The following is a 71098-nucleotide window of genomic DNA, read 5'->3' as shown; positions in this document are numbered from 1 at the left end:
GCAAAGATCATTCCCCATCATCCTCGACTTGTCACTTTGCAGGATAGCAAGATGAGGTATCTTACACCCCTCTTTCTATATCATGTTTGTATATCACGTAACATAGCTAGGCATCTCCTGTTTAAAAGAGATATGGTTGGAAATATATAGATCTTTGCATATCTATAACCGTATCTATTTTGAATTGTCCATGTTTTTTGGATAGCCCGAGGATGTGTAGATGGAGTTAGTTTCCATGCTCTACTCGGATCCAAGATAGAGTTTCAGTAGCATCTCCTTGTTGTTCTTTGGATACACAATCTTCCTGCCAGGACGTGTATTTAGAGAACAGCGGGGAGGTGCTACCGAAATTCTGTCTCAGATAGGAGTAGAGCATGGAAACTAACTCCATCTACACATCCTCGGGTGGGATTAGGACCTATCTTCACCTATTAGACCACCATGTAGGAACGTATAGATGTAATTGATTTTTATATTACTTGCTGATATGTTAGAGGATGGATGACCATGAGTGGATGTACACGGGCTACTCTAGTCAGGGTTCGTTGACCGATGAATAGATTGAGAAGACCGATGCTTTCTTGGAACTAGCATTTGCAAGGGTTAAAGGAGGGTGTGCACACTTAGTGTCCCTACAACATTTGTGCAAACATGTGTCGACAAACAAAGGTGGTCATGGGTAAACATCTTTGTAAGAATAGATTTACGACAGACTATACCCGGTAGATCTATCATGGTGAATCCGATTGTGTGAGAGACGAGGTCGTGAGACAACACATTGAGGATTATGATGCTGATGCCGGGGTAGGAGACATGTTAAATGACTATCATGAAGCACACTTCGATAAAGGATGTAGGGAGGAGCAAGAGCCAACCACAAAGGTGTATTACAATATGTTGTCTACGACATAGCAACCCCTTCATGAGCATGCCAAGATTTCTCAACTAGATGCCATTGCATGCCTAATGGTCGTAAAGTCCCAATTTAGCTTGAGTCGAGAAGCCTTTGATGTTATACTGATAGTTGTTGGTAGCCTACTCCTGGATGGTCACATCCTACCAAAGAGCATGTATGAGGCATAAAAACTCCTTCGTGCACTTAAGATGCCATATGAGTAGATACATGCTTATCCGAAGGGATGCATCTTATTTAGGAAAGAACATGCAGAAGCAAAGTATTGTGTGAAGTGTAAATCATCTAGGTTTCTGGAGGTAGACTCTAGTGATGGTCAGAAGAGGTAGCTCATCATTGAAAGCATCTAGGACCCTAGTTGGGTTTCGATGATTAATGACAATGCATGATTACTGTGACTAATGTGTGTTTTGCATAGGCAATTAAGTTAGGTCACGATAATAGAGATCGATTGGGCTATCATGATGGTCATACCCCTACGATAGAAATCATTTTGGTTTTTAAAGAATGGACAACAAGCTTAAGGATGGACTAGTTCTAAGTGTCGATTAGAGTTGGAGTGACACTTAGAGTAGTTTAGGACTTTATTTTTCCTTTGGCCGTACTATTAAGGGGGGTATAGACGGGTACCTTGACCTAGGTGAGTCTAGTGGGTTAGGTGTGGTGCACACTTGCTAAAACTAGCGCTAGGTAGCTCCAAAATAGTTCTTAGATCTAATGGAGCAAACTTCATTCACATATGATCAAGAGTTGGAAGTGAATGGAGGATTAAATACTGACCGGACGCTGGCTTCGGTGTGACCGGTGCTGGCTTAGAGTCTAGTCAATTCATTTGATCAAGGTGAAGTTGTCTAGAAGTAATCGGATGCTGACAAGTGAAGTGACTAGACGCTAAGGTCTAGCGTCCGGTCGACATCAGTAAAGTTCTAGTGAGGGTAAATTGTGACCGGACGTGTCCGATCACACTGTAAACACTGGGTTTCGGGGTGAACTGACCAGCACATCCGGTCACCTTGTAGAGGCACATAACAGTTCATTTTTTAGCCCATGTTATAAATACCATCTCCATTCGTGTGTGGGGGTACTTTTGCTCATTCCAACAGCTGAGAAACACGTTTATGAGTGCCAAGAAGAGTAAGGTCCTAGTGAGATGATTAAGATTTGAGAATCCCAAAGAGAACCCTCATTAGCGAAGCAAGAGTAGTAAAGTGTACATCCACCCTTCTCATTAGGCTTATTGTGGTCAAGTGAGAGTTTGTGTTTGTTACTATTGGTGATTGCCATCCCCTAGACGGCTTGGTGGTGATTAGGAGTTTGGTGATCATCTGGTGGAGCTTGTGGATGACCCAACTCAAGTTATGAGCAGTTGTGGGTGATTCACCATGATAGAGTGTCAAAGAATCAACCCATATAGAGCACTTGATCCTTGCACGGATCAAGGGAGAGCTACACCCTTGCGCAGGTGCTCCAACGAGGACTAGTGGGGACTGGCGACTCTCTGATACCTCAGCAAAACATCATCGCGTTCCTTCTCCTCTCTTTACTTTAAGCATTTACTTTGAGCAATTCATTACTTGTCATTTACATTCCTAGAATTGCCATGCTAGAGTAGAATTGAAACTTAAGATGCTAAACTTTTGTGCGTTAGATCAATAGAAACACTTTCTTGGTATAAGGGATTAATTGGGCTAACCATAGGTTTTGATTATTGTAAAGAAATTTGTAATTAGCCCAATTCACCCCCCCTCTTGGGCATCTTGATCCTTTCAATTGGCATTAGAGCCTTGTGCTCATGTATTTAGGCTTAACCGCTTAGAGCAAGATGTCTCATAGGGATGGACCTCCTCCTATCTTTGAGGGAGATGATTTTCCTTATTGGAAAATTCACATGGAGGCGTATCTAGAAGCTCTAGATGTTGGTATTCTTAGAGCCACCTCACATGGCTTCCCAAAATCTTAGGATGCTACTCACCTACAAGGCGATGAGGTGAATTACGAGAAGTGGAATGCCAAGGCTTGAAATACCATCTTTAGAGGCCTTTGCAAAGATGTGTTCAATCGGGTGAGGAACCACAAAGACGCCCATGCACTATGGTCGGACATTTGTGCGCTCCATGAGGGAACTAAGAGTGAGCGTGAGGAATGCTATCATCTTGTCATGAAAAAGCTCAACTCTTTTGAAATGCTTCCTAAAGAATGTGCTAATGAGATGTATTCATGTTTAAATGTTCTTGTAGAGGAAGTCAATGGGCTTGGACTCACTCAAATACAACCATCTAATGTTGTAAGAAAGATCTTGAGTGTCCTCCCCATTGATAAATATGGGCAAATTATGACCGTGCTTCATCAAGGTGATCTTTCCACCGCTACACCGACACAAATCTTGGGAAAGATCAATACTCATGAGATATACATGCACATCATGCCATAAGATGGCTCATCCTCTACCAAGAAGAAAGATAAGGACTTAACATTCAAAGCTAGCCAAGAGAAGGGTAAAGCAAGACTTGAGTATGAGAGCTCAAGTGATGATGAAGTTGATGATGAAAGTCTTGCTCTTATGGTGAAAAAGACCGCCAAGATGCTAAAGAAGCCCAATAAGAGTGGCATCAAGTTTGATAGCAAGAAGAAGAAGTTCTTCACTAGCTCTAGAAGGAAACCAATCTCTAAGATGGATTGCTTCAATTATGGAGAACTTAGTCATCTAGCACACTAATGCACTAAGCCCAAGAAAGACAAGTTCAAGAATAAATACAAGGGCAAGAAAGATGACTCAAGTAATGAAGAAGAAGAAGAGAAGAAGAAGAACAAGCCATACAAGAAGAGAGATGGCAAGAAGAAGGACTTCCACAAGAAGAAGAGTGGAAAGGCATATATTGTCGGTGATTGGCTCATGGATATTGATTCATCTAGTGCCTCATCCGATGATGATAGTGACAATGAGAAGGTAGCCGTAATTGTTATCGACTCTTCATCATCTTCATCGCCACCACCGCCATCATCCTCTACATACCTATGCCTTATGGCCAAGGGTGACCGCAAGGTATCTAATAATGATGATAGTAGTGATGATGAGCATGCTAGTGATGATGATAGCGATAGTAATGATGATGAATATGAATCACCTTCTTATGATGATCTTGCTAGATTACTAAAACAATACACTAAGATCATTATAAAAACTAGAGCTAAAAATGAAAAGCTAGAAGCTAAAAATGATTCTCTTTTAGCCAAATGTGATATAGCGGAAAAGTCTAGTGTTGAGCTTAAAGAATCTAATGATACTATATCATCTAAACTCAAGGAGCTCAAATCTTCTAAGAAAGAGCTTAAAGAAAAACATGATAAACTTGAGAGGACACATAATGAGCTCATCACTAGCCATAACAAACTAAGAGAAGAATATAATGTTCTTAAGGTTAATCATGATAATCTTGTTATTGCTCAAGAATTCTTATCTAATGAGCCACATAATGCTACTAACGATGTTGTTAAGATTGATATAGCTACATCATATGATGACTTGATTATTGAGAGCATTGAGCAAAGTTCTAGTAGCAAGGGCAAGCAAGTGGTTGAAGCCGATGATTATGATGAGTTTGTCAAGCTCAAGAATACAAATGAAAAGCTCAAGAAAGATCTTGAAGAACTCAAAACCACCAAGTCTATTGTGCTAGAAACTATTGTTCATGATGATGGTTTGATCCTTGAGAATGAGAAGCTTAAAGATGAAAACAAGAAGCTCAAGGAAGAGAAAAACAATAATGCTCTCAAGGAAGAAAACAAGAAGCTCAAGTTGGAGAAAGAGCATCTTAAGATTGGATTGAGCAAGTTCACTAGAGGCAAGCATCTTCAAAGTAAGCTACTAATGAACATCATCATAAAGATGGATAGAAGTGGCATTAGGTACTTAGCAAACCAAGAAAAGAAGGCTCAAGCACAACAACAACATAAGTCCACGCCAAAGCCAAGGAGATGTTTTGAGTGTGGACAAGAAGGCCACTTTGCTCATGAGTGCCAAACTCCACCACCACAACCCTTGCCTAAGCATGCTAGACCTTTTGCCTTCGATGCTCACTACATGCTTAGAAAGGATTCTAGTGAAAAGATAAAAGTCATGTTCTTAGGTCCTCCCAACAAGAATAGGCCTAAGAAAATTTGGGTTGCAAAGTCACTTATTAAGAAGGTGAAGGGCCCTCAACAAGTTTGGATTCCTAAAGCTTGATCTCTTGTGTGTAGGTGAACTACAAGACCGATGAAAGTCATTAGGTTATTGATAGTGGTTGCACACAACATATGACCGGTGATCCTCGTATGTTTACCTCACTAGATGAAGAAGTAGATGGACAAAAAATAATCACATTTGGAGATAACTCAAAGGGCAAGGTCAAAGAATTGGGTAAAGTGGCTATATCAAATGATCATTCCATCTCCAATGTGCTATATATTACTTCATTGAGTTTCAACTTACTATTCATTGGACAATTGTGTGATCTTGGCTTCCAATGCTTGTTTACTGAGAAGGAGATTGTTGTATCCAAGAAGGATGATGATCATGTGATATTCAAAGGATTTAGATACAACAACCTATATCTAGTGGACTTTACCTCCAAAGGTGCAAACTTGAAGACGTGCCTATTCACCAAAACAATACTTAGGTGGCTATGGCATAGAAGACTTGCTCATATTGGGATGAGCTCACTCAAGAAGCTAATGAAGAATGATTTGGTGAGAGGGTTGAAGGATGTGAAGTTTGAGAAGAACAAGCTTTGTAGTACATGTTAAGCCGGCAAGTAAGTTGCAAATACCCATCCAACAAAAGCTTTCATGTCAACCGCAAGAGTGCTAGAACTCCTTCATATGGATTTATTTGGACCAACAATATACAAGAGTTTGGGAAGAAATCTTTATTATCTTGTGATTGTTGATGACTATTCAAGGTATACATAGGTATTCTTCCTTCATGACAAATCCAAAGTTACATCTTGTTTCAAGAAGTTTGCCAAGAGAGCACAAAATGAATTTGAAGTGAAGCTTAAGAAGATAAGAAGTGATAATAGGAAGGAATTTGACAACACAAATATAGAAGCCTATTATGATGAAGTTGGGATTAAGCATGAGATCTCCGCAACATATACTCCTCAATAAAATGGTGTAGTTGAGAGGAAGAACCAGACATTAATCACTCTTGCAAGAACAATACTTGATGAGTATAACACCCTCAAAGCTCTATGGGTGGAAGCTATCAACACCGCATGCTATGCACCAAACCGTCTATTCTTTCAAAAGTTCCTTGGTAAGACACCTTATAAGTTGCTCAATGGGAAGAAGCCGGACATCTCCTTCTTTAGGGTGTTTGGTTGCAAATGCTACATCTACAAGAAGCGCCAACACCTAGAAAAGTTTCAAAGATGTTGTGATATTGGTTTTCTTGTTGGTTACTCATCAAAGTCCAAAGCATATAGAGTATTTAATCATGCCACCGGCTTGGTTGAAGAAACATATGATGTGGAATTTGATGAATCTAACGGCTCCCAAGGAGCACATGAGAATTTTGATGATGTAGGTGATGAACCATTGAGAGAGGCTATGAAGAACATTCTGGTTGGAGACATCAAACCTAAAGATGATAAAGATGATGTACAAGTGATTGATCCACCTTCTTCATCAAGTGTGCCACAAGATGGTGATAAAGATAGGAGAGTAGAAAATGAAGACACTCATGTCTCCCATGATCAAATGGTGGTACAAGCACAAGATGTTGATGCTCCACAACCTCCTCCTCAAGTGGTCAATAGAAGAAATACACCTCTACTACAAGATCATCCACAAGATCTCATCATAGGGAGTCCATCAAAGGGTGTAATAACTCACTCACAAAAACTTGTTTTATTTATTGCTCATCACTCTTTTATCTCTTGTTTTGAGCCTACTAAGGTAGAAGAAGCTCTTCAAAATCTGGATTGGATAAATGCAATGCATGAAGAGTTGAACAACTTCACCCACAATGAAGTTTGGACTCTTGAAGAGCGGCCAAAAGATGCAAGAGTTATTGGAATAAAGTGGGTGTTCCGAAACAAGCAAGATAATCAAGGTGTTATTGTGAGGAATAAGGCAAGACTAGTGACAAAGGGTTCTCTCAAGTTGAAGGTTTGGATTTTGGAGAGACCTTTGCACCGGTTGCAAGATTAGAAGCCATCCGTATCCTCCTTGCATATGCATCACATCATGAAATAAAACTTTATCAAATGGATGTGAAAAGTACATTTTTAAATGGCTTTATTAATGAACTAGTCTATATTGATCAACATCTCAGGTTTGAAGACCCTAGATATCCTAATCATGTTTATAGGTTGTCCAAGGCGTTATATGGGCTTAAGCAAGCCCCAAGAGCTTGGTATGAGCTCCTTAGGGACTTCTTCATTGAGAAGGGCTTCACCATTAGGAAGGTCGACACTACACTATTCACCAAGAAGCTTGATGGACATATCTTCATTTGTCAAGTGTATGTTGATGATATCATCTTTGGATCATCAAATGAAGATTCTTGCAAAGAGTTTGGTGAATTGATGTCGAAGGAGTTTGAGATGTCAATGATTGAAGAGCTTACATTCTTTCTTGGTTTTCAAGTCAAGCAAATAAGAGAAGGGATTTTCATCTCTCAAGAGAAATATACTAATGATCTTCTCAAGAGATTCAAGATGGATGAATGTAAGCCAATCAAGACACCAATGCCAACTAATGAACATCTCGACCTAGATGAGGAAGGTAACCTGGTTGATCAAACTCTCTACCGCTCAATGATTGGTAGTTTATTACATTTAACCGTATCTAGGCCCAACATCATGTTAAGTGTGTGTATGTGTGCTATATTTTAAGCTAATCCTAAGGAAACTCATTTGATTACCGTTAAAAGAATCCATATGTATCTTAAGCACACACCAAGCATTGGTCTTTGGTATCTCAAAGGAGCTATATTTGAGCTAGTTGGCTATTCTGATTTGGATTATGCCAGTTGCAAAGTTAATAGAAAAAGCACATTCGAAGGGTGTCATTTGCTTGGTAGATCACTTATGTCTTGGTCCTCTAATAAAACAAAATAGTGTGGCTTTATCCACCGCCAAAGCAGAATACATTGCCGTGGGTGCTTGTTGTGCACAAATATTTTACATGAAACAAACTTTGCTAGACTATGGTGTAATTCTAAAAAAAAGTACCTCTTTTGTGCGATAATGAAAGTGCGGTAAAACTTGCAAATAATCCGGTTCAACACTCTCGCACCAAGCACATAGATATCTATCATCACTTTCTTAGAGATTATGTTGCAAAGAATGATATATCATTAGGTGTAAGGACCGAAGATCAATTGGCGGATATCTTCACTAAACCGCTAGATGAGGCAACATTTTGTAGATTGTAGAATGAGCTCAATGTGCTTGATTTTAGTAACTTCACAAAAAAATGAGCTTGTGTTGTCCCTTGTATTGCATTGTAATATACAACATGTTTAATGTTTTGTAATGCATATAGGGCTTATCTAACATGGTTAAGATAACCACCGAAAAGCATGTGAAGAAGCTTAACCTTGGATCAAACTTGACAAGCAACTAGATTTACTTACAAGTATTGCATTGCATATGCATGAATGTTGTTTTGTCGTTTGTCTTCAAATTGCCCTCTTATTGCCTATTTTCTTAAAAAGAATTATAGCCTAAGGCAAAAAAAATTTTGAAAAATAAGAGGGTTTGAGAGAGGTCACTCATATCAGTCCCAATTGGTGTTTATTTGGATCTTATTTGAGTTGGGACTTGATTGGGAATAGGCAACACGAAGGACTTTGAAGATTTGCTGGAAAAGGAGTGACCGGACTCTGCATTTTAGCGTCCGGTCAGTTGGAGGTTCAGCGTCTGGTCGAGCATGAAGGCGTCAAGGCTAGGTGACCAAACTCTGGCTGTGTCCGGTTGATATCCACCGAACGCGTCCGGTCATGATTCCAGATGATTTGGACCTCTCTAGAATCAACTGGACGCTGGGTGGCAGCGTCCGGTCGCTGCCACTGGAGCGTCCGATCAATAGGAAATGTGCGTGACTCAGTTTCTTTTCTTTGTTTCCTTTTCTAACTCACTGGGGGCACCATATAATCTAATTTCTCCATGCGCCGCCTGACCTAACTTGCCTTCGCGCCAACATCGCCAGAGCTCGTGCCCTAGCCGCCGCCTCCATGCAGTCGCAGCGCCTTCCCGTGCTCCCAAGTCGCCTTCCTGCGCCGCCGCATCCTCCCACGCGCCGTGCTTGCTGATGCACCCGCGTGCTTCAGCCACCTACGCTAGTACTGCCTCGTCACGCCATCTCGTGCCACAACCCCAGCGCCGCCATAGAGTCAGCCATCGAGCACCATAACCCTAGCTCACGCTAGTGCCTCCCCTACCACTTTTCTCCATGCGACAGTGCCCTCATTGCACCCTCCATCACCAATCCTCGCTGCATTGCAACCCTAATCCATCGCCGACCTGGTGGTTCCACGCGTGTCGCTTCTCTTCTCTTCTTGGGTCACTGGTTCGTTAGGTAGCAAGCACCTGTTTCAATTTTGTACCTAATTGCTTGCTTTCTGAGGGTTTTGTATCTCTAGATGCATAATTAAAATTATTTGTATTTCTCGATCTATTCCATCGTGCAGCGAGTCAGTGTCGTTGAGGTCTCAGTGGTAGTTGTCAGTCAACTTGGGGCCAAGCTCATGAGTATGGATCGAGGCCAAGCCTTTGAAGTGACAGTCGGTAGTTCTCTCTTGTCAGCGGCAGTTGTTCTCTTTAGATCCAACCGATGGTTCGCATCAAGAATGTTGGGGGCGATCCGGGTGATGAGGATCCAAGGCGTCCGCCTCGCTTGCCTATAGATCCTAAAGGTAAGGCGACAAAGAAGACTACAACAAAGAAGCACAAGTACCCAGATGCAAAGATAGCTAGAGCAGTCGTAGTTGTAGAGGATGCAGAGCGTGCCGAGAGAGGAGGTGCTCACAGTAGAGTCCAGATTGTAGATCAGCTTTCACCAAAAGCAAGAGGCTACACTTGAGCGGGTTGAGCGCCTTCAAGGTGGTCCACCTAGAACTCTCATGATTGGAGGATGGCGTGTTGCCATTGATGAGGATCAGCCTCAGGGGGAGTCATAGCAGTAGGCACCATCAGTAGAGCAGACTCAGGAGGGATAGCAAACCAAGGAGACCGAGCAGGCACCTTAGCCATAGCTTCGCCGCTCTAGTCGTACCCATGCTCTAGTCACACCGAGGGTGGATACACAGCAGAGGGGTTCTCGTTCACCGCCCAGACCATAGGGTCCACCTCTTGTGACACACTTGGACTTGAGGGCCTCCACGGCCAAATAGGTGCAGCAGCTCAGGTTTATGGAGTTTGAGCAGTGGTTCCCACCGAGGAGGGATGATAGAGCATTAGAGGACTTCTACACACCACTCCAGGAGAATTTCTACAATACATATCTTAATATTGGAGCTATATTCAGACCTTAGAGGGTGTGCAACATTGAGTCTATAGTTGCAGCAGTTGGAGAGCACATTTGCCCCTACCTTACATATCTACTAGGGCTGACAGACTTGATTGAATGGATAGGATTATTATTCCATCTTGGGTCCATCAATTCTATGCTACTCTATGGATTGACCCGTAGCACAGATACATTCACTTTGCATTCAGAGGCAAGAATTATAGGCTAATGAACACTAGAGTTAGGGAGATACTCAAGCTTCAGGAGTAGCCTGTCAGGTTACATGATGTTTGCTATGGACAGACAGCGCCTCCCAAACGCCCTCATGGCAGTATGGTGCCTCCCACAGATTTGGTTTGCCACTGCTTCAAGGAGCCTTTTGGCAAGGGGTCGAGTAGGACTCCAAGTGATCTCACTCCTATAGCTAGAGTGCTGGATGCCATTATGAGAAGGACCTTAATTTTGAGGATGGGGTATCATGAGGGCTTGACTTGCTTGCAGCTATGGCTTCTCAACTCCCTGATGCAGTAGACCATATTTGACATTTGGGATCTCTTTCTTTTAGAGATGGAGGATACTATTGCTGAGGGGTTCAGAGGTCATCGATAGTTGCCCTATGCCCATTAGATCACATTTCTTATTCATAGGGTAGTTATAGTGAGGTCGCCTGAGATGTTAGCTGAGTACAGTGGTGCTACTACAGAGTTTCCTATATACAACCTAACTCAGATGATCTGCCATAGTACACCATAGGTACCAAGTCAACCACGCTGTTGTCTAGATGTACCAAAGACTATAGCCCAGCATGATGCTATTATTAGGGGTATTGCAGCTACTGAGGAGGAGCAGCTTGCTTAGTAGGAGGGGATGGTTGAGAGCAACCCCAATGATAGCTCAGATGAGGACTATCGGGACATTCCTCAGATGCCTGCACGTCGACATGATCATGAGGCCGGTAGCTCTAGTTCAGCTCCACTTGCACTGTAGACAGACCCCGCTCTCCTTGCTATACTTGAGCGGATGAGGCAGGATCAGGCATGCCAGGCTCAGGAGACCGCTATCACTTTTGCATAGTTCTAGACTCGGTAGGATGAGTTTCAGCGACAGCAGCTTGCTATTCAGTAGTAGACGTAGGCTCTACAGCAGCAGCAGTAGGCCATGTATCAGCAACAGATCCTCATGTAGCAGCAGCTTCTTGGATTTATGCAGCATGTAGTGATAGCTATTGGGGCTCCACCACCATAGCCTTTGCCCCAGCTTGGTTAGACTGCCACCACTTCGATGACTCCAGCATTACAGCCTAGTGGGCTTCAGAGTTAGGGACAACCACCAGCATAGTTTGCTTCACCTACAGAGCAGGTGTCCTAGTATTTTGCTTCGCTAGTGATAGCCCCACAGTTTACACCTCTTTAGACAGGCTTCACACCGGCTAAGACGCCCTCGCTGCTAGTGCTAGAGACTACAGTGTCTAGGAGCTTTGGTGCTTCCTTCCGTGAGTTGACAGGTCAGCCTACTCCTCCATACTTGTATGTCCTAGGTCCTTCTATAGTTGCACCTATTATCGGGACTACAGAGATGCTCCCTTCCTCAGTGGCATCATTAGAGCCAGCTATTTCAGTCATACCAGTACAGCCTATAGCAGCTCCAGTTCCTAATCTGACCCAGACTGCTTTAGCATTGTTTCTAGCTACAGAGGGTCAGACTGCTTAGAGCTCAGGGTTAGATGATGATGGTGCCCAGTTTTAGCTTGCTCCTCATACCTCAGCGCCCAGCTCATCCGCTGCATCCCCGCCGACCGACCCTTAGGTTTTGGTGTTTGACGCCAAAGGGGGAGAAGGTTCGAGTATGATAGTCTTAGGGGGAGTGACTATTTAGGGGGAGCTTAGCTTACTTAGTAGCTTATTATCTAGTACATTTGGAGTTTTATGTGTGATACATTTTTATGCATTCGTCGTGTGGTTTACTTCTATACATTAAACTATATTTATGTGATAGTGATATCTACATGATCATGATATATGACATGTGTGCTCTCTACTTTGAATTATTTATATGTCATATCACTTGTTCTATGCTCATTTGCCTTTGCTTCTGCGTTTTACTCTGATGCAAATGAGCTTTATTACTTGTACTCATGTTTATTTTATATCTTTTGAGTACATCATGTCGGCTTGGGTCATATAAGCTTGCCTAACACTTTTGTTCTTACTACCAAAAGCTTATATGAACCAAGCATATTAAAAACCTCATCTCTTTCACATACTCGAGGTGGTATTGTCATCAATCACCAAAAAAAGAGAGATTGAAAGCATCTAGGCCCCTAGTTGAGTTTCGGTGATTAATGACAATACATGATTACAATGACTAACGTATGTTTTGCAGAGGCAATTAAGTTAGGTCACGGTAATGGAGATCGATTGGGATATCATGATGGTCATGCCCCTACGATGGAAATCGTTTTGGTTTTCAAAGGATGGACGACAAGGTTAAGGATGGACTAGTTCTAAGTGTCGATTGGAGTTGGAGTTACACTTAGAGTAGTTTAGGACTTTGTTTTTCCTTTGGCCATACTATTAAGGGGGGTACGGATAGATAGCTTGACCTAGGTGAGTCTAGTGGGTTAGGTGTGGTGCACACTTACTAAAACTAGCGCTAGGTAGCTCCAAAATAGTCCTTAGATCCAATGGAGCAAACTTCATTCACATATGATCGAGAGTTGGAAGTGAATGGAGGGTCAAATACTGACCGGACACTAGCTTTGGTGTGACCAGATGCTGGCTCAGAGTCCGGTTAGTTCATTTGATCAAGGTGAAGTCATCTGGAAGTGACCAGACACTGACAAGTGAAGTGACCGGACGCTGAGGTCCAACGTCCGGTCAACATCAGTAAGGTTCTAGTGAGGGTAAATTGTGACCGGACGCTGGCCAACATCCGGTCACACTGTAAACATTGGATTTTAGGGTGAACTGACCGGCGCGTCCGGTCAACATGACCGGAGCGTCCGATCACCCCGCAGAGGCACATAACGGTTTGTTTTTTAGCCCATGTTATAAATACCATCTCCATTCGTGTGTGGGGGTACTTTTGCTCATTCCAACAGTTGAGAAACATGTTTGTAAGTGTCAAGAAGAGCAAGGTCCTAGTGAGGTGATTGAGATTTGAGAATCCCAAATAGAGCCCTCATTAGTGAAGCAAGAGTAGCAAAGTGTGCATCCACCCTTCTCATTAGGCTTGTCGTGGTCAAGTGAGAGTTCGTGCTTGTTACTCTTGGTGATCGCCATCACCTAGACGGCTTGGTGGTGATTAGGAGTTTGGTAATCATCTGGTGGAGCTTATGGGTGACCCAACTCAAGTTATGAGCGGTTGTAGGTGATTCACCGCGATGGAGTATCAAAGAATCAACCCATAGAGAGCACTTGATCCTTGCATGGATCAAGGGGGAGCTACACCCTTGCGCAAGTGCTCCAATGAGGACTAGTGGGGAGTGGCGACTCTCTGATACCTCAGTAAAACATCGCCGCATTCCTTCTCCTCTCTTTACTTTAAGCATTTACTTTGAGCAATTCATTACTTGTCATTTACATTCCTAGAACTGTCATGCTAGAGTAGGATTGGAACTTAGGGTGCTAAACTTTTGTACGTTAGATCAATAGAAACACTTTCTAGGCACAAGGGGTTAATTGGGCTAACCATAGTTTTTTATTATTGTAAAGAAATTTGTAATTAGCCCAATTCACCCCCTCCCCCCTCTTGGGCATCTTGATCCTTTTAGCCATTTCCGTGAAGATCCTACGGTACCTTCCATTCATACTAAGGATCCAATAGCTTTATATGACTAAGTAATTTGGGAAACATATGACATAGGACAAATAAGGACGTCAATACAATCCTGAAAAGCTGGTGTATCCATTTGATGGTGAAGCATGGACAAGGTTTGATATGATTCATCGTGAGAAAGCTCTAGAGGCTCGTAATGTACATGTTGCACTGGCAACAGATGGGTTAAATCCTTATGGAATGATGGTTGCCTCATACACTTGTTGGCCCATGTTCGTTATCCCTCTCAATCTCCCCCCTAGCGTTCTCTTTCAATGATAGAACAATTCTTGTCGTTGATAATTTTTGAACACCCAGGGAACAATATGAGTGTGTACATGGAGCCTCTGATGGATGATTTGGTCTGTGTTTGGGAGGAAGGGGTATGGACATACGACTGAGCTATAAAGATAAACTTTAAAATGCATGTTTGGTACCAATACTCCCTGCATGACTTTCCGGCATATGGGATATTTTGCGGCTGGTGTGTTCACGGGAAGTTCTCATGCCTAGTATGCAAGGCATCTTTGATGTTCATTTGGTTGATGAAGGGTGGCAAGTATTCTTCGTTCGACAAACATCGATAATTCCTCCCTCTTGACCATCTATTCAGAGGAGACATCAAGAACTTTATGAAAGATATAGTAGTTGAAGGCCCTACACCCCAGATGATGATTGGTGTCACGGCTCATGCTTAGTTAGACGCTCTTGAGGTCAATGACTAAGAAGATCATTTTCTAGGATATGGTGAGCAACATGCATGGACCCACAAGTCGTGCTTGTGGAACCTCCCCTATTTTGATGACCTTCTACTTCCACATAACATTGATGTAATGCACACTAAAAAGAATGTCGCCGAGACAATTTTTGATACAATCATGGACATTCCTGATAAGACAAAGGATAATGTTAAGGCTAGAGTGGATTAAGCAAGGTTATGCAATAGACCAAACCTAGACATGGCGCCTCCCGGAGGCGGGAAGTCATGGAGAAAGCCTAAGGTCGATTTCGTTCTAACGAGGGCCCAAAGGAGGAAAGTACTAGAATGGTTCTAAATGTTAATGTTCTCTGATGGGTATGTAGCGAATCTAAAGAGATGAGTGAACTTAGCTATTTTGTGAATCAACGGGCTTAAGAGTCATGACTACCACATATGGCTTGAGCGGCTACTGCCAGTGATGGTTTGAGGCTATGTTTCTGAGCATGTCTAGATAGTGCTGGTGGAGTTGAGAAATTTCTTCTGTCAGCTTTGTGCTAAGGAGTTATCTCATACCATGGTTGTAGACATGGAAAGAATGGCGCCTATGTTGCTCTGTAGGTTGAAGAAGATATTTCCACCTGGCTTCTTCAATCTGATGCAGCATTTGATTTTGCACCTCTCGTATGAGGCACGAATGGAGGGGCCTGTGCAAGGTTGTTGGTGCTATTCAATTAAGAGATTTCAAAAGGTTCTTCAAACTAAATGTAAAAATAAATACAAAATTGAAGCATCCATAGCGGAGGCATACATTCTGGAGGAGGTGTCAAACTTCACAATAAAATACTATGTTGACAACCTTCCTAGCATGCATAATCCACCCCCTCGTTATAATGCTGGCGAAGATGAATCGAACCTTAGCATTTTCTGAGGGCAACTAGGAAGTGCAAGTGGTGCGACTAACAAGACCTTGAAACATGAAGAGTGGCGCACTATTATGCTATATGTGTTGACCAACCTATCTGAAGTGGAGCCGTACATGCTGTAAGTTCTTAACAAACTTTTTCTCAAGTGGTCACAATTATGTGTCCAACTCCCTTGTTTCTCGTTGGAGGAAGTTCGGTGGGGGTGATCACGCACGCCATGTCAATGGCATCCTTGGTCTTTTGATCAAGGAAAAGTTCCCTGGCCTGGTACAGTTCAACGGAACTATCAAGCCGACCTACACGTGGGCCCACTATGCCGCTGTCCCCGACGCCCCTGATCGGGATGGTAGGGTATTCGTCGACAAGGCGCAGCGTGTCAAGGTCGAGCTTTGGGTAAGTCTTTCTCGCACTATATTGCTCAATACATCACATTGATTTTACATTCTTAAAATAATGACCGGATACATCACGTCTATATGTAGGATTTCTTTAGATGTGAGGAGGGATATGGGGCCAAGGCGGATGTTGTGGCTGACAAAGCCGCCAAGAAACTCATCAAGGACATGCACTACGAGGCACGCATCCAGGCCGTGATCTAATACCACGCGGAAATTCTTAGAGTGAGGCTCCCTAAAAGTGCGGCAAGAACCATGAGGCTGACCTCGGAACAATATCTAAAGATAAATATAGAACATTAATACTTATTTTTTCTAAGATTAATTACACTTAATTTCATCTTCTAATATGTCATATACTTGATGACATAGGTGCCTCCGTGGTGGTGCGCCTATGATTTGCAGTGCTGGGTCCGGATGGTGGACAGGTGGTGCGACCCTGCGTGGGAGAAGAATCGCAACGCTTGTCGGGAGCGACGTTTCTTGATGTCGGGTGCACCACACCATCAAGACAACCTCAACATCTCAGAATACGCGGCTAGATAGGTACGCCAATTTATTTCTTTATTCTAACACTCAATTCTGCATAATTTCTAATCATGTTGCTTTTTTTTGCAGTCGGCAGCACATGGTGGCGAGCCTTGCTCCCAGTTCATGGCATATGCTTTGGCCCACAAGGGCAAGGCGACGGCCAACGTCACCTACAACCCGAAGGATCCGCCCTCGGCGTACAGCAACGAGTCCGTCCACAGCCACCTTGATGGATACACATCGATGACAAGGGAGATCCATGGCCCAGACTACGATCCGAGCGCCCATGACCTTAATAGAGAAGTGGTCATGAGGACGGAAGGAGACAAGAAGCATGGCCGGTTCTGGATTGGCAATGGCACAATCGACACGGCCAGTACTCCCACTCTCTCCTAGATTCGAGCACGGAGCACGAGTTCCAGCTCGGCGATACGCCCACGGTCGGACTCTATACGGTTCTAGATGAACGCACTCTAGGTTATTTCTGTTTTATTCATCGTTCATTGATTTTTACATACTTTTGCATTGCATTGTAATATTGGGATGAAATATTGTAGACTCAGCTAGAACAAGAAACGAGACGCTAGGAGGAGCTAGAGGTGAAGATGGAGGCAGAGTGGCAGAGGGTGGAGGCAGAGCGGCAGAGGATGGAGGCAGAGCGGCTATATATGTTTGAATATATTAGGGGTGTTTACGCTGTAATCGGTCAACCTCCACCACCGATGCCAGTTCCTCCTCAACCTGCTACAAATACTGTTTCAGGCACTGTGGGTCACTTTACAACCTTATAATCTCCGTTTTTAGTTTATGCAGAATCAATCTTACAAAGACGTCCAAACACTAGAAACTTAGTGACTAATGCTATATGTTTGTTACCAACTAATACTTAAGCAATCATACTAGCGCACAATGCAACTGAGAAGATATTGCTGATAGTTGCAAGGGTTATACTGGTTAGGCAGCAGAGAGACCATACATGTTGTTCAATCTTGTCTCACACATGCAATCTCTTCTTCTTTGTGCAAAATCAATCGCGCGGCATCGAATGAGCCTCATGACTCAGCGTGGTCGTAGTGGAACACGTGGCCTAAGTGACTACTTGTGATTTTATTTGTATTTACATTTGTGGATTACCTATGACTACTTGTGACTATTTATGGTTGTGAATGAATTTACTAGTGATTCTAAAGTTTATTTGTATTTATGTGTTGTCGATATATCTGTATGAACTGTCTATGATGTTTATTGTGAACTGTGTGTGATGCCTGTAATGTTTATTTGAGTGGGGTACATTATACGTGACCGAACAATAAAAACATAAAATATATGGTAACTTTGCCGAGTGTTACAATCGACAAATAGGCCTTTTGCCGAGTGCCAAGGTAAAAACACTCGGCAAAGCGGACACGTGGTAAAAATCTGTGCATTCTGGGACTAAAATGGCTTCTTTGCCGAGTGTCTGCGCTGTGACATTCAGCAAAAAAGCCAACATTTGTACGTTATGGGCCAGTCTTTGCCGAGTGTCCGTTATTTGACACTCAACAAAGAAGGTAGGCTTGCCGAGTGCCCGAGATTTGACACTCAGCAAACCACCCAGATTTGCCGAGTGTCCGGGAGTTGACACTCGGCAAAGGAGGTAGGTTTGCCGAGTATCGGACATTCGGCAAACGCACCGTGACCGTCTCCGTGTCGTCACGTTATTTTTTTCGCTGAGCGTCGGCTTTAGCTCTCGGTAAAGTATTTATTAAGTGCCCGACAAAAAACACTCAGCAAATAAACGTTTGCCGACACTGTAGATGTTGTGTGCTATTTACCGAGTATTACTCTCGATAAAGTCTTTGTCAAATGCTTTTTGATCTTTGTCAGAGTGCCTGTGGCACACGACAAAGTGACTGTTTCTGGTAGTGGGAGGGTCTGCGGCGGCGCGCATGCAAGCGGCCGGCTCACGTGCAGGCGAGCGGCTGGCGGGGCGCGGTGGCTCGCGTGCTAGCGGGCGGCGGGGCCACGACGGCTCGCGCTCGAGCGGGCGGCGAGGCGCAACAGCTGGAAGTGCTAATGTTCGCGTGTAGGCGAGCAACTACTGGTGGAGATTCTTCTTTGAATATTCAAATCGGTGAGTACAGTAGAGTTTCTACTGAGAGATGTATGTAATAAACTGGTGAAAGTAATTGGCTTGCATGCCAATTAATCAGCTTCCGTGCTGAATATGATTTTAGTCACCCGACTTCGTGCCGGTGAATCTGTACCCTGTTTTCCCATACCGGTAGATTTTTCTCTGAATCTATGTATGCCCTAATTTGGCGTTCAAGCCTTTTGTATGCTTCAATGTTTCACGTTCTGGCCGCATGCAGCGGTGCAAGGTAGCTTTGCCTTCTTGGCCGTAGTAGATTGGAAAAGGGAAATCCGGCTCGTTGATGGCAGAACGTAATAAGCGGATCTACCAGGTAAGCTTTTTGTCACAAATTAATATCATATAAGGCATATCTCGTAGAGGATGTCAATTTGATCTACCTTACATACCACGTAGGGCGGTGGTTAGTTGACACATACCGTGTAGGACGTTTGACATTGTCGTAGAATTGTCTACTAGTGCATGTTGATACAGTGCAGATTAGTTGTACGCGGAGCTAACAGATCCGTTCCGCTAACAACGTCGAGGATGTCGACGTCGTCGTAGCAGTCGCGGTAGGGACATCGGCATGAGCATCGATGCCGAAGATCGGCGGCGACTTTGATGGGATGTAGAGCTTGCCGTGCTGATAACATGTTATAAAACATGTTGCCAGCGGTTAGGACTTTTCCTTCTCCGTCTCTCATGATCAACACAGTAAATAAAAGTAGAACACATAGACACGAGAGATTGAAAGACTATTCTTTATTTCTCTGAATTCGGTAATTACAACATAGAGCCCTAACATATATATAATCCTACTAAGGCCTAAGAGTTTAGTAAGAGCCCACATATAAACAGATTATGATTATGATTGCTCCTTCTTTCTTTCTAGGATCGAGTCTATATATTTTACAACACTTAGCTAAATTATGTTAGGAGCACGAGTGTCGCTGGGACAACTGATCTTCCTTTTTATCCCTTATAGACAGCCTGTTCGCTGTTCGCTTGGTCGTATTTGGCTTATAAGCCATGGCTTATCAACCAACGAACAGTATTTTTCTCTCATACCAAACTAGCCAATAGTACTTTCAGCCATAGATTATAAACCAAACCAGCCCAAACAAACAGGCGAGAGATGATAACGAGACAATCAGTTGCACCTACATATGGTCAAATTGTCGTCACATATAAAAACGTTCCACTAACATCCAACCACGGAGATAGCATTCACAACTGGGTTTTGACTACAACAAATAATTTGCAACAGCTATGACGAATTAACCGACCATTCACTAAGTTGCACGATCCAGAACTGCACTGCATTTTATACCTCTCCAGCTCCAAGTGCCAGCTAAACCCAACACTGAAATTTGCTTTATTTTATTCGTACACAGAAATTTGCTACCAGAGCAAACAAACAAAAAATAAAATGAAACGACAGTCCGGTTGCCCTTTCTTGTCTTGACAAGTTTCAGAGCCTCGCCCGGTGTACAATAACTACATCTTTCTTTTGCCATATCCTTGTGGGCATACAAACTATTTCTTCCGTAACTGCAGGCTGGTTGCCCAAAAACAACTGAAGAACAGGTTTCCAACCTTCATTTTCGTCGAAAAGCTTGGATTACCCAGAATGGCTTATTGATCAGACCGGGAACATGTCAGTAGTAAAGACCTCAAAAGTGTTCGTCTTGAGTCTAGAAATCAGAATAATGTTGTAAGTAGAATATGCCAAACTTTCTGCAACTCCAGCATGCTAGGAGAAGTTTACCGACGCTGAGAGAGGTTCAGATCAATTCCAATGTTCATCCCGTTGTATGCGATCGGAGCATACATCCACATTTCATCAGAGCTGAGGAGCTGCAGAGAGTAACAAAAATACCAGTTCAGTGACACATTGCCATGGACCATTCCAAAATGGAACATAACTAAACTGCGAATGGCCTCGCCTTGATTTGAAGCTGCAAGAACTTCACATACTGCACTGCCTCTTCAAGCATAGTGCTGATATCTACCTGCAACACGACACAAATATTGCCATTTGAGTTGTGTGATTTCTTTTGAAGCCTATAGTTATTACAACTGATGCTTTATTCAGAATCTTATTACTTTGGTTCCATTTGGTACAAGGTTCTGCAATATCCTCAGCCTCTCATTGATCCTCTCTCTTCTTTTCTACATCCAGTTAACAACAGCATAAGTAATTGACAATTTTCAATTAAAAACTTATTGTTCCTTAACAGTGAGTTAGAATAATACCCTTGCGTAGAGGCTCTGGGACTCGGTTGCTGACCGGCAGTCAGCTTGATTCTTGCCACCCGGCTTATCAGAAACAGGGCGTCCTTGAGAAGTAATTGAGTCATTTTCAAAGGTGCAGGAACTCAAGCTTTGTCCATTTTCCCGTTGCATGGCCATCTTGGCCCTCTTACAATCAGACTTCTTTGCATATTTCCGACTCTGGATTTTGTAAATATCATCAAATCAGCATCCACATTGCATTTGGGACTCATTTAAAAAAAACAGTACTTATGCATTTTCGTTGTAAAATAATTGCAAAAAAATACTTACTCTTGTGTGGCCATCCAGTTTGCCTTGTTCCAGGTGCTTTCTCTTGTCAGAAGTACCAATGGTATCGAGCAGATTCATGCTTGAATCCCCAATATCATCACAGCTTGAATCACAACTACCGTAAGCAGGGTTAAGAATGGAATCCATGAACAGAGCTGCACCTTGATCCTGAACCATGTTTAAGTACGGTGGTGCAGCACAGGAGTCACTTAAATAGTAGCTCCCATGTTCAGATGGCATAATAAGGCTGAGACTACCAGAACCATTGCTACTCGTGGAGCTATATGTACTTGCACTAGCATTGCAATGGAAATAAAATGAATTGGAAGCTTGAATAGGCCAAGGAAACTCTTGGTGATCTTCCTCACCATTGGAGAAGGTACCAAGCAGCTGTTCCATTATCTCTGACTCCTCAGCCTGCGATGGTACAACGAGCGAACTCAAGCTTGGCTCTGCTATCACTCCTCCAGACTCCATTTTTATCAGTATGGAATGTGAAAGATAGTAGAAGTGATGTGAGGCCCTGTGCTGCTTGATGTGCTTGGTGAAGAAAAAATGTGGGGCTGTTGGAGGTGATTTATACTGATGACGAGGTTGAGGAAACCAACAAGAATTGCAGAACTTTCAAATGTAATCATCACTAAAGAATGGATCACCATGGCTGGGGATGACCTGTGGTGACAGCAACCGCTCCAGGTGTTGTCTGCAGATGTGCACATTATAAGGTTAGAAAATGTCAACTGCTAGTTGGTAGGCAAGATAGTGACTTATCAAAGATCACGATTTGTATGTCAAGGGAATCAAAGGTTGGAGTGGCCAGCATCTGAAGGCTGTTTACAATGATTGAAGGGGTGTCTCCACCATTCAAGCATTATGGAGACAGAAAAATGAATCTGACGTTCAAAACCAAGAATAGCATGGGTTTATCCTAACAATAATACAGGATGGGGCATTACGAGATCATTTGGAACATTACTGGAAAGAAAATCCGATAAGATAATAAACTGATACTGACACAGAGAGGCTTGCACGAACATGGTGGATGGAACTCAAGTCTTAACGTCCTTTAGGGGAGCTCAAAAAGGACTGCCAGTCCCTCCACAACTCAAGATATGTATGTTTTGTTGGACGGGGGCACATCACCAGCATGTTTGTCGTTTTACATCTTTTATTAAGCTTCCCACAGTTCCGATTGTTAAAGGGTATCAGAGTCACTTTACTGTGTTCCCAGTTGTATGTATCTCCTGTACTATGATACTGCGTACCGCCCTTAAGAACTGTGGAATACAGCCAACAAGCAATCATCATCACCTCCTCTCACATTAACACCAATACTTTTGCCTGCTGGCCCATTGCAGGAATTTATGTTTGATAGATTCTTAGAACTTCTAAGATATCAAATAGCAACCTTTGGGACATAAAAACTGCACCAAATTGGATCTTTTCCTTGGGTGCTAAAAGCAATGCAGTAAAGATCTAGACACTATGCAAAATAAGCAAATCTATTCCAAGATGCCATAGTTATGATTCGATAATACAGCAGTTTCAAAAGATCTTTCCCTTTTCTTATTGGATATTTTCCTTGGGTGCTAAAAACAATGCAATAAAGATCTAGACACTATGCAAAATAAGGAAATCTATTCCAAGATGCCATAGTTATGATTCACTAATACAGCAGTTTCAAAAGATCTTTCCCTTTTGTTTTCAGATTATGACACATCTAAAATTCACGGAGCATGTGAACTTCTAGTAACCCTGAACAATGATGTATTGCAATGCCTGAAAAACCAAAGTCATTGGGTGATCTGATTCTGAGCTTTCCATCAATAGTAAAATAAGGGCTGCACATGACTCAGATCTAGCGGCAGTTTAAAAAATGATTGTAGTTCTGGATTGTCCTTTCGTGACCCAAAAATGACTTATTCTTCCTGCCTCTTTGTTCCAAGCAGAGGATCAAGAGGCAAAATAAACAATATAGCTAAATGCTGGCAAGGAAAAAATAAAGAAAACAAGAACATACGGTTTGTTTAAAGCCCTGTTCTTATAGCTCCAATTGTATGAAAGATTATGGCACCTTCAAATGTTACAATATAGAAATCTTGATACATTGAAACGAAAGAAATGAAGAACAAATAATAGCCAAAAAGGAAGATAAATAACTCATATGTGGAGAAGCCAAATTGCATCAAGAATTCAAGATTAATCTATGAAGCCCTTAAAATATACATGAAGGGACAAAATCTCACCTAATTATGCATGGACCTTGGAGAAATGGTTTCGCTGTTGCGTTCTTAAGAAAATTGGTAGTAGGATTACTTATCCATGTAGACGACTATGGCAGATCTAAAGCTACTCCATCTGTTCAAAATTATACTTCACTTTGGTTTTGTCCTAAGTAAAACTTCTCTAACTTTGACCAAGTTTATAGGAAAATGCACCAACATCCATAACATCAAATTAGTTTCACTAAATTCTCCATTAAATATATTTTGATAGTGCATTTCTTTGAACATGTAGATGTTAATGCATTTTTTTCTAAAAAATTGGTCAAAAGTTAGAGATGTCTGACTTAGAAGTTAGGACAAAGCCAAAGTGAACTTAGGAGTACTTAAGTTGCCGGTGGAGTTCAATAACTGTCTTCTGGAAACAAAAATATTTTTGAGAAGACATTATCACATATTCCTAAGTTGTTACCTACCGTATTAGGTGTATGCTACATGGTACAAGAAACAGTCTTTTTGCCCATCCATCAACAGTATTAAAAGTGGGTCCTTTAGGAGAACCGAATTCATTGTGATTGCAATAGAAACAAAGTCAATAGCCGCATGTGTCCATCTTCTGTTCTATTATATAAACGTGACGGCCATGTACAAAACAATGTTGTTCTTTTGTTTTCCATCTTACCCTTTCTGTGAACTTGAACTTTCAATATAAAGCAGGGACACTTTGTAAAAAAAGGGATGTTGAAGTCTTTACATCAAATAAAAATAAAGGAGGGAGTCCCTTGCTCTCTATCATGATCCCTTTATACTAGCACCGCTTTTTTTTCAAAATAATGTCACTTTCAATGAAAAGAAAAGAAAAGGTAATGACATGTCTGATTTTGTATACTGTTCCTTGATTTGATTCTCCACAAATTTCGAAGTAATGGCGTACTCAAATATCAACTATTTAATGATATGTCTAAATGTCTAATGTTAGAAAAAATTAACTGCTGCATTACCAGTTTTTAGTTAATTAGCGTTTCAGGCAGCAGCACCTGAAATTTCTAACAAGTAGTTTTCACTACCAATAATGCGACACAGAAGAAAAAATGACAAAGATCTGTAAATAAAAGCTCTCCATACATTTATACTGCATTCTAAACAAGAAACTTCGCTTCTTAGCTGTCTGCATTACAGATGTTTACACAGCAGCAACGCTGCAGAGAAGATCCAGTTAAAGAAAAACGCTGCAGAGAAGTTAGCTATAGCAGCAATCAAAAAGAGAGCTTTGTATCTATGGCCAACTAGAATCAACGAGAATTAACAGCAAGATATGTTATTATCATGGTGTACAAACATTCAAATAGCCCCTCCTGCTGCAGGTAACATTAATCTACCTACAAAAGCACAGGTGAGAAAAAGAAACCCACGAAGTTAACAACATACCCATAATAGGCTTGTCGACTGTCTGTTGCAATTGGATGATAAATTTTATATGCTGCTGCATAATTGATCCGTGTAGATGCATTGCATGAGGTTAGATCACTTCAATCCATCAGAACCACATCTCTGCAGACACCCCTATGGAACAATAAAGATTTCAAGGTTACAATTATAAAAGTCTAAGATGGACGGCATCCAACTTTAACTTAAATCGATAACATTTTTCTTTCAAATTCGTTCCATAATAAATAGTCTACCATTTTATTAACTTAAGGACAAAAGAGGAGCTATGTACACAGTATAAATGCTGCTATGGTCAAATTACACTCTAACAGAATAAATGTTGTTTGCTCTTACAATGCTGTCATTACTAATAAGACTTCAGATAACTTTTTTTTTTGGACCGTACAGGAACTGAGCATTGCCCTCACAGAGCCCATGTCCATGTACCTCCAAAAGGCACATATTATATAATATATAGTAGCTTAAAATAGATCATAAGCATCAGTTAACACAAGAGGTCAAACAAAACAAAAACAACATTTATAGAAACTATATATTGAGATGTAAGGCTAGCATAAACAACTTAAGGTCAACTGCATTTTTCAAGTCAAACAAAAGATGACCTTTATTGAAGATCTCCTAGGCCAAAACAGCTTGTTCCATCTGTAACAGGCACACCCTATTTATAGTGAAGCGAATCAATGTTTGATCGCTTTACGATTCATCCAACTCAACCACTACACTCCGAAAATTCAGTTGCAAGATAGTCATTACATAAAAATTGCACCCTATTACCATTTTCACAAGAATGGACCGAGTTCGGAACGATGGTATACGTGATCGCCTAGGGGTAGCACCAATTGAAGAAAAGCTTGTCCAACATCGGTTGAGGTGGTTTGGCCATGTCCAAAGGAGACCTCCAGAGGCACCAGTGCATTGTGGAGTCCTAAGCCAAGCTAATAATATGAGGAGAGGTAGAGGAAGACCGAAATTGACATAGGGGGAGGCAATAAAAAGAGATTTAAAAGTTTGGGATATACCTAGAGATCTATGTTTGAATAGGAGTGCTTGGAAAGCAGCTATTGAAGTGCCTGAACCGTGACTTGGGACTCTTGGTGGGTTTCAACTCTAGCCTATCCTAACTTGCTTGGGACTGAAAGGCTATGTTGTTGTTGTTGTTGTTGTTGTTGTTGTAAACAATATACAGCATCTTTGATCAGCAGTCAGAAGAAACCAAACACAACTGATTTTAACTGAAAAGAACTGTTAGATGCATTCTTCAACTAGATTCAATGCCAATTAAAAAAAAATGAAGAGCCACTTGCAAAACAATAGCTAAGGGCCACAAATGATGGTCAAGTCAGAATACAACTATATATTATTACATCGCTGCAAGTCTACTTGTGCTTATAGTGCCAATTTGTTTACAGTATCATTTTGGTATCAAGGGCTGGCTAATCATAGAGAAATACACAACATTGGCATCTACTTGTAGTCTCCTAGCTATATATGTAGCACTTGACATTTGGCCATGGTAAATTTGCTTATGGATGTCTCTGAACCTGATCCAAAACTCAATAGCAGTAAGAATTGTACTTGTCACAAGTTTCAAGACAATCGAAGAAGAGAACAATGAAAATTTATAATAAAAGTTGACGAATGAAAACTACCTCCTGACATAGTTCCCAATATACATTTTGTAGCTCAGGATGGCACCACTCGATGGTTCTAAGAGCAAAGGGGGATTGAGGTTAAACACAGGACATCTTTTTTTTCCATATATAAACTGCAAGATTCGATTTGATGGCAGCCTAGCATGCTCACCATGCTATCAGGACCTAGATTCCTTTCGGTCACTATCAGAACTACCCTAAAGTGACAAATGTCATAAGGGCCAAGCTTCAACTCTACAGTTAGCCCAAATCACAAAAAACAAAACTACCATTGCAACTTAATTGAGACAATTTTAAGAAAACATGGGGCCTAATTTGACTTGCATGAAAACCATAGTACGATGATAGTCTTAAAAAAAATATGCTATAACTAACCACCTGCATTACCATGTCATCTATGATCGTCAAGAAGAGAGTTGCACTGACCAACCAGTGACTTTGCATTACTATGGCCCTGTTTGGATGTGCTTCTCAGGCAGTTTTTCATCATAAATAAGCCAAGGTTGCACCAAACGCCAAGCTTCTCGGTAGCTATTTTTAGCAAGAGCTTCTTCCTCATCCCTGCGGCCCCTCCTCGTCCCCGCAATTCCTTCCCCATGCAGTCGCGCCTTCCTCCTCGTCGCCCACACTTCCCAAGAGAGCCGCCCATTGCCTCTCCTCCACTTTTGACTCTCTCTGGCCGCCACACTGACCTCCCCTCTGCCACTGCCCTCTCCTCCACATCTGCCGTCACCTTCGCCTTCGCCTCCTTGCCGTTCGTGGCCTCCATGCTGGTGAATGAGCTCCCGAGCCGCCCCCCCCCCCCCCCCCCCCCCCCCCCGCCTCCCTCCCTCCCCAACCTCACCTCATAAGGCCTCACCTCCCAAAGCTAACACCCACAAGCTTCCCTTCATCTTCATCACTAAGACACTGAGAAATGGATAGCTTTTTAGGCTCGAGAATTTCCAATAAGTGCCTATTGTGGGAAGGTGGTGAAAAGCTGGCTTTCCTAAAACTTAAGTCGTACCAAACAGGGCCTATAGCAATGGTATGGTCCATGCAACTATAAGATAAAACTTGAGAATTATACTAAAAGACTTGAGAATACTAAGAGACATTTCAATCTTCTCAAAGTACAACTGTAAGGGCTAAAGTTTGCTTGGACGTAATAAAAAAGACACCATAACTATATCCAGTGATGCCAAGGATAGCCAATGTCTCAGAACTGTGTTCAAACTCAATATTGATTTCATGATCAAAATAGCAAACAACATTGCGGGTACAAGACGTATATAGGCTTATAATTTTATTGGAACCAAGCTGCTCACATAATACTACCATTGTACTGCTAAATTGTCATTATCGTTATTCTCTTAATAAAGATAAAACAACACGGGCGAAGCTATACTAACTTCGACTTGATTGAATTCTAATGTGGGGCTCCTTGCCTCATGACAGTAACGATAAATTGGTTTTCGTACTCCTAAATAATGTAATCATAGATATTGACACAAAAGATCAAGGGAACAGGGGCGGGTATTGCAGCCCCATATTCTCAGGCAGTCCCATCATCAGATTAAGATTTTGCAAAGCCTGACCAGATGCTCCCTTCACGAGATTATCTATCTGCAAAGTTGAAATGTAGCTTGTAAGGACTACGTGCATCTTAAGTATGTGATATTATTTTTGCTATATACTTATGTGTGATAAAGTTGACTGAAGGCACTTACGACAGAGATGATGATGGCCCTTCCAGGAATTCTATCCTCATAGACATTCATGAAGCAGTAATTTGATCCCTTAACATGGCTTGTGTGAGGAGTGCTGCTACCATGTAACAGCTTGACAAATTCTTCATCCTGAAAAGATTCAATGATGAATGAACTCTGTGCTAACAAGAGTACATTTCTCTATACACTACAAAATCACAAGATAGATCGATGACTTCAGTGAAAAATTATGGTCCTTCCTAAGCTGACATAATTCAGCCTACATGGTTAAGTAAACAAACCTCGTAAGTAGACTTCAGGTGTTCATACAAATTCCTGGGAGTCACTCCAGATGCCAATTCAACATATATAGTAGATTGCATCCCACGTGTCTATTAAATACCAGTAGAAATGATTATTGAATTTTACAAAAGTGAATATTGAATTTAGCAAGTAAAAGGATAAGTATAATTAAGTGCTTACCATACACATCAAATGTGGAGTAAAGCTGATAGTAACTTTTGATTCAGCAGCATCTGTAAGTCCTTGCTCAATCTCAGGAACTGTCATTATTTTAATCACAATTTGTTAATGAGGTAAGATATATATCACTAACACAACAAATATAATCAAAACATTAATATGGCTAGTTGAGTATAAACATTAACATGCCGATGGCTTGTTATCCCATAAGCATGGATACCCTCAGCGATTTCAGTGTAAAGATTTGCTTCCTTAGCCCCACGTCCTAAAAGGACACATGTTTTAGAGACCAAATCATTTAATGTTGAAGCAGAAATAGAAAATAAATCGATTATCTCAAATAAATACGAACCTGCACCACTGACCCCAGATTTTGCATCAATGATAATGTTGGTCAGCTTGATCAGTTTTGCCTAAAAAGCAAACAAAATAGCTTAAGGAAAAAGCTAGATATTGAGAATACTACTAAATTTTCGAGAAATTTTAACACATAAAGTTTCAATACTATAGACATAAAGATTATGCTTTTATCAATTCAATTCTATGGCATAACTTAGCGTAATTTTATCTAAATTTACAAATATTAACATAGATATGTGTAAGATGCCACAAACTTCTATTAAACCTCACCTTTACCAAAGGAACAAGGGGAAGTTGAATAGATGTGGGATAACACCCTGGATTTGCTACCAGACGTGCATTTCTTATGTCATCTCGTTGAAGTTCAGTTAAACCATACACAGCCTCTTCCTGAAAGGAGAAAAAGGCTAAAGTGAAGATATGAGTAAATTCTAAGAAATATAACATAGTGCCACAAACAGAACCATCAAAAATCTATGAAAACCAAACCTAATTCTTAGAACTTAGTAGTATCATACAAGACATCAATAGCACAAATCATAAAGAACAATTGATGACAACTCAAGTGCCAAGATAGCAAAGGCAGTGCTAGTTACTAGGCAAAGCTAAAGAGAAAATCAGTCCATCTATTTCTTTTATATATAAGGGGCATTAGTATTTAAAAAGGCCTTTCATGGTATACTTTGACTATTGATTTCTCTAATAATATAATCAATTACTACAAATCAACATCTTACATTCTTACCACATGTAAAATATGAACCTATTGATGAATCATACATAAATTTTGACTAATTGATGGACAAAGTTTGAAATGTTTGATTTTTTAAGTTCTATTTGGCCCAACATTTTGAAATGGAGGGAGTAGTAAGAACCTGTAGTTCTGGTGCCCTATGGGAATGGCCATACCATTCAGCGTACTCATTGATGTCACGTAGTCGGAAGTCCTGTAAGCAATAGTTTCTCAACAACAATCGAGATCGTACCCATATTAGAGAAGTAAATATAGTGTGTGCAGAGCATACCGCTGAGAGATCAACGATCTTTAAGTGTCGGGGTAAACTTTTGATAATTTCCTGATAAAAAAATATTATAGTTAGGCAGTGCATTGTAAAGTTTATTAAAATCTAGTGTTCCACACGTTGTACAACAGAGTCTAAGATAGTATTGTATTAACAAATTCAATAAAAGGTATGAAGAATTTAAGGTAAAAACATAGTAGCAATAAACAAACCTGTGTTGTACCATGTGGCAAGCAACAAAAAACAGCATCAACGTCTGAAAAGTCAGCGTCTTTTATTGCAACCAATCTCGGCAGGTCCTGCAAATCAGAAGAAAATCAACAGTATTTTATGATTTTGACAAACATAACAAATAAAGCTGTGATGATATAACTCTAGTGCACAGAAATGTAGTACAGCCCAGAGGCTTAGTTGCTTATTGATATAACTAGGCTAAGATCATAGATGAGGAGGAAGAGAGAAGATAAGTTCTCACCAGCATTCTCAAGTGAGGAAATACAGATCCAAACTGCTCGCCAGCTTTTCTATCTGCAGTCATCACTTCTGTATAGAACTGAGGGTGGCTCGCTAGAAAACGAACAATCTGTTAACAAAAGCATAGCAACGACATTAGCAAAAAAGAACCAAGAACAAAAATCATCATACAAAATGAGATCATAATGATGGGACAACCTCAGCTCCAGTATAACCGCTGGCCCCTAGCACTGCAATGCGTATGCCATCCCCTGATTTAGGGGCTGCTGCCTTAGGGGAGAAAAGCTTCTGCGGTGAAGAAGCAATGGATCCCCTCACATGGAGGGGCAGGGCTCCAACCTAAGCAGAGTATCATTTTCATTAGCATTTCATATACACCTCAGAATCTTACTATTATATAGAAAAGAAAAAAAATGCAAAACTTAATTCACCTGCTGAGGTTTCTTGAGTACGATACCCGCAAAATGGCTTCGAATTAGATCCAAGGATTCTATTATGCACAGAAAAGAAGTATTTAAGTGCTTGTCAGGTCCATATAGTCACATAATGTAGTTTGCTGAAACTGCAAACAATCATAATCAGAACAAAGAATTGCTCACTACGACCACCAAATCACTGTAACTAGAAGTCAGAGAATACTATCATTGAGGATGTTAACATGACAAATTGAAGGAAACTGGTACTAAATAATGAGTGTACGGAACTATGATAGAGCATCCCAATCTAATATAGGCTGCAGGTCATCCCAATCGGTGTATGTCATGAAAACAAGGGTTGAATTGAATCCCTCTAACTGCGCCACCCATTGACTCCACCCAAAACCACGCTTCCCCAGTCGTCCCCAATCCAATGACAGAACTAGGCCTGCAAACGGTGCAGGGTTCGGGGCGCACCTAATCAAGACCCGTTGCACCACTATTGACAAACGTGGTTCACGGGTCAAACCGCCCCGCTCGTCCACTGGGCAGGTTCGCCCACTGTTACAAATATCAGTTTGGTAGGACAGGAAGACACTGTCCAAGCTCAAAAGTGCACGGACAGCAAAGAAACCACAGGCTATAGCTAGATTGTGAGCATTCAGGCTCACAGTCACAATGCAGAGTTTTCTGTGTAATAGCTAGATTGGCTCTGAATAGTGAGTAGTGTTTTCTGGGCAAGCATGGCAATGAGGCACAGTGGGTTCAGCACTGCGGAAACGTATCATCAATAGTTCGAAGCTCAAGAACCATTCGAGCCAAAGTAAACAGGGTCCAGTCATCACAAATCACAATAGAAGAACCTTTTGGATCTGCCCAGAGGTGATTCCGGCGGCCGAGGCCATCGTCTGCGCCTGCGGCTGCTGCATCCCGTCCCCGCGGCCGGCGCCCGGAACGAACGAGCGGGGAGGCCGGAGGCCGTGAGTGAAGCGGCGGGGAGGGGAGCGAGGTGGCAGGGAGGCGAACGAGGGCGATAGGGTTCCACCAATAGGGCGGATCCCCCACCCCCGCCCGGAGTGTCGAGCGCGGACTGCAGTGGCGCCGAGCGGCCGAGCGTGCGAGGTAGAAGACGACGCCCGCGAGGTTGAAGACGACGCGCGGAGTGGTGGGCCTTTTGTTTTGGGGCTGGCCGGCTGGGGCATACGCCGGCAGGCAGCATGGGCCATCTGGCCACTGGCCTACATCGGCCCATCTGGCCACTGGCCTACATCATCTGCCTGCCTGCTCCTGTGGGCTCCGCCCTACCTCATACTATTTTGCAAAATAATTTTGGGCTGGGTCCGCCACTCTAGTCTAGAAACAGAAAGGGGGAAAAAAAGGAGAAAGCATTAGAGAGCGTATTGGAACGCGAATGTTTCTACGCGCACATAAAATTCGGAAGAAACAATACAACGCAGAATATTTAGTGGATGCAAGATTTTCATTCAAAATTATACAATACTGAAAAGATATATTCTCACAGGAATCTTAATATTTGAACCATTTCACAATGGTGTCATGGCGTCTTAAAGCTTCGATTATTGCGTCTAGAAGATGTATTTGCCCATCTCCATCATCCTCTTCGATGCCATCACTGATTCACAATGTTCCTTATGGAGGATAGACCTGAAGTGTGCCTAGTGAGTGGCCTTGAAAACGACCTTATAAACCGGGTTTAAGTTCAAGCGAACAGGGCAAAAATCTTTTATCAAAAATGAAGTCATTCGTCTCAACCATAATAAACCGGGCTGATAAGTGTGAATCTTCTTGCTTGTAATGAGTTTCACCTATAGTTTTGTTTTTCAAGTACTTCTTCATATTTTTTTGTTGTTGTCAAACTCCATCTTCATTGATTAATTTAAAGAGCCACTTGCTAAACAAACATTTTGAGTCTCTAGGTCTAAGATTCCTAAACTTCTTTGCTCCTTTGGTAAGCATAGGACACCTAGTTTTGTTGGTCTATATTTTCTTATGATTGTCACGTTGCCAAAATAAACTAGAACTATAAATATCTTTTTGAAATCCCTTTCAGTACCTCGAAAAAGGACATCATATACATAGAAACACTGCTCAAAATAGAGTTTATCAAAACTAAACGGCCTCCATAGATAGAAGTTTTTCTTTCGACTGCTTTTTTTAAAAGCGGTCTTTAATAGCTTTCTAGTCCTTAATATTAGGTTTTATGTGGTATATTTGGATGCCTTGATTTTGAGACCAAGGGACTACACCATTTTATATGTAAAGAATGTTATTTTGCGATATGTCACTCAATAGCAAGAACTTAGTGCTTCCATCAAACTCAAGACATGCCAGTTCAATTTGTATATTTTTAACTATTGTTTTCGTTTTCCGAGATATAACTTTAACTAATTTTATATAAAAAATATTCATATTTATGGTACATAATTAATATCATTAGATAGATTATTAAATTTATTTTTATAATAAATTTATTTGGAGATACAAATGTTGCACATGTTTTCTATAATCTAGTCAAACTTACGGCACGAAAAAAACGACAAATATTTAGGGGCAGAGGGAGTATGCGCGTGCTGTGATTTTCCAAAAAAAAAACATTGCCACATGTATATATGCTTTTTTCGGAAAAGCTCAGCCACGACCGTTCGTCCAGCCGGACGCGGCTCCCAGTCCTACCTTCCTCCTACGCTTCAGCGGACCAACCTCTAATAAAAAAGAAAAAATTCTCACTTAGGCTGTGGTGTCCTCCTCACCTACTCTAAGCCTTGCTCAAACGTCTCTCCTGCATGCCCGGCCCTTCCCACGTTGCTCCTTCCCGCGAGGCACCCGACCCCTTCCCTCGCTACTCTACGCGCCCGCGCTGCACCACCATCCAACGCTGCGTCACCATCCACCTCACCCGTCGTGGAAGGGGAGGCAGGGGGAGGCCTACGCCTAGGGAGGTGGCTTGTGCCTGTGCCTGTGCCTCCGTTCACCTCGCGTCGTCGGCAGAAAGGGGAAGCCTACCCATGCAGTTTCCCACCAGGTAGCCCATGCCCGCCGGCAATGCTGTGTTTTTCAAGTGTTAACATGCGTTTTCAAACATGTTGTAAGCCTATGTTTCATGTGTTTCAGATGTATGTTTCAAGTGTTTCGTATAGATGTTGCAAAAGTAGATCAGGATGCTACACATGTTGTAATGGCTATACACGTATGTTTCAAGTGTATGTTCTAAATGTTCATATGTTCCAGACAAATGTTGCAAGTGTTTTATCTGGACGTTGCAAAAATAGATCAGGATATTGTATACATGCATGTTGCAAGCATATGTTTAAAGCGTTTTCAGGTGTTTCATACGTATGTTTGTAAGTGTTTAATCTGGATGTTGCATATGTTTGTAATGGTTTTTAAATGTTTTTCAGGCATTTTCGCAAGTGTTTCAAACGCTTATTTCAAGCTTCTTTTATATATTGCAACTGTTGCATTTGAATTATTTCAAAAATGAATCGGGACAATGCACATGCGATGCGCGTGAGAAGTGACCGGCGGTACGGATCCACTGTTGGTCCGCTCGCTCACCAACCTGATACACTAGGCGCAGTGGCGGATGCACGATGCGGGATAAGGGGGGCTAAAACAATGGAGATGTTGATTTGCATGAAGATTTAATGGTGAAATCAAACTTTTGCTACAGCGATTAGCGGTGAAATTCCAGCCCCCCCCCCCCCCCCCCTGGATCCGCCCCTGACTAGGCGCTCGTTCGCTCTCGGTGCATGCAGCGTCCGGACGCTTGCCGGTGATGGCATTCTGGGTGTCGCTTTATCTGAACAAAGTTGTGTTTTGCTTTATTTTCATTTATTATTCCGAAACAAATCCGAAATAGACAGAATTTATTCTTGCCGGCATGGCTATCCTTTATTTGTCCTTCCTGAGTTGCGCGATCTGGATGTTGTCGACATCCAGCTTCCTGAAGTTGCTTCTCCTCCTGGTTCTGAAGAACTCGCCCCAACTGTACGCGTCGTACCTTGACGGGTTCTCCTCGCTCACCATCTCCTCCAGCGGCTCCACCAGGGTGCCCATGGCCGGGTTGAAGAAGTAGGGGATGGAGAACCTCTCCTTCTCCGAGTTCACCGACGCCCGGTGCTCCACGCTCTCGTACCTGTCATTGCTCCACACCTGCAACCCAAATCCAAACACAACTTTTTTATTTGTTCAGCAACGACAGCATCACCCTGCAGATTGCAGGCTGCAGGTAGCATTGGATGGATGAAGGACCTCGATCGGCAGGCAGGCACCTGAACGACGTCGCCGACATTGACGACGAACGAGCCACGAACAGGCTCCACGCGCACCCACTCGCCGTCGGGCCGCCTCCGCACGTCGAGCCCGCCGACGTCGTCGTCCTGGCGCAGGATGGTCAGGGCGCCGCTGTCCTTGTGGCGGCCGAGGCCGAGGGCGAGGTCCGGCCGAGGGCACGGAGGGTACCGGTTCATCCGCATGTACGTCGTCTGACCGTCTCCGAAGAAGCCGTGCAGCCGGTTGGGTCTCAGGTGCAGGCTCCGAGCGATCAGCTCCAGCAGCTTGAAGGCTAGCTCCTCCATCGCCGCCGCGTACTCCTCCAGTGCCGCTCTGCGTGCGAAACAGAGTCAACGCTGGTGGTGGTGGGTGCAGACAGAGTCACCTACAGTATGCTAGAGGTGGCGAGAAGAGAGGGGTACCGGAACCCCGGCAGGTCGCCGTCGTCCGGCCACTTGTTCACGAACACCAGCTCGTCGTCGGCCTGCGTCGGCGGCGGCGGCGGCTCGTGCGGGAAGATGTCGAACACCTCCTTCCAGTCCCGGACGTTCTTGGTGTGCTCGGCGTCGTAGTACCCGAGCGGCGCCTGCTCGGTGCGCCGCATGGCCGCCTTGCGCTCCGGCGGCAGCGCGAAGAACGCACGCCCGACCTCCACCGCCCGCGCCACCGTCGCCTCCGGCACGCCGTGGCCCACGGCGACGAAGAAGCCCCAGTCCCGGCACGCCGCGCCCACCTCGGCCGCCAGCGCATCCACGGTGCCCGGCGATGGCGGCGTGCCAGCTAGCGGTGACAGGTCGATGACCGGGACGCCGGTGGCCTGGAGGACGGGCGACACAAGCCGGTGCTCGGTGGCCTGCACGAATGCGTCGTCCATAGTGGATGTCCGCTTCGTGCTGAGGTGTGCTGGGATGGTTACGGAACTTACGGGTCAACGTCGTGAGTGGGAGATCCGGTAATCGTCCCTATCAGCAACTACTTGTGCAGTTGTGCTCATCGAAGCATCAGTCTCAAGTTCAACGTGGGCGATGCCCGATATCTCTTATAATCCTAATCCTCGTTACATGTTATATCTCAATATCCAAAACATTCACATCATATTTCACTAATAACCATGTTATACTACTAATTTCTAACATCTTAATGCAAACTATCCATATCATCTCAAGTTCTATCTCAACATGCAAAGACATCCCCGTCATCTTGCACTAATAGACATGTCATACCACTAACTTCCAACCTTTTAATGCAAGCTATCCACGTCATTTCAAGTTCTATCTTAACATACAAGACATCCACATCATCTTCCACTAATAGTCATATCATGCCATTGACTTTCAACTTCTTAGTACAAGCTATCTACGTCATCTCAAGTTCGATCTCAACATGCAAGACATCCTTATCACGTTCCACTTACTATCCACATCATCTGTCATTCGTAGATATGTCATCCCACTAACTTTTAACCTCTTAATACAACTATTCATGTCATCTCTACTTAATTTTATTTTTTATTTTTCGCAATCACCACAGCAACGTATGGAGTACCTTCTCGTTCTAATAATACAACAGCTTTGATTCCCTGAAGGCACACGCGATTACTTCATCTTCGAAGAAATCGAAGAGATAATCTATCGGCCCCCCCCCCCCCCCCCCCCCCCCCCCCCCTTGCACTTGTTGCCTGACAGTAAGATCCATCATAATTCAGTTTCACGACTCGACCATGACTGCGTAGTGGAGGATACTAGAGGGATTAACTAGTTATACATGACTAATTTTATAGAACTTTTTTTGAATCACAAGCACGTTCACGCTATGATGAGCTACTTGATCATGTACACTAGAAGATTGGTTCCTAATATGATGAGCTACTTGACCATTGTAACTGCTATGTTTTGTAACTCTTCTCTATCATTACACAAATTGGTAGATCTCCTGCCGTTCTTTTTAAAAAATAATGATTTTCTAATTATTTCTAATTAAAGAATATACCGATGAGGGAGTTAAACGTGACTTAGAAGATATTGATCACCTCAAAGCTATAGGTGCCGATGGAATGCCGGCTATGTTTTATATGCAATTTTTGGAATATTGTGGGACAAGTAAGTGTGAGATCATGTGTGACGAAAAATTGGCCTGAAACAAAATTGATATTGCAAAGTGATTAATATAAAGATATTTGTTAACATTTACGTATTGCAAATGTGTTTTCTTGAGATGAATGGCACACTGTGTGAGTGGGGCTGCATTGATTGATCCTGAGCCAAGTCATGGAGCAAAGTATTTATATTTAGGTAAAGACTTTGTCATGGATGTGCGGGCGATAAACACACCCCACACCCGCACACCTCAGCATGCTCTCTCTCTCCGGTAACCGGCGGCCTCCTCCCCGACGACCTCGCCCCTCCGCATCCTTGCGCCGCGCTGGCTTGGGGTTCTGGCAGGTTCAGCTCCGACGACGGTGCCGCCCTGGTAAGGTAGGCAGCTTCCTCCTCCTCCTCCTCCTAGATTTGCGAGCTAGGGTTCCGGCGAGCTCTCCATCTCGTCTTCCCCAACTTGGCGGCCTTAGAAGGGAAGGTTGGGGGGGGGGGGAGGAAGGCCGGCCAGGCAGCGTGGATGGCAGTTAGGGACCCTAGCGGCGGTGGAGGCAACCGGCCAAGTCAGGGTGGGGGTGCCATGTCCATGGCGGGAGGGGGGGGGGGGGGGGGGGTTGGCACCGCGCGCGAGGTAGGGTTTCACCAAAGCGGCCATGGCCGCTGAGCTCCGACGAAACCCTAGCTCGCCCGCAGCGGGGCGGTGAGACCGTGGCGGCGGGACGGTGGGACCTCAGGGAGGAAGAAGATAGATAGTTGGACCACGGGAAGACGAGAGAGGAGCGCGCACGTGCGGAGCGGCCGGCCGTGCGAGTGGCCTAACGCATGGCCAGCCATGCTATAGCCTTGTCCATTGGTATTTTTGTTAGTCTTTCAATGTGCTCCTTTTAATTGGGCCGTTCCAAATTGTAATTTATTCTAGTTTTTTCTAAGCTCATGGATTTTTCTATGCACTTAGACATACACTATGTCTACCAGAAAAGCTAAAACTATTTATAATTCAGAATAGAGGTAATAGCTAACCATAATCTAAAAAACTGAAAAAGGTACATGAGTTTGTTTTGGTGTGCTCCGCTTCGATCGGCTCGTTGGAAATGGCATACCGTGATATATCGAGGCCTAGCTACTTTTGCTCTTCCGTACTGCTGTCGCAGCCATACATATGGCGCATGATTGTGGTTGGAATCCGAGGAAGATCAACCAACTCGGTTTGATTTTGCAAATAAACCAGACCGTCAGAATTATTATTCACAAACATACCAAATTAAAGTAGGAGTGCTCATCACACATATTCACATCCATGTTCACACACAACACGCCCAATATTTGTTCTACCACGAACGGCGACATGCATATATAGCGTCCTCTGAATCGATCTGAAGACGATGGCTGGTCACCTCGGCATGAAACCAAACAGGGTTCATTCGGGGGCGATCAATCTCAGAAACATTTGTGTACGCCACTGAAATTGTGCAAGTCTGTCACAAAAGGAAGCTACCGGCGCTGGTGCTTAAATTGGATTTTGCCAAAGCATTTGACACGGTGAATTGGGAGGGTCTGTTCAGAGTTCTTCGAGCAAGGGGCTTCAATGATCTCTGGGTAAATTGGATACATAAAATTCTTGCCTCATCCAAGTCAGCGGTAATGGTGAATGGGTGCCCTGGGCCTTGGATAACCTGCAAAAGAGGACTTCGTCAGGGCGATCCTTTGTCGCCTTATCTCTTCCTATTAGTGGCTGAAACTTTACAGTGCATGATCAAGGCAAACACCAACAGTATAACACACCCAATTTGTGTTGGACAGCCCTGTGCAGTACTCCAATACGCCGACGATACTTTAATCGTGCTAAAAGGTGACTTGCAGGACATTAGAACTCTGAAGGTTCTGCTAGATCAATTTGCTAGCATGACAGGGCTGCATATTAACTATGCCAAGAGTACGGTTGTGCCAATCCATATGGCTGAAGATACAGTGCAAGCTTGTGAACTGGGTTGCAGAAGAGAAGGTTTCCCTCAAACCTACTTGGGCCTCCCACTTTCAGTAAATAAGTTGTCCATCTCAGCTTACACTCCGTATATTCAGAAAGCAGACAAGTATCTTGCTTCCTGGCAGGCGAGCCTCCTTAACACAATGGGTCGTGTGGTACTTGTTAATTCAGTTCTAGACAGCCAACTCGTCTACTTCACGAGTTCTCTACCACTGCCTACATCACTGATTCAACAAATGGACAAACGACGCCGCGCCTTCATGTGGTCTGGGAAAACCGATGGGAAAGCCTCTCCATCAAAGTGTTTGGTGGCATGGCCAAATGTGTGCACTACAAAAGACCTAGGAGGGCAGGGCATCAAGGATGTGGGCACGCAAAAACATTTGCTTGCTGCTGAAATTGGTTCATAGATTGCACTGCTCTGAAAATTCAGCATGGGCACAATGGGTAAGACAGAGAGCATGTACCGCAACACTGAAAGGAGACCTGCAGGGGGAACATTGGGATGTACTTCGATCCATCCTACCCCTTTACCAAGCCATCACCACTGTTGACCTCGGCGACGGAAAGAGCACTTCCTTCTGGTTCGACGTTTGGTATGGTGACGATGCTCTAGGAGACACATACCCAGCCCTCCTCAGTCACTGCAGGCAACAGGATGTTTCGGTGCAGCAGGTTGTCGAGGATGGACTGCAGGGTACCATGGTCTCCAGACTTTCAACAATGGCAGCGCAACAACTTCAGGAGATGCAGAACGTGATTGATGCAGTAAACTTAACTGAAGATATGGACCGTCGGCTGTCTCCTTTCAGCTGCGGTGAAGGTAAATTGGACACTGGAAGTATATACAAGCTTCTGAAAGCCCGTGGACAGGAAGCGGATGAAAGCGTGGTCTTCATCTGGAAGACCTCAGCTCCACCACGGGTCCAGTTGTTTATGTGGTTACTGTCACAAAAACGTATCCAGTGCCGCGTCAATCGGCTCGTTGGCATACCGTGACAGCGAGGCCTACTTTTGCTCTTCCGTACTGCTGTCGCAGGCGCAGCCATACATATGGCGCATGATTCTGGTTGGAATCCGATCGAGGAAGATGAACCAACTCGGTTTGATTTTGCAAATAAACCAGACCGTCAGAATTATTATTCACAAACATACCAAATTAAAGTAGGAGTGCTCATCACACATATTCACATCCATGTTCACACACAGCACGCACATATATTTGTTCTAACACGAACGGCGACACGCATATATAGCGTCCTCTGCATCGATCTGAAGACGACGGCCGGTCACCTCGGCATGGAACGGATCCTGCTTGTCCTAGTCCTGTAGTATCTTTGCTATCTAGGCGAGGACGAGGCTCTTCTTGAAATGCGCGATCTGGATGTTCTCCACGTTGAGCTTCTTGAAGTTGCTGTTCTTCCTGGTGCTGAAGAATTCGCCCCAATTGTAGGGGTTGTACCTGGGCGGGTCGTCCTCGCTCACCAGCTCCTCCACGGGCTCCACCATGGTGTAGCTCGCCGGGTTGAAGAAGTAGGGCAAGGAGAACCTCTCCCTCGCCGAGTTCACCGACACCCGGTGCTCCGCGCTCTCGTACCTGTCGTTGCTCCACACCTGGATGAGGTCGCCGACGTTGATGATGAACGAGTCCGGCACGGGCCTGACGCGGACCCACTCGCCGTCGGAGCGCCGCCGGACGTCCAGCCCGCCGACGTCGTCCTGGTACAGGATGGTCAGGGCGCCGCCGTCCTTGTGCCGCCCCACGCCGAGGGCCAGGTCGGGGCTCGGGCACGTAGGGTAGTGGTTCAGCCGGATGAAGGTGGTCTGGTCCTTGAAGAAGCCGTGCAGCCGGTCGGGCCTCAGCTTCAGGCTCCGGGCGATCAGCTCCAGCAGCTTGAACGCCAGCTCCTCCATCGCCTTCGCGTACTCCTCCAGCGCCTCTCTGCAGCCAAAAATATCATCGGTCCAGCATGTTCAATTATTGTTAAATTAAATAATGCTAATATGAGAATACTAGCTATAGAATAAGTTATTTTATACCTACCTCTATTTACGATAATTTTTATACTTAAGGATCTTTACCGTAACATTACGATAAACCACTTAGTGAAAAGTTAATATGTAAATTAGTATAATAATTATTGTAACTTAAAGTGGCTATAGAATAAGTTATTCTATAACCAGTCGTGTATATATATATATATATATATATATATATATATATATATATATATATATATATATATATATATATATATATATAAAAGTTTCGTTTCGTCGCTCTCCTGAAGCCCGGCAGATCCTGGGGCCACTTGTTCTGGAACACAAGCTCGCCGTCGGCCACGGCGGCCGGCGGCGGCGGCTCGCGAGGGACGAGGTCGAACACCTCCTTCCAGTCCCTCACGTTCTTGGTGTGCTCCGACTCGTAGTACCCAAGCGGCCCCGCCTCGCTCCTCCGCACGGCGGCCTTCCGCTCCGGCGGCAGCGCGAAGAAGGCGCGCTGCGCCGCCGTCACGCGCGCCACGGTCTCCGCGGGCACGCCGTGGCCCACCACCACGAAGAAGCCCCAGTCCCGGCTCGCCGCGCCCACCTCGGCGGCCAGCGCGTCCACCGCGGCCGCGTCGCCGCCATCGGCGATGAGAGGCGAGAGGTCGATGAGAGGGATGCCGGTGGCCTCAGTCATGGTGGGCTTCGGGCGGTGCTCGGGGGCCTGCACGAAGGCCTGGTCCATGGCGAGGCTGCCCATGGCGATCACGTTGCTCCGTGGGAAGGTTGTGTGAGGCTGTGATGTCTTGGCTACTTGGCGCCTGTGCGAGAGTGAGGCTGGGGCCTGTGATGAGGTGGTTAAATGTGACGTTTGGCCTGGTTGGATTCAATGAATCTGGATGGATTTTTAGGTGAATCTTGTTTTCTAGCACTTCTTCCATTTAATTGGCTGATGTGTCCATGTACACAAGCTGATGGGTGTAGTCCCTCGGCCCAGGAAAAAAAAACACGCGTGTCCAGAATTACGTTTTTCAGACGGAGAGAGTACTAAACAAACTTTGTGTTGTTTTGATCGATGGTGCGGTTGTGCTTGGTGTGTTCTAGTAGTATGTGTGACGTCACGGATGATTGAAGGATCCGGTTCCACTATAGCCCGGGGTGGGATGTTATACTCGTATGATATGATGCTTTTGTACTAGCGCAAGAGTTATGGAGAAGTAAAACTTTTTTTTCTTTGGCTATATACTAGCGCCTGATCGTGTGCACACGGAAATGCACGTTCCTGCTTACTTCTCTTTGCGTTATTTTCTCCTCACCACTAGAAAAATTTTAGCTGACGTTTGGTTCCACGACCGGAAGGGTAACACGAATGGAACGGATACCTTTTCTGTTTGGTTGGTCATTATTGTTTTTTATGGTAGCGAGCGGGACCGACTAACACCGATAATCGGGCGTGAACGGATGGCTGAAGGCTCGGACCTATTCCCAGACCAATCGTTTCCATCGTACGTCTAACCCGATAGCGCTGTGATCGGGTCACACCGAAAAACGATTCAACCAGACAACACCTCAGTGAGGATGATCCCATGATCCCATACCATGGTACCTACCGTGGATTCACGACATCTGTCATGCGCATGTATCTAACATATATGATTGTTGCTTAAATTTAGGAGAAATAGTTACAAATAAAAATTATAAATCTCTTCTGCGTTTGGTTCATACACGTGCCGTGAATCCACAACATGTGCTCATGGTTGTTCCATAGGGATTGTCCTCACTGAATTTTTGCCCTCACCACACCTCCAACTCTCCTACCTCGATCGGGAGTCGCCGCCCTCACAGTCACAGCTACCCAGCCTGTGACTGCAACCGCTGCTAATCTTAGTGTCTTCTTTGTCCCTTGCTAGAGTGCGCCCGTCTCCCACCACCTTCGATAATGTAGCACCTCTTTTGCCGCCACCTTCCTCCACCGTCGTCACCAATCTTAGTCGTTACGTCTTCTTCATCTTTGATCGATGCCCTCGCCGCCTACACTGCCCAATCAGCGTCTCCCACCTGCCAACGGACGACGCCCCCACTACCCCCGCCCTCCACCGTCGTCTCTGCCACTACCACCATCGATCTGTCAAAGAGGTGAAGAACCACTTTAATGGAATCTTGGCTTGGAGAACGAAGCACCTTGTGATCAAGCCAGTTCATAGATAACCACTCATAGAACAATCAGGGGCTAAAACACAAGCTTCATAGGAGGCTAAATCATCTGCAACCCTGTTACATGTTCTATTACAGATAGAGACTTTACAAGAGTTGAAGTCATACACCATATGGTCTCTAATATGATGGATTAATGAACCAATCTTGCTTCTATCCTTCTCTGTTGAAGATAGAGCCAATGCTAAGGTTGTAGCATCTGTTTCCAGAATGATATGCATCATGCCAAGATGTGTTGCCTGGATTCCTTGGAGGGCCGCCATTGCTTCAGTTTACAAAGCAGAAGCTGTATATCTCATATTATCAGCGCTAGCTGTAAGCACATCCCCACATGTATCTCTAATCACAAAGCCTCGGCCTCCTGTTCTCGTTTGTTGGTAAAAGGCACTGTCAATATTGATCTTGTAATTGTCAATAGGTGGTGGCTTCCACGAGCATGGTACAATTTTTTTATAGACCGACCAGTATTGTTCAATCTCTCAAATTCTAGCTGATGGTACATTATAGAATTCTGAATTTCTGATGCACTCATAAGCCTATGGCCTTCGTTTACCTTATTCCGTGCTGACCACCATCTTCACAACAACACTATCACCTTTAAATGTACAGATTTTTCAAGAGACAAGATCATGTGGACGGTTTCCCTCTCTGATTGACATCCTAGTAACATTACCATGTGTTCTTCCATATTCAATAGCCGCCAACAGTGTTTCAAAAAAAATATGGCCACAATCTTCGTCCGGTCTGTTGCAAACCAGACATAGGGTGTCTGTTTTAATTCCTCGACAGGCCAAATTTCTTCTTACAGGAAGACTGTTGTGGGCTAAACGCCAAATACACATCTGGACCTTGTTGGGGACTTTTAGTTGCCAAATCTTATGCCATTGGAATTCGCCTTCCCTATTAATTACAGTCCGAGATGTAGAAGCATCCATGTGGGCAAGTGCGTCTCTTCTGGCCACAGCTAACTTATAAGCTGATTTAACGAAGAAAAGTCCATTTGAATCAAAGTGCCAAGCTGGCCAATCTTCCATTCAATCATCAATAGGAATCCTAAGAATCTCATTTGCATCTTTTGACCAAAAGGTATCATGTACTACTTGCACATCCCATCCTCCAGTTATTGGATTAATTAACTCATCCACTCTCCTTAGCAAAGAAGTACGCCTTGGTGTAATCGGCCTTCTGGTAGTATCTTTAGGTAGCCATGGGTCCTCCCAGGTTTTAATCTTTTCTCCATTGTCGATTCTCCAAATCAAGTCTTTCTTTTGTAATTCCCGCCCTGTTCAGTATACTTCTCACAGCATATGGGCGACAACTGAGAATATCTGACTGAGGGAAGTATTTGGCTTTTAAGACTTGACCACATAATCGGCATGTTCGCTGATTGGTTTCTAGGCTGATAAGTCCGGCTGGTGCTGGTTTGTTGTGAGTGTTGGTTGACTGATAAGCTCTAGCTGAAACCAACAAGCAAACAGACTAAATGTATCAGGATTTGTGAGTGGTCGCCATGCTTGTCTACCGAACATGGCCATATTGAAAAGATGCAAATCCCTGAATTCTAGGCCACCCTTTTTCTTGGGTCTAGTCCTTCTCCCAACTCAAGACAAAAATAATAAAATCCACAGGCCTTGAGGGCTTGAGGCAGCTGGAAACAGGGCATCATGATGGCAAGCCGAAACGCCACCATAAGGTGGCAGTTTGGCGTCCATTTCTCCCGATCGATCAGCAAGAACCGGGACAGCAAGCAGCGAGTGAGAGATGTTCCGGGCCGCTTTTCGGAGCATGATGTCCAACTCCCCAGCTTGTCTCCATGCCTCCGGTTGAGCAGCCGTGTCCCCCCTCACGCCTCACCAACAGTCACCCGTGCATGTGCCCGGTCCCCGTCGAGTTCTTGCTGAATGCTGAGTGAGCATCAGTGACAGTGACAGGGAGACAAGCTACCGTATGCGCTGCTGCTGTCACACCAAAAACTTCCCTTTGCACCGGCCGATCTGTATGCACCGGCTGGCCTGGCCCTCCCCTGTTCATGGATCGACTGGCGATGACTGACGTGGATGCATGCCTTTGACACTCTAGCTAGTATGGGCCTGGTGACATGCATGCTGGTAGCAATGGCGAAAATATTTTTAATTTAATTTGTTTCTGTGTGTGATAGTGTGCTTAGGTTGGAGGCAACGCGTACCAGGTGCCGGGCGGGCGGAGGGACGGCAACGTCTCGGTGGCTCAGGAGACGAGCGCCCGCGACGGCGAGCGTGAAGCAGCTGAACCAGATCTTCGGCGCCAAGGGCTGAGCCAGTCGGACATGGTCGCCCTCTCGGGGGCGCACACGATCGGGATGTTGCAGTGCAGCTCCTTCAATTCAGGAGCTGGCTCTACGCCTACGGGCCCAACGCCGGCGGGCAGGACCCCAGTTACGTGCCGGCGGGCAGACGGTGCCACTGGACCCGATGACGCCGACGGCCTTCGACACCAACTACTACGCCGCCATCATACCGTCGCCAACCGCGGCCTGCTCAGCTCCGACCAGGCGCTGCTGAGCGACCCGACCACGGCGGCACAGCACAGGTGATCGGCTACACCAACAACTAGCCAGGAGACGTTCCAGGCCGACTTCGGCGCCGCCATGGTCAAGATATGGGCGCCGCCGGCAGCATCCGGACCAACTGCAGGGTGGCAAACTGAATGGGCGCATTTGGACGTACCTGTCGGGGCGTACGTGTACGTACGATGCAGAGTGTAAGGCCTCGTTCGACTTACCCTATATTTGACTTGTTTAACTTTTTTTTTATCGAAATAATGTTTTTCTTTCACAACATTTCAGTCAGAACAGTGTTTTTCAGTCAATTTCAGCCAAGATTCAGTAAGCCGAACGGAGCCTAAGGGTGGTGTGGTCTCTGATAATGTTCTCCGGTTCTATAGATTTGTACTTCTGCACGTGCTACAGCGCTAGATATAGCTTAGAGGAAGGCTAATAATGCAGCCGACTACTGGTTGTACAGAAACTTACAGTCAATTTATCAGCCTACTTATATAATAGTTAGTTGGCTTATAGCCCACTTGTCTACATAAGCTTGTTTCTCTTTTTTTTCCTCACCTCTCTCTCTTCCACATCAGCCTACAACCTGTCTATAGCCCCTTATAATACTTGCTCTTAGCTCGTAGGTCTGTAGCTTTTCTTTTATGTAATATAGCTTTGCTCATTATTTTGGCCTGTGTACTTCTTACCTGCCTATGGTTGCGACAAGTATACCATGATAGTGGTCAATAAAAGGCTGCTACAAACAAGTCATTGTAACCTCTCCATGTGTACAGTGTACCTCGCTACCTGCGTCTCCTGTCCCCAGGCCCCCAAGTGCATACTAGCTAGACAGGATATGAACCAACCGCTGCTCCAAGTATTCATTCACTATGGGCGCGTTTGGTTTCCTGGATGCAGCCCAACCAAGCTCCTCGCGTGCAGCTAGCGCATGATTGGTTGGCTGTGCTAGCCACTGGGCCTGTCCCAGGCCATGCAAAACGGACGCCCGAAGCTGGCTCTGTGGATACGAGAAATTTTCTCGTTTCTATCGGGCCAGGCTGCCGTGGTGCAGCGCACTTGAGCGTGAGGTACCGAATGAGAGAGCAGTGGTGCGGGACACCAAACAGTGTCTCTCCGTGACTTGGCTAGACAGAAACGATAACCAAACAAGAGAAGCTGCATGTGCTAAGCCTGGCCGGCCGGAGCCAGGACGTTAGAATACGAGCCAGGCTTCATTCATCCGGAGACCAAACGCGCCATATATTTTGGCGTAACCAGAGAGTCTTCAATATACTACTAAATAACACTTTCGATCTCCTATAGGTTTAGTTGGGTTCTTATCTTAGTATTTTGCTCTTCAAGAGTAACACAAGATACAGCAATTGCAATTCTCCGGTTCAAGTTAATTTAAAGAATTCCATCTAGTTTACTGCAATTCTAATCACTGTATATTCCTATGTTAATAGCATTTGTTCGATGTACTCAGTTTCCTGTAACTTCTATGAAATGTTTTGAGATGTTGTCTTCGCAAACAATAAGGCTTAGGAGTGGGCATCCGTCCGTCCGGACGCCGTATTCTAGGCCTTCGTGGCCCAACAGACCTGCTCCCCTGTGTCTCCCAATCTATCTCTCAAAATATCTTCCAGTCCCATGCTTGCCCATCGCGTGCGCTCGTTGTTCGGCTGTTGCCGTCTTCACTGCCGTGCACCCTATCTCATGGCGCGCGGCACCCCATCCGGCACAGCGCTCCCATCCCACATCGTGCCCCCTCCGCCACCACGCCATGCTCCATCCCCCGCCGTGCCCGCTCTAGCTCGACGTGCACTGCACTCCCGCTCCAGCTCGCTGCGCGCCGTGCCCCCGCTGCTGCATGCCGTGTCTCGTCCCCCACACGCGTCAGGGTGCTGCTAGGGTGCTGTTGAGGTGCCGCCGCCGCCGTTCCCCACCATAAGGTCATGGCTGCTGTCGACGTCGTGGCCGTCGTGACGCAGGACCTCAGCAAAGAGATGTTGCGATCAAACTGCATGTTGTAAGCCTATGTTTCAAGTTTATTAGACGTTTTAGAGGTATGTTGCAATTGTTTCATATGAATGTTGCAAAAGTAGATTAGGGATGTTGCACATGTTGCAAGTATTTCAGAGGCATGTTGCAAGTGTTTCAGAGGTGTTGTTAAAATGGTTCATCTGTTCCAGACGTATGTTGCAAGCGTTCCGATCTGGATGTTGCATATGTTTCACACATATGTTGCAATAATATGTTCCAAATGTTTTAGCTGTTTTAGTCTTATGCTGCAGTAAGTGTTTAAATGTTGCAAGTTGCAAGTGTTTTTATCTAATGTTGCATATGTGTTCACACATATGTTGCAAGTGTATGTTCTAGATGTTTCATCTGTTTCACACGGATATTGCATTCAATTGTTTTTGTGTTGTACGTGTTTCATTTGTTCGGAGAGTCAAGGGGCGCAAGGAGTGATGGTGGCACGGCACGGGGCACTAGGTAATGATGGGGTGTGGCGAGCTAGGGGTTGACGGACGAGGCCGATAAAGCTCCTATGAGACAGAGAAGCCTTTTTTATATGATGGGTGTCGACGAAATATGGTCGGCAGTCTATCTAGGGGTATGCCTAAGGTAGTAAATTATCAGCAGACAAATGCGCAAGCAACAAACAAAATGGTAACGCAAGACAGACACAAAGTTTTATCCAGGTTCGGCCGCCGTAAAGGCGTAATACCTACGTCCTACGTCTGATTATATTATTGTATGTCAATGAGAGATGTTTTTTAGAGGGGTCCCCTACCCGCCTTATATAGTCCAGGGGGCAGGGTTACAGATCTGGAAACTAATCCTAGTCAGTTACAATTGCCATAGGTGGCCGAATAAGGATTCCTATTCTAACCGACCAGGATCTTGCTTGATCTCCAAATTTGCCTCGACTCCTTGCGCGGGACTCCGAACAGGTTGGCGGGGCCGCACGTCGTCTTCTAGTGAACCGGACCCCCTGATCCGGGCTGGCCCAATCCTAGCCATAAGGGTATAGGGGTTAATACCCCCATAGCTAGTCCCTGAGCACCATGTATTATGCTGCGACACGCCGTTCAATCTCCTTCGATTAATGCGATCTGTCTTCATGTCATCTCCAACTGATTGAAACATTGACCAATCGAATACGCCAGCATTCTGGTCAGAACAGAGAGCAGTAGACCATGATTATAGCCGAAGATTTCGGTTGTCCGAAGAATGTATGGTGCTCTTAAAGAAAAAAGAAAAAGATTTCTTTCCTTATCAAGTGTGCCCACTTGTATTTCTGATAAGAAATGTAAGTGACCCTTGGACAGTAGTAATCCTGGCAATCAGTCAAAGCATAGGAGTCGATAAAATAAACACATTCACCGCAAGGTGAAGTGTGCCAACTTAGTCCCTGAGCCTGGTAGTAGGTGCCGTAGGCACGTGGTGCCAGGGTCTAAAAAGAATTTCCATTTAAGTTGAGAATCCAATCGTTGTACAGGCGATATGAGATGCACCGGTAGGCGCATCGTACCGATGTAGTCCCCGAGCTTGCTGGAAGGCGAGGTATGAGCCTTGTAGCAAGGTCCAAATAAATGCCTCTCGACTGTATGTGAGTACACATCACATGTAGCCGAGGAGAGCAGTCGCCGAGCAGTGGTCAGAACAGTCCCCGAGCATGGTAGTGGTCGATGCAGCATGGCAGTGGTCTGGACAGTCCCCGAGCATGGTAGTGGTCTGGACAGTCCCCGAGCACGATAGTGGTCTGGGCCATCCCTGAGCACGAGACGTGCGGCAAAGAAACAAATGCCACTTGTACTATTATTTAGTGTATTTATTTATCTTCTTACTCTGTCAAGTCCAATCTACCATGTCTGGTAAAAAAAGTAGACGAGTATAGCACGTCATACTGTCTTCTTGTCATTTCAAGCAAACAGTCACTTGGCCCCTGTATGGAGGTGCGTCAGTGTGGGCCCTCTCACATTGGCGACGAAGAGGCGCATACACTGATAACGAAGAGGTGCATATATTGGCATAGATCTCGAGGTTGTGAAAACAACCGTCTGCGGCACGTGTGCACGTCTCCCAAGAATCTTGGGCAGACAAAACGGTGGAACTCTTGGTTATTTATAATATAGAATTGGTAAGTTACTTTTTACCAAACCCTATTACCATTGGCCGTCGCAGCCTTCTTCTTCCTCTTGCCAACCCTAATACCTTGAAATCATCTCCAATCACTCCTCCACCATATCCACCTTCATCAGTAAGGGCGGATTCATGGCGAAGAGTGACGCCCAGAAGAAAACTAGAGTCATGGCGAAGGAGTGGTGGAAGTCAAGAAGTAACAAGCAGACCATCGAAGACCTCATCATCATGGGAGTACTCCACAACAAGGAACTCGCAGGATGGCGCACACCGGAGGGCGAAGGGTACCCCGATCCAGAACCAGGTGAGATTGTGGTTTTCGAAGATTTCTTCAAGCAGGGTTTTGGGGTTCCAGTGCACCCTTTCCTTCAGGGGCTCTGTCTGTATTACGAGATTGGGATTTGCAATCTGCATCCCAACTCGATTCTTCTTGTCTCCACCTTCATTCATCTTTGCGAAGCATATGGTGGCTTCTAGCCCCATTTCGACTTCTTTCGCCATCTTTTCTATCTACGGAAGAAAGGAAGCGGCGACTCGAAGATAGCTGGAGGTGTGTACCTTAATTTGCGTGACGGGATGAAGGCTCAGTACCTGCACTGTCCTTAGAACACGTCGCTTAACGACTGGTACAAGAAGTGGTTCTACATCCGTGAAGAGCCAAACACGATCACACTGTGCGATGTGGGGTTCATTCCGGAGAAGAAGACCAGCTGGTCAGAGAAGCCCGAGCACCTGGAATAGATCCTAGAACTACTTGGGATGATCCTATGGAGGAAACTGGATGGTTCGAGCATGGTCGGGAACTTCATCAGCCGAAGGATCCAGCCCGGAGGGTACATCCCGGCTACGAGTACCAAGGTAGTGCAGACCCAACGAGGACCAGGCAAGAGGCGCTTGACAAGATCGAAGTCAAAGCCAGGATTGAAGAGCTATTCAACTTAGCTAATCCAAATTATGTCAGATTGAGCGACATCGAGCATGCTTTCAAGCTCGCCCGACCTCCCCTAAAGGTAAATCATTCTGCCTTGTACCCGTAGTTTTATATTATAACAGAAACTTACTGTGTTATCGCCTTTGTGTTTCCCAGATTAATAGTCGTGATAGAGCAACAGTGTTCATATTGCCACCCCCTGGTGTAGATTGGCCGCAAGTTGGCAGCCCAACCACCCAGACCAGCACCAGGACTGAAGACGTCGACTGAGCGGTGCTCGGAGTTAGAGAGGAGGCAGCGGCCAAGGCTGCTGGTAAGCGGCCGACGACCAGCAAGCGTCATTAGGCGATCTTCATTCTATCGGATGGTGACACAGAAGAGGGAGAGAACGCAGACATCTTCCGACTCGTCCCTCAAAAGAGGAGGAGGCAACTGGAGTTGATGGAGCAAGGCGGCTCCTCCGTGCCGGTGGGACCCACATCGCCGACCACTGCGGTGCGAAGGACAAGCGGTGGAGGGGTCGAGCACCAAGCTCTAGCATCGGTGCTGGATGTAGAGGGAGACCAGGTGTCACCCGCACAGCAGGTGGAGCAAGCACGGCCGAAGAGACGTGCCTTTGCCACATCATTCTGCGCTTCCAATATGTAAGTATTAGTAACTTTGATGTAAGCTTGCAATTTTCATTGATTATGGTTGCCTTCTAAACCATACCTCGGATATACCAGGTCGGCGTCCACCGAAAATCTAGATCAACTAGCCGAGAGCGGCATGGCTTCACCGGCAATTACAGAGAAGACTACCTAGTAGCCGATCATGGAGGAAAACATAGCAGAAGGTCCACCGGAGCCTCAGACCACAAGCGGTCAGACAATAGTCCCCGAAAAAGGGGTCGAGGCAAGAGCCAAGCCAAGCAAAAATGCTCCGAGCACTAACCCTGCTGAGGGCGACACTTCAGCACCAAGGGTAACAGACCAAACCGAGGAGCAGCCGTCGGAAGTGATAGCACAGAGCATGTTTGCTGATGCTACAGCCCGTGGGAAGGCCATAGTGATCATAGAAGCTGCAAACCCCGGATCAGCACCGCTACCCGAAAAAGAGGCCAAAGAGGACGAAGTAGAGGAGGTCCTGGGCCGTCCCCAGGACAAACGACAACATGTATATGTGTCGTGCTGGCGGAACGACCAATGGGTTGTTCATGAGGAAATCCTAGAGGTCAAAGAGACCATAAAAGTTGAACGAGCGGCGAAAACATCTGGTGACGGAAGTCCAGGTATGCTTTGCTTGACCACCTAATCTTGCTATCCAGTCAAACTGTCTTACTTAGCTTTTTACATGCAGGACTTAATGAAGACCGCAAGGTACCGAAAGAAGTGCTTCGACCAGATTGAGGGGATCACAGCAAGCAATAAAGAACTAGCGGCCATGGTGGAACACTTGCACCACCAACTTGAAGCCGCCAACCATGAGAGGACAGAGCAAGAGGCGCAGAACTAGAACCTGGTCGTCCAACTCAGTAACAAAGAGCAGTAAAGAACAAGTAAGTTGTCACTTTATCACACAATGAGTGCATGACACGTGTTGTTGCATTATTGGTAGTAACAGCTATAGTGCAGGCTTAGAAGCCGAAGTAGTCCGTCTCTAAGAGGAGAATAGCCGTGCGGTCGTAGAGTGTGATCGCCTGAAGGAGGACAACAAGAAACTGGCGCATGAACAGTCGCAACTCTGGGACCACACAACCAAGATGAAGGAAGAACTGAAAAGTAAGTGTTCCAGACCACCTTGCTCACTTTTGTTGCCCGCTTTATTTTGTCTTGGTATGACATTTTAATGACTTATGCGGTTTGCAGTTTTAAAAGTCAATGCCAAGAAGCATCTGGAAGCCATGATGAAAGATCACAACAGCTGGAAGGCGCGGTGCCTAGAGATCACCGAGGATCGGGACACATGGAAAAACCGGTGCCAGGAAGTGGCAATCGGCATTTTGTCGGTCCTCAACCTTATCGACCCAGCGCTTACAGAGGAAGTGCCAAGGATGTCGTAGCTCAGACTAGTCAATAGATATCGAAAGGCATGGGGATGGTTCCAAGAGTTCGTGAAGGAGGCAGCTGAGTACACAGACACACATGTGCTAAGCATGGTACGTGCTCACTACCCCTTGATTAATCTCAAGCGCATGGAGGCTGGATACCTGAAGGAGGTAGATCCAGACAAGACTAAGGAGCTTCGGATGACCCAGCTAGACTTGTTGGCAAGAATAATTAGCGGCATTAACCTGTGTGGAGGTGGGACAACACCTATACAGGGTATGCCATCAACAAGTCAGCTGGAAACGCCATCAGTTTTGAGCCAACCGGCGAAGCCTGTGGTCTCGACCAGCTAGGCATCGGTGGGGCCATCCTCTTTAGCTTGACCAGTACAAGAGTCCCCGGGACTCGAGCACAATGTTAGGCCCAGCGAGCAGCAGGTGTCGCATAACCTGACTAGCTAATAGTGTAGGTTATAGCTGTAGAAGAAGATGTAGTTGTGTTATTGTAAACTTAGACCTTTTCAAGTAAGCTTGTAATAACATAACTGTATATCATCATAAGCTTGTTTGTTTTATGAAAAACGTATTTAAGCTTGAATCTCGCATTGGTGTAACTAAGTGAGAATATGTTAGCATTCTGTTTAGTTGTACCAGTTTAGTCGACACGTCATCCTAACAGGTTTGTATGGCCCTAGTTTGTCTTGTGGTCGGAGTGTGAGGAGCGTAGCCTGTGCACACGTAGATGCAGACAAGTCAAATCAGAGGGGACCTGCCGATCACCCGCAGCGTATAGAGCAGATCTTATGCACGTGTTGGGAGGAACCAGAGACAGGGCCTGCTCTAAAAACCCAGGAAAGAATGGAGGTTGGTTTTGACTGGTTAAGTTAGAATAATAATGGACTTTGAAGTGACACATTAGAGTGGCCAGAGAAATCATAGTAGCTTTATTGAATTAATTCAAAAGTACAAGAGAAGTACATATCTTAGCAGTTAAGCATAGAAACGCCTAAGCTTGTCGATGTGCCATGAATTGGGTACGTCCGTACCATCCAGGTGAGCTAACCTATAAGATGTAGATCGTGTAACTTCCTTGATCATGAAAGGCCCTTCCCATGGAGTTGCGAGTTTGTGGACACTAGCCTGTTTCGTCTTCCACTTCAGGACCAGGTCCCCGACCACAAAGAACCGCTCCTTAATGTTCTTGTTGTAATACCTACGCAAAACAGCAAGGTATTTGGCTGTACGTACACAAGAATCAAGTCGCTTCTCTTCTACACTATTCACTTCCAGCTCCCACGCTTCATTGGCCTTGTCTTCGTCAAAGTTCTCTACCTGTGCTGATCTAAAGGCTATATCTGCTGGGAGCACTGCCTCAGCGCCGTAAACCATAAAGTATGGTGATACGCTGGTATTGCGACTGGACTAGGTTCTGAGGCCCCAGACCACGACTGGTAACTCTTTGAGCCATCTTCCGGGAGCCTTGTCATTTTCTCTGTACATCCTCTTCTTAAGTGCGTCCAAGATCATACCATTTGCCTGCTCAACCTATCCATTAGCTCTAGGGTGTGCCACCGAGACGTATTTTACTACTATACTCCTTTCATCGTAGAAGTCCCAAAAAGCGTTCTCGGTGAACTGAGTACCTAGATCAGTGATGATGCTGTTGGGTATGCCGAAGCGGTGGATGACCTATTCGATGAACGTGACAGCCTTTTCTAAAGATGCTAGTACCAGAGGCATGTACTCTATCCACTTAGAAAATTTGTCGATCAGAACAAAGACACATGTAAATTTCCCAGGAGCCGGTTTGAAGGGCCCGATCATATCCAGTCCCCAGTATGCGAAAGGCCAAGAGGCTAGTATTGTCTGGATCTCGTGTGATGGTATGTGGATTCTCTTGGCGAAGAACTGACAACCCTCACAATGGCGGACTAGCTTCTCTGCATCGGCCACAGGCATAGCTGACGGCCAATAGAAACCTGCTCGGAAAGCCTTGCCAACCAGCGTTCTCGAGGCCGCATGGTTGCCGTAGGAGCCAGAGTGGATTTGGCCCAGGAGTTGTTCGCCATCCTCCCGGGTTATACACTTCATCAAGATTTCCTCCTTTACGTCCTTGCGCCATAATTTGCCATCGACGAGCAGATACTACTTACTGCGACGCATCAAGCGTTCATTTTGTGTTCGATCAGTGTAACCACTGCCATCTATCAGGTATTTGATGAAAGGTACTCTCCAGTTGGGTTGATTAGTGGTCGGAGGTGGCTCGGTGGTGCTTGATGCCGGAACCGTGGCCACCAATGGCTGGTCTGGAGGTTTGTCGGCCGTGGGATCTTCCTCTTTGATGGAAGGCATGAGCAGGTCTTGAATGAATACACCATGTGGGACTTTGGCTCGGGATGATCCTAACTTTGACAGCGCATCTGCTGCTTGATTTTTGTCCTAGACCACGTGTGTGTACTCGATGCTGTAGAACTTGCCTTCCAGCTTTCTGATCGATTTGCAGTATGCATCCATATTTTCACTGGTCGTGTCCCAATCCTTGTTGAGTTGGTTGATGACCAGAGCTGAGTCTCCATAGACATAGAGACGTTTGACACCGAGCTTGACCGCAATGCACAAACCATGTAGGCATGCTGAAAGGTCCTAATATGGCTAGAGGGGGGGTGAATAGCCTATTTAAAAATCTACAAATCAACTAGAGCAATTTGATTAGTATGACAAATAGCGTAATGCAAACTTGCTCTAGCTCTACAAGGGTTGCAAGCCACCTATCCAACAATTCTAGTTGCAATGATTACTTAGGCACACAAACTTGCTATGTAATTACTCACTAAGAGCTCTCAACCTTGCTACTCTAAAGAGCTCAACTAGATGAATATAAAGCCAATCACCGGGAGAATGCCAAAGACAAAAGACAATCGATTTTCTCCCGAGGTTCACGTGCTTGCCAACACGGTAGTCCCTGTTGTGTCGACCAACACTTGGTGGTTCGGTGGCTAAGAGGTGTTTCACAAACCTCATCCACATGATAGGACACCGCAAGAACCGACCCACAAGTGAGGTAACTCAATGACACGAGCAATTTACTAGAGTTACCTTTCGGCACTCCACCGGGGAAGGTACAACTCCCCTTACAATCACCGAAGGCGGCCACGAACAATCACCAACTCGTGTCGATCCTTCACCGCTGCTCCAACCGTCTAGGTGGTGGCAACCACCAAGAGAAACAAGCGAAATCCGCAGCGCAACACGAATACCAAGTGCCTCTAGATGCAATCACTCAAGCAATGCACTTGGATTCTCTCCCAATCTCATAATGATGATGGATCAATGATGGAGATGAGTGGGAGGACTTTGGCTAAGCTCACAAGGTTGCTATGTCAATGAAAATGTGCAAGAGTTGTCCCTTGAGCCGGCCATGGGGCTATAAATAGAGCCCCCATCAAATAGAGCCGTTGTACCCCTTCACTGGGCAAAACACGCTCTGACCGGGCACTCCGGTCATACCGACCGGACGCTGGCCCTCAGCGTCCGGTCGCCCGATGGACGCCACGCGTCACCAGCTTCAAACGCTGTTCGTCAGATTTCAACGACTACAAAGCTGACCGGATGCTCCGGTCAAAACTGACCGGACGCTGAAGCCCCAGCGTCCGGTCATTTCCAGTAAGCTCCCCGAGGCATGTTTTTTCAACCAGATGCGTCCGGTCCACCTTGACCGGACGCAGACCAGCGTCCGGTGCTCAACCCTAGCGACTGTGCCGTCTGACAGCTCGACCGGACGCAGCCTTTCAGCGTCCGGTCGCTGAGTGACCTAGCGTCCGGTCAGTAGACCGACGCCAGCATCATTTCGACCAACTCTATTTCAACTCTAACTTCTTCACCCTTGCTCAAATGTGCCAACCACCAAGAATTTTGCATCCGGCGCAATAGAAAATAGACATTTCATTTTCCCGAAAGCGCCAAACCCATCTCAACCCTGCAAACACCTTGTGCACATGTGTTAGCATATTTTCACAAATATTTTCAAGGGTGTTAGCACTCCACTAGATCCTAAATGCATATGCAATGAGTTAGAGCATCTAGTGGCACTTTGATAACCGCATTCCGATACGAGTTTCACTCCTCTTAATAGTACGGCTATCTATCCTAAATATGATCATACTCACTAAGTGTCTTGATCACTAAAACAAAATGGCTCCTACATTTTATACCTTTGCCTTGAGCCTTTTGTTTTTCTCCTTCTTCTTTTCCAAGTTCAAGCATTTGATCATCACCATGCTATCACCATTGTCATGATCTTCGTCATTGCTTCATCACTTGGAGTAGTGCTACCTATCTCATAATCACTTTGATAAACTAGGTTAGCACTTAGGGTTTCATCAATTAACCAAAACCAAACTAGAGCTTTCACATGCTTCATACTTGGTGGCATTATTAGATGCTGGGAAATAAATCCTGAGGACGTACCGGAGCTGCTCCTTGGATGGTGACACGAAAAGGACTCCTGCTCCTGCACCATCGATGTTGAGAGAGCCGTCGAAGTACATCTTCCAATACTCATCGGGCCCTCGAGAGACAGGTGTGCTTAAGTCTATCCACTCGACGATGAAATCAATGAGTGCCTGAGACTTGATTGTAGTACGGCTTGCAAATTCCAAGGAGAAAGGGCATAGCTCCATTGCCCATTTGACGATGCGCCCGTTCGCATCCTTGTTGTGAATGATGTCTCCCAGAGGGTACTCGGTCATGACCACCACATGATATCCGTCGAAGTAATGTTTTAACTTTTAGGATGTTATCAGTATGGCGTAGATTAGTTTCTGAATCTGTGGGTACCTTGTCTTGGATTCATTGAGTACCTCACTAATGAAATAGATTGGTCACTGTACCTTGTAGGCGTGGCCAGGCTCATCACGCTCGACCACCATGGCAGTGGAGACCACCCGATTAGTTGCTACAATGTAGAGTAGGAGAGTTTCATCTTCTCTATGAGCAGTGAGGACCGGAGGTGATGTAAGGTATTGTTTTAGCTGTGTGAAGGCAGCGTCTGCTTCCTCTAACCACTCAAAACTCTCGGATGCTTTGAGCAGCTTGAAAAACGATAGTCCTTTCACTTCTAATCTTGATATGAAACGACTGAGAGCAGCCATGCATCCGATAAGCTTCTAGACATCCTTCACCTTTTTGGGCGGCTTCATATCTAAGACAGCTTTGACTTTTTCCGGGTTAGGGCGTATGCCATCATGACTGACGACGTTGCCAAGCAGTATACTAGAAGGAACACCAAAGATGCACTTCTTTGGGTTTAACTTCCATTGGAATGTATTAAGGGCTGCAAAGGTGCGTTCCAGGTCGTCAACAAGGGTATGTGCTTCCTTGGTCTTGACAACTACATCATCAACATAAGCCTTGATGAGGTCATCTTTTATCTCATCTTTGAGGTAGGCCTGTATGGCGCGTTGATAGGTAGCCCCGGCGTTCTTGAGCCCGAACGACATGGTCGTGTAGCAGTAGGCACCAAAAGGCGTGATAAAAGATGTCTTGATCTGGTCGTCCTTTTTGAGAGTGAACTGGTGATAACCAGAGTAGCAATCGAGAAAGGAAAGCAGCTCGCAACCGGTGGTTGAATCTACGACCTCGTCTATGCGAGGTAAGCCGAAGGGATCTTTAGGGCAGTGTTTGTTGAGATCAGTGTAATCAACGCACATTCTCCATTCATTATTCTTTTTGCGTACAAGAACCGAGTTGGCTAACCACTCTGGATGATACACTTCTTTGATAAATCCGGCTGCCAAAAGCTGTATAACTTCTACCCTAATCGCCTCATTCTTGTCGCGAGCAAATCGTCGTAGCTTCTGCTTGATAGGTTTGGCCTTGCCGTTGACATTCAAGGAGTGCTCGATCGAATTCTGAGGTACACCGGGCATGTTAGCAGGTTTTCATGTGAACACATCCACGTTGCTCCTCAAGAACCTGACGAGCGCGTCTTCCTATTTTGGATCCAGGTTGGCCCCGATAAGGGCCGTTTTGCTGAGATCACCGTCGGCCAGCTGGATCACCTTGTGCTCCTTGGACTTGATGTTCTTGCATGGAGCCTCGAGCTCTAGGATCTTTGGGTGGTCGACTAGGGTCTTCTTGGCGTTGAGCATGGTCTTAGCCATGCGAATAGAGAGGTCGTGAGCCTCTGCTATTTTGAAGCTATCGTCCTCGCAGGTGTAAGCTACATATACGTTGCCCTTGAGAGTTAGAACTCCTTTCTCGGTAGGCATCTTGAGCACTAAATACCTATAATAAGGTATGGCCATGAACTTGGTGAACGATGGTCGACCAAGGATAGCATGGTAGGTGTCGTCGAAGTCAGCGACCATAAAGTTAACGTAGTCGGTGCGGAAGTGGTCCGGGGTCCCAAACTGCATAGGTAGTGTGATCTGCCCGAGAGGTGTAGAGCTTTGTCCGAGGAGAACACCCCAGAACTATGCCTCGTATGGCTTGAGATCCGCCTAGGTTATTTTTAGGGCCAGCAGACTGTTCTTGAACAGTATATCGATGGAGCTGTCGCCATCAATCAGCACTCTGTCGAACTGAACCTTGTTGATACAAGGATCGAGGACTAGGGGAAAACGTCCTAGTTCGGGTATTGCAGCCCATTGGTCCTTTCTGCTGAAGGAGATCTCGCGGTGAGACCAAGGAGGGAGCCGCGGATCAGTGATGAGGTTGTCGGTGTTGGCCACATTCAAGCAAGCGCGGGCGAGCAGCTTGCGTTATCATTTGGTCTCGATGGACACTTTGCTCCAATGATGGTGTGCACGTGATCGGTTGGCTTGATGTACTTGTGATGGGGATCTGCGTCTTCATCATCGTTGTCCTCATTGCGTTGTTCCCCTGTGTCGTTAGGCTTGTCGGATGTATTCGGAGCCTATTGACGCGTGTAGATAGACTTGAGAACGCGGCAATTCTCCATGGTATAGTTTGACTTAGGATGGAACTGGCAGGGCCCTTTCAATGCTTTGGCGTAGTCTTCTTCGTAGTTACGACGTCCGCCACCTTTTTTAACGGTGTTGACCTCGCCGTCATCTTCCCGAGCACGCTTGCCCCTATAATCGTCACAGCGGTTACGCCGCTGATTACGTTGGTCGCGGTGGTCGCGGGAGTCGTTGCGCTGGTTGCGGCGGTCAAAATTGTCGTTCCGACCATGGTTGCCGCGGTAGTCGTCGCGGTGTCGGGGGTGGTCGGAGCGTGGAACCCTTGCTGCTTCTTCGATAATTATCTTTTTGGTGTCGTCAGCGTCTGCATATTTCTTAGCAGTGGCTAGAAGCGCTATGACTGATACAGGTCTCTTGCGGAGGAGCTTGTCCCTTAGGGCATCGTGGAAGCGGAGGCCAATGATGAAAGCCTCGATTGCCTCATTGTCGGAGATTGACGAAACCTTGATGCGCATCTCCGAGAAACGCCGGACGTACTCGCGTAGTGGCTCATCTTTCCGATCTTGAATCCGCTGCAGATCATATTTGTTGCCAGGTTGCTCGCAAGTAGTAATGAAGATGTTGATGAAGGCTTGCTTGAGCTCTTGCCAAGAATCAAAGTAGTTTGCCGGCAAGCTGACCAGCCATTGGTGACATGCATGGCCAATAGCGACTAGGAAGTAGTTAGACATGACATGCTCGTCAGCCATGGCTGATCTGCATGCAGTTTCGTAGAGCATGACCCATAATTCGGGGTTCTCCTTGCCGTCGTACTTCTAAAGTTTTTCGAGCTTGAAGTTCTTGGGCCATATGACTTGGTGAAGGTGCGGAGTAAACAGCTTCAAACCCGGTGGGCCATGGGCAGTATCATATTCCATACGACGATAGCTTTCATGGGATGCACGATCGTTGGCTCTTTGGTTGATGCGATCGCGTAGATCACGTCATTCAAGGTAATGGCGGAGATCGTTATTGCCATCACGGCGATCTCGGTTGCCATCCTGATTAACCTTGCGATCGTGGTTATCGCAACGATTATCACGGTTGTCTCGGCGGTTGTCGTCCCGAACGTCGCGGCGGTTGTCCTCCCGACGGCGGTTGTCGTCCCAACCACCATTATGGCCACCGTTTCCACCTTGACGGTTGTCTGATGGGTCGTTGTTGCACGAGCCACGTTGGTTGGGTGGCTGTGAGCGACTTGAGTACTGGCGGTTGTGGCTTGATTCGACTGAGACGGATGGAGCCCGTGCTTGATTTACAATCTCTGCGGTCTGGGCCATAGCAGCCGTCAGGTAAGCTTGTATATCATCGCGAACTACCTGGGTTTCTGGGGTATTGGGTAGCCGTTGCATTGTCGCCATAGCAACGGCTACGTTGGCGCTTGGAGTCCTGAAGACCTGTTTGTCCCCCACCCCGTCGAAAGCATTGTTGAGGTCACGTGGCTGGACCCTTATGCGTCGTGCCTCCTCTTCTGTTTCGGCTTCGATTTGTCGGCGATTAAATTGGTCAATATTGCGTGCTTCGCGTACAAGCCTTTCTTGTTCCATTTCACCGACTGCCGATGGTTCGTCATTACTGACAACATTGATTAAGTCCCCTCGCCTTGGTGGGAAAGATGGGAATTGTGGGAACCCTGGGGCATGGTCTGGGACATCCAGATCGTATTCAACGCCTTCATCGTCATGATGCTAGAGCTCGGTGTGGACAGAGGCATTAGATGCGATGCCAGACGAGGAGATGGAGCCACCCTTTTGGACTGTGTGGACGGATCCTTCTTGATAATCCTCAATCCGGACCATGTTGATGAAGTTGCGTGCCTTCGGGCAAGGTCGATGTATAAAACACCGATCTGAGCAGCGTTGTATATTGTACGCGTAGTTGGAGGCAGTGTTTCGCAAGCCGTAGGGCTGGGCCTGGTAGTTCTCCATCGAGGCTTCATACTCGGAGAGCCAGAGACCCGTCGCGGAGGCTGGCCGGCGATGAGCGGAGCGCCCTTCAGTAGTAGATGTGACCACGAGATCTGTACCGAGTCGTGCAGGATGACTGGCCCGAGCTGGTCGGGTAGATCTGTTGTGGGTTGCGGTTACCTGCTCATTAAGTTGACTTTGAATTGAACTTACCAGAGCTAGGGTTTCAGCAAGTTTGGTGCCAACCCGATCGATGGAGTCGAGCAGGTCGGTGTTGTCGATTTGCTTCCCTTTGTAGCGAGGAAGCGGACGGCGGGTTGTGGCTGAAGATGATGCGGGCGTGGTCGGAGTCAGATCCACCGTGGTCGGAGCCAGATCCACCATGGTCGGAGCCAGATCCACAGTGGTCGGAGCCGTAGCTGATGCAGGTGAAGCAGTGGTCGACGCAAATTGAATCCGCGCCTCCTTCGTGGTCATGGCGATGAAGTCGTCGGAGCCGGTGGTCCAGGTGATCTGGCCGACGGTGAACGTGAGGCCGTTCGGCGTAGCTATGGAGCCAGAGATGATGGCCATCTTGTTCGCTTGGAGAGCAGTACACACACACCCTACCTGGCGCGTCACTGTCGATAAAATATGGTCGACAGTCTACCTAGGGGTATGCCCAAGGTAGTAGATTATCGGCAGACAGATGCGTAAGCAACAAACAAGATGGTAACGCAAGACAGACACAATGTTTGATCCAGGTTCGGTCGCCGTAAAGGCGTAATACCTACGTCCTATGTCTAATTGTATTGCTGTATATCAATAAGAGATGTTTTTAGAGGGGTCCCCTGCCCGCCTTATATAGTTCGGGGGGCAGGGTTACAGATCTGAAAACTAATCCTAGTCAGTTACAATTGCTATAGGTGGTCGGATAAGGATTCCTATTCTAACCGACCAGGATCTTACTTGATCTCCAAATTTGCCTCGACTCCTTGCGTGGGACTCCGAATAGGTTGACCGGGCCGCGCGTCATCTTCTAGTGGACCGGACCCCCTGATCCGGACTGGCCCAATCCTAGCCGTAAGGGTATATGGATTAATACCTCCACAATGGAGGGCCTCTATTTCGATCTTGCCCTAGGGCCCCTAAAATGTCTGAGCCGGTCGTATCGGCTCCGGCTCCTTCTCCAAAATAGCTCCTATGATATGGAGAAGCTTTTTTTGTTTGACTAGCTCTCATAAGCTATTTTAGAGGAGCCGGAGCTGATAAAACTAAAGTTTTTCATTTCTTTGGCTTTTTAAGCCCTGTTTGGTTGAACTTTTGAACCTATTTTTATTTTTACAGAAGACAAAAGCTAACCAAATGGCTTAAAAGCCATAGCCGCTTTGGTTCAAAAGCAGCTTTTACTCTTGTACAAAATTGAAAGCAGCTAACCCCTGCTTTCAGCTCATTTGGAGAAAAAAATTACCCATCTGTCATCGTTTCTATGGTTTATAAGCCGACTAATGTTATTTTATTTTGAGAAAAAATATGATATCATAGCTGAGGATGAATGGCTGATACGAAGGCAACAAATACCGATTCGTTTTTTTTTTCCACTTCTTTTCCGTCGCCGACTCCTTCCCGTCTCGCAGGACCTCGCAACTTCACCTCGCCGGCAGATCCCTCCTCCCCTCCTTCAGCCCCGGTCCCGGCGGCGCGACCTCCTGCTCTATCTCCTTCAACGCACGGGGCCTGCTCCGGCGGCCCCAGTCCCGTCGGCGGACCTGCCCTCTCCATCCGCACGGGACCTCCTCTCCATCCGCCCTCCCCGCTGCTCCCTCCTCTCCATCCGCACGGGACCTCCTCTCCATCCGCATGGGATCTGCTCCCCTTCTCCGGCAACGGTGAGACGGCGACGACGCGAAGCAGTCGGCTGGGCAGAGTCGAGATGTCCCCGAGACCCCGACGCGAAGCAGCGCCGCGCCGCATGGCCAAGCCGTGCCTTGCTCTGTTCCATTGAGAATTGAGAACACTGTTTTCTGGCCGTTTTCCTGTAGAAAAATAAAGTTAGATATACAATAGAAAATACTAGAATACATATATCACACCTGCAATGAATGAGTGGACTTAGAAAATTTAATTTTCCATTTCCAAAATAATCATCTTTTAGAATTCGAAAATAATCATTTTTCAGACACTATGGTCACGTTAGCTTCTCTTATAATCCGTACTTTTCGGCTTATTTTTTTAGTTGGAACATTGTTTTTCTCCCGCAACAAATCAGCCGGAACAGTGTTTGAACTTTTTCAGTGAAACGAACAGGCCCTATAGATATTTTTTCTACAACTTACAATTTTACAGCTGCTTAAACCAAACGGATTTTTGCTTTTATTATATCTATTTTTTTATAACTCATAACTCACAACTCGACAGTAGCTTTTAAAAAAACCACGGCTCAACCAAACCAGGCCTCAATTGTCTTAGAGGAGGAGAAGTCGGAGCCGTGGCCAGGATACAGCAGCAGCAGCACGGTGACGTAGATTCATCAAAAGCACCGCACGGGATACGTTTCGGTTGAGAGTTTGAGACGGGCCGGCCGGGCATGATCTTGCGAGCTGGAGACGGGGCGGGCGCAGCGTGGTCGGCCGGCGAGTACAGAAGTTTGGATGGGCCGTACCAATGGGCCCGTCTTTTGGGAGCTTCAGTGCGTTCGTGTTGGGCTGATTTTCTCACTGGGCTACTCAACATTGGCAATATGTTGGGCTGTATCTGTAACTCGGCTTTGCACATGGTGCATGTCCCGGACTAATTTTCTCATCATACAAAAACTGAAGAACTGGGCTACATACAATCTTTTCTTTTAAAAGACGAAATCTGCACCATCCAATCTAGCCTATTATATTGCCACGTGTCCTACAAATGGAGTGCAGCGTTGCCATTGGCGCGTACCCGTCGGCTTCTCGCCCCGTCTCGAATTCTCCCCCGTTCTCCATCCATCGTCCTCACCCATCCCCGCCTGCAGTCGCGCCGCCGCCGCCACCGCCCCTCCCTTCAGCACTTCCCGCCGGTCCGCCAAGACTGCCATGCTCTGCAGGCAAATCGGCCCCCGTCCTCCACCGGACCGAGTTCCTCAACCTTCCCTCTCGCAAGCTACCACCCGCCAGAAGAAGCAGCGACCCGAGCCGCCCACGGTCACCGGTTCTTCGTCCAGGAGGCTGGAGCTGCCCGTGCGTCATGATCGCTGGTTCTTCGCCCATGAGCGCGAGAAGGCATAGCTGCCCCGATGCGCACTACCAACAAGGGCGAGCGTCATGCGTTAGCTCGGATCAAGCCAGGGAATGACAGCGACGTCGCTAGCCACGGCCGTCGTCCCGACGACCGGTTCAGGCAGCTGTGCTAGGTGGTGGGATTTGGGGGCACAGAAGCGGCTGTGGATGCCCCTGGCCCCGCCATCCATGTCGGGCAGGTGCGCGCGGCTCAGACGGAAGAGGGAATGGAACGCAATCAAGATGATGAACAGTGAAGAAGCTAGCTAGCCGTCGTTGATACATGTAAACACTTGTGCATATAAGAAATTTTTCAAAATCATATAAAAATAATGGTACATCTGAATATTCTGGAACTTGTTATGTGCCTTTGCTATGTGCCGCTCTCCAATCCAAAACTACGAACCAACAACATAGTGTTTATGATTAATTAATTCATATAAAACAAATTATAGAACAAAAAAAAAATCCTGAAAGCACTTACATTGGCCACTGCTCTACCTATTTCTTCCAGGTTTAGGAAAAGCTAAGTGGTTTAGGAATCCTACTGCCTAGCTAATCTTTAATTAAAATAAGGTAACGGCTCCGGTATTCCTCCTCCTAAAAATTACACAGATCTCAAAGCAGCAATTAAACATCATCTTAATTATTTTCCACCTGGGTCACGATTGGGCCTGGTCGGTCTGAACCCAGCCCATATCCATGGCAAATCCAGTCAAAACTCATCTCCCAGTTATCCGATCCGCTTTGTTCGGTTCCACCTGGTTTTGTTTTCTCGCAGCCGGCGGCGGACGTCCTCGCCGCTTGCGCACGGGACTGGAGGAGCGGTGTGCCGGTGTCCCAGCCAAATCTATCCACATTCCAAACTGGAAGTCGGCATGGAGCTCCGAGTCGCTGCCACACTGGAGCCGCGAGCTCCAGCGCCCCATGCCATTCTCCTCCGACATCGGCCATGGCAATGGCGCACAATATAGTTCCCCTCATGTGGGATGATAAATCCATGTCTGTGAACTGAATTCCATTGACAATAAACAAGGATTTTTTTAATGAGTATGTTCATGTATTTGTCCATATAGTTTTCTTGTTCTTCTGCCATAGTGCCATGCACTCCGCCACTCCCTGGTCTCTGCCATCACTGTCCTCGCCTACGTCCAGGACCACGACGGCCGGAGCTAGGCCTATAGCATCTGCACCAGCGCCATGCTCCTCGGCATCACCGTCTTCCTCTCAAGTCTCATGCACCAAGAGACACCGGTAGGACTGCGGCACTGCGCCGGTCTCAGCTCTCACCGCCTCTGCGGATTGCAGTCTACTGCTACGAGGACCACGGCTGCCTCCTTCAACGAGACTGGGCTTTGGGTTAGTGCGTGACACAGACTGGGCTTGCACAGCTCAGGCCCATGCGGGACCCAAGAGCAATTTAAATAGGTAATTAATTAGATGGACTGCTTTGAGATTTGTGTAATTTTTAGAAAGATGAGTATTGGAGCAGTTCCCTTAAATTAATAAAGCCACCTGATTGTCATTTCTCATTTGCATATTTTTAAATCTGAACCAAATATACAACTGCCCAATAGGCAAACGATATAGTATTTTGCCTTTAGAGCATCCGCAAATTTTCCATTATCCATATTATGCGTTATGCGCTATCCCAAACTTTATTTTATTTTATTTATGGCTGATCTAGATATTTAATTACATGAACTACAAGATCAACATTGGTCACCTTAGAGATGGCATGGAACACAAATTTTGATTTATTTTATACCTAATCTAGCTATCCAAATAAAGGAACTTCAATGGCTATGTTCGCTTCTCTTATAATCCGTCTTTTTCAGCTTGTTTTTTTTTCAGTCGGAATAATATTTTTCTCTCACAACAAATCAGTCGGAACAGTGTTTCGGTAGGGTCATTAATATCACAAAGGTTAGCTCAGATGGCGCAGCAACACTGCGCCCCAAAAATTTGAGGGAATTTCTTGCGAGTCATTAAAAAAGATCGTAATTTCATGTGGGCCACTGAAAAAGTTCGGCAGACTTCAGCGCCACTGTTTCAACTTTTTTTTGCCCTCCATGCCGCTGCCATCAGATTGGGCTCTAACGGTGTCAAACTGCAGGTGTGTAAAATCAAAAATACCCTTAGGTCTAAATATGTCATTAATTTTTTAATATCTTAACGACTTCAAGTGGAAAACTCAAAACTAGAAAGTTATAGATCTCGTCGAGATCTATAATTTTTATATAAAAATAATCTTCATTTAATACCGTAAAAAAGATATGATTTTTCTAAGATATATTAATCATATCAAATCATATCTTTTTTGTGGAATTAAATGAAGATAATTTTTATATAAAAATTATAGATCTCGACGAGATCTACAACTTTCTAATTTTGAGTTTTTCTATTTGAAGTCGTTAAGATGCTAAAAAAAATAATGGCATATTTAGACTTAAGGGTATTTTTGACTTTTCACATGTACAGTTTGATACCGTTAGAGCCCAATCTGACGACAGTGACATAGAGGGCAAAAAAAAAAAACAGTGACGCTGAAGTCCACCGAACTTTTTGAGCGGCTCACAAGGAATTGTAATTTTTTATAATGGCTCACGAGTAATTCCCTCCAAAAATTTTGGGACAAATAACTTTTTACCATTATAACGGACGACCACTCTCCAGTTCTCACCTTGGTGAATTCCCATATTCTTTCACCAGCGTTGTTCGCTCCGAGATACACTTTTACCACTTTTGCACTCGTGGCGCTCCAGCACAGCTTGCCACGTCGGCCCCGAGCGCGCGAAGGGTGCAAAATGACCTCGCCTGCCCCTGCCCCCCTCGTCTTAGCTATCCGGGACGGTCTCAGTTGACCCAGCCGGCCCATTTGCCCTGTCCCCTTCATCTCCCCCGCGCTGACAATGAATGGAGCATAGGTAGCAAATGCACAGATCACAAACTCATCAAGTGATAGAAACAAACCTAACAGTTAAGCATTGCATTACATGACAGGTTTTGTTCTGTCCACTTCACAGAGTTCCCCATCCATACACAAGGATGTACTGTGGCCACATCCATGACAGGTTTTACATAACAGTTTGCAAAAGAAAAGACCATACAAGCTTGTTTCCCAAAATAAACAGGTTCAGGACAGCATGGGCCAAAATAAGAGACATTTTCAATTCAAGCTTTGTCTCATTTCTTCTTTCCCTTGGTTCCTGTAGTCTTCTTTGCTGGAGACTTCTTTGCTGGAGTCTTCTTGATCTTGGTAGCTAGTTGCTTCCTCCTAGGTGTCATATTTCTTTTGCCCGTTGCTTCATCTCCTAGCGGGTTCACAACGTTCACAACTACCAATTCCAGGCAATTGTTCCTGTGTGCATATAAACCATTTAGTGTTGCTTCTTCAATATTTTGCAAAATGTACAGTGAAGAATGAAATTGTACCTTGTAGGTGTGTGGGGGCTTCCAGGTGCTTGGTATACAGTCTCCAGGGGTGCTTCTTTGGCTGCTTCTTTGGCTGCTGCTGCTTCAGCTGCTGCTGCTGCCTTATCTGCAGCTAGATGAGCTGCTGTGGCTACTCTATCAGCTGCTTCTCTGGCTGCTGCCAGTCTTATCCTTGGTGAACTCTGAACACTTGAGCCCTCATCTGCTTGGTCCTTCTTTGCCTTCTTTGGCCTTCTAGGTTTTGCTGCTGTCTTCTTTGTCCTCTTTCTGGCATGGAACAAAACAGATCAGGGTACACTATATAAGTATTGGTGAGAATGGTAAACAAAATAAGTTTAGAATTAACCTTTTCCTTGTTCCTGTCAGTGAGCATCTCCAGCTGCCACTCCTATGTCCATACTCTCCACAATCTTTGTATTTTGCCTGCCTAGTTCTTCTACCAGTAGTTTCAAATGGTCCAGGGTACCTTTTCTTCCTCTCCCTACCTAGCTTCTTTTTTTTCCTTGATTATTGGTGCATGACATTTGAAACCCTTGTCAACTTCTGGCCATTGGTTTCTATCAGTGATGTGAGGGATAACACCATGGTATGCTGCTTGGAATTTCTCAACAGAATAGTACTAGTCAACAAACAAGCCCATTTGTGTCTGTCTTTGGCTGGTGATGACAGCTAGGGCATGTGGGCATGGCTTCCCAGTGAGCTGCCACTCCCTGCAAGTACAGGCATGCTGTTCTAGATAAACAACATGCCTCCTAACCTCTTGGTCCTTGTATATTTCTGTAACTTTTGCTTCCCGTGGATGGCCCTTCTTTACTTTGAGGTGCCCTAGACCCCTGGAGGCTGCATTCAATTGGTGTATGACAGCAGGCAAGATGCCAGGATTCAAAGCAACTGAGATCCTTCTCCTCTTAGCAAACAAAGTCAGTGTCTTCTCCCTAATAGCATCAGCCAAGCAATGTACAGGGAGATCCTTGCATTCTCTGATCTAGGCATTCCAAGACTCAGCCAAATTGTTGTTGATATAATCACATTTAATCTCTGTACTGAACTTGCTCCTAGCCCAAAGTAGGTTATGGTAGTCATTCAGCCACTTGACAATACCTGGGCTAGCATCAACAACCTTGTCAAAATAGAACTTGAATTTGTGTGGAGTGTAAGCCCTTGCTGCTGGCCACATATTCTTGGCATACACCTCTCCAGTATAATACTTCTTTAAATTCTCCATCAAATGCCTGAAACACTCCCTCTTCTCATAATCAGGCCAGACCTGAGCCACTGCTGCCTCAAGACCCTTACAAGCATCAGTACACACTGCTAAATTTTTCATAGGGCCAATTGCTTTGCTAAGCTGCTGCATAAACCAGATCCAGTTGTCTTTGGTTTCTGACCCAAAAAATCCAAAGGCCAATGGAAACATCCAGTTGTGGCCATCCAATGCTTGAGCAGAGGGCAGCTGGCCATTCCAGAGCCCATTTAAGTGAGTCGAATCTATACTAATATAAGGCCTACACCCATTTCTAAAACCATCTATGGCAGCCTTGAAACAACAGAAAAATCTAGTAAAATGAACCTTGCCATCAATTTCCTCACTATCAACCTCAACAATACTACCAGGTGATCTCAATTCCACCTCTGCCTTAAACCTATACAACCAATCAAAGGAATTAGCAAGCTTACCAAAAAGCTTGTCGGCTGCTCTCTTTCTTCCATACACAACAGTCTGGTAGTTGATATCAATGTTGTACTTTTCATCTAGCTCTGCCTTCAGTGCCTTTGGGCCCATAGCTGGCATCCTCATCAAATATGGTAATGCCATTTCTGCCACCCAACCTTGTGATGCCATAGCACCCCCAGGCACCTTGTTCCTAGAGGCACATGTATGCACATCTTCATTTATTTGCACATGTATGCACACCTTCATTTATTTGCACCTGCAACTCAGCCCAATCTACTGGTTGTGCTTGTTCAGGTGGCATAGAAGCAGGAGGACTGCTACAAGTGTCACCAGTGCCTTCAACATTATCATGTACAGCACTACCTTGTGTATTATCAGGAGCAGCACTGCCTTGATCATTACCAGTAACACCATTACCAGCAGCATTACTAGGACCACCACTGCCAGCATAAGTTACACCAGAGACAAACCTAAA

The 71098-nt window shown here is 45.4% G+C and overlaps 4 protein-coding genes and 1 pseudogene across 11 annotated transcripts; 1 reads left to right on the top strand and 4 right to left on the bottom strand.

The window, feature by feature from the left end:
• Nucleotides 1-19986: 19986 nt before the first annotated feature.
• Nucleotides 19987-27556, bottom strand: LOC136510482 (uncharacterized). Of its 7 annotated transcripts, none has more exons than XM_066504925.1 (8): nucleotides 25725-27556; nucleotides 25102-25236; nucleotides 22108-22154; nucleotides 21452-21868; nucleotides 21143-21340; nucleotides 20993-21058; nucleotides 20833-20898; nucleotides 19987-20743 (listed from the first exon to the last, which is right to left on the bottom strand). In XM_066504925.1, the coding sequence occupies exons 2-8, from the start codon at nucleotides 25181-25183 to the stop codon at nucleotides 20651-20653; spliced, it is 969 nt and encodes a 322-aa protein (XP_066361022.1). In that variant the 5' UTR covers nucleotides 25184-25236; nucleotides 25725-27556; the 3' UTR covers nucleotides 19987-20650. The 7 variants fall into 7 exon arrangements, with proteins under 7 accessions (XP_066361022.1, XP_066361101.1, XP_066361139.1 ...); XM_066505004.1 differs by having other exon boundaries at nucleotides 25897-27556; XM_066505042.1 differs by having other exon boundaries at nucleotides 25938-27556.
• A 56-nt stretch (nucleotides 27557-27612) lies between these two features.
• Nucleotides 27613-32276, bottom strand: LOC136510882 (probable N-acetyl-gamma-glutamyl-phosphate reductase, chloroplastic; annotated as a pseudogene).
• Nucleotides 32277-35057: 2781 nt separating this feature from the next.
• On the bottom strand, nucleotides 35058-36463 carry LOC136482678 (jasmonate-induced oxygenase 2-like). Of its 2 annotated transcripts, none has more exons than XM_066479886.1 (3): nucleotides 35933-36463; nucleotides 35510-35843; nucleotides 35058-35390 (listed from the first exon to the last, which is right to left on the bottom strand). In XM_066479886.1, exons 1-3 carry the CDS (start codon nucleotides 36382-36384, stop codon nucleotides 35130-35132), a joined length of 1047 nt encoding a protein of 348 aa, XP_066335983.1. In that variant the 5' UTR covers nucleotides 36385-36463; the 3' UTR covers nucleotides 35058-35129. The 2 variants fall into 2 exon arrangements, with proteins under 2 accessions (XP_066335983.1, XP_066335988.1); XM_066479891.1 differs by having other exon boundaries at nucleotides 35198-35390; nucleotides 35490-35843.
• A 4237-nt stretch (nucleotides 36464-40700) lies between these two features.
• LOC136482667 (jasmonate-induced oxygenase 2-like) lies at nucleotides 40701-42391 on the bottom strand. The gene is made up of 2 exons (XM_066479877.1): nucleotides 41873-42391; nucleotides 40701-41538 (listed from the first exon to the last, which is right to left on the bottom strand). The coding sequence occupies exons 1-2, from the start codon at nucleotides 42331-42333 to the stop codon at nucleotides 40932-40934; spliced, it is 1068 nt and encodes a 355-aa protein (XP_066335974.1). The 5' UTR covers nucleotides 42334-42391; the 3' UTR covers nucleotides 40701-40931.
• A 3440-nt stretch (nucleotides 42392-45831) lies between these two features.
• On the top strand, nucleotides 45832-46359 carry LOC136456182 (peroxidase 5-like). The gene is made up of 2 exons (XM_066455967.1): nucleotides 45832-45840; nucleotides 45955-46359. The coding sequence occupies exons 1-2, from the start codon at nucleotides 45832-45834 to the stop codon at nucleotides 46357-46359; spliced, it is 414 nt and encodes a 137-aa protein (XP_066312064.1).
• Nucleotides 46360-71098: the final 24739 nt, after the last annotated feature.

The sequence above is a fragment of the Miscanthus floridulus genome, chromosome 1 (genome assembly GCF_019320115.1).
Source record: "Miscanthus floridulus cultivar M001 chromosome 1, ASM1932011v1, whole genome shotgun sequence".
Taxonomy (NCBI): Eukaryota; Viridiplantae; Streptophyta; class Magnoliopsida; order Poales; family Poaceae; genus Miscanthus; species Miscanthus floridulus.
This window is presented reverse-complemented; position numbering and strand designations above follow the sequence as displayed.

What these genes read in the sequence shown, in the direction of transcription:
- LOC136482678 (XM_066479886.1), bottom strand. Translation starts at nt 36,384, where the DNA reads ATGGACGACGCATTCGTGCAGGCCACCGAGCACCGGCTTGTGTCGCCC. An exon ending in GGCGACCTGCCGGGGTTCCG is followed by an intron (nt 35,844 to 35,932) that starts GTACCCCTCTCT and finishes TTTCGCACGCAG; the next exon opens with AGCGGCACTGGAGGAGTACG. An exon ending in ATGTCGGCGACGTCGTTCAG is followed by an intron (nt 35,391 to 35,509) that starts GTGCCTGCCTGC and finishes TTTGGGTTGCAG; the next exon opens with GTGTGGAGCAATGACAGGTA.
- LOC136510482 (XM_066504925.1), bottom strand. Translation starts at nt 25,183, where the DNA reads ATGCATCTACACGGATCAATTATGCAGCAGCATATAAAATTTATCATC. An exon ending in ACAGGTCATCCCCAGCCATG is followed by an intron (nt 21,869 to 22,107) that starts GTGATCCATTCT and finishes GTACCATCGCAG; the next exon opens with GCTGAGGAGTCAGAGATAAT. An exon ending in TTGTACCAAATGGAACCAAA is followed by an intron (nt 20,899 to 20,992) that starts GTAATAAGATTC and finishes GTCGTGTTGCAG; the next exon opens with GTAGATATCAGCACTATGCT.
- LOC136482667 (XM_066479877.1), bottom strand. Translation starts at nt 42,333, where the DNA reads ATGGGCAGCCTCGCCATGGACCAGGCCTTCGTGCAGGCCCCCGAGCAC. An exon ending in CAGGATCTGCCGGGCTTCAG is followed by an intron (nt 41,539 to 41,872) that starts GAGAGCGACGAA and finishes CGATGATATTTT; the next exon opens with TGGCTGCAGAGAGGCGCTGG.